Source organism: Cibotium barometz, chromosome 17, assembly GCF_041138505.1.
Source record: "Cibotium barometz isolate CiBa-2024 chromosome 17, ASM4113850v1, whole genome shotgun sequence".
Classification (NCBI taxonomy): Eukaryota; Viridiplantae; Streptophyta; class Polypodiopsida; order Cyatheales; family Cibotiaceae; genus Cibotium; species Cibotium barometz.
In genome coordinates this window covers 43,424,507-43,496,595 of record NC_141062.1, presented here as the reverse complement: position 1 = coordinate 43,496,595, position 72,089 = coordinate 43,424,507, and the positions used below count along the sequence as shown (strand labels likewise).

Here is a 72,089-nt window from a genome sequence, read left to right as displayed (position 1 = left end):
CTAGTTGCATCTACATGAGACGGCATGATCAAGATATTAGAATTATTACAATATCTAAGAATTAGCATACATTGCAATAAGAGTATTCCCCGTAAATGTGTCCCTGCAAAACTATGATCACAACATAAAAATAATGCAGAAAACACGACTTCTTACCCTTCAAAGACACCTTTCATCTAGTAACCCACAAATGCTTTTGAGTCGTTGACCTGTTGAGTGTGCCCAAAAACCTTTTTAGAACAAACCTAGGGGGAATTGAACCCCAAATCTTAGTTGTACTGGTTAGACCTCTAGGAGGCTCTCCACCTCCCCTCCCTAGTATAGGTTTAAGATATATCAAAATAAACAAAAATATTGACAAAAGATGCTTACCTATGCATATGCAACCAAGTTTCATGCTCATATTGAAATCTCAAAATAGACCTGCCTGTATTTTAACTACTCCACGCATCTGCACAAAACTATGCAATACACATAGACAAAGCTACTATTTTTGGGATGCAAGACAAAGGAGCATTCAACTCCCTAAGTATGCGACTTTAGATAGCCACAGTGAGTCATAAAAAACAACAATGAGTCATGATTTGTTGTTTGCAACAAGCTGTCTTGATTTTTCACTAGTCCTAAATATTGATCAATTTTACACTCTTTTAGAGACATTGAAGAGAAATGGTTTTAGAAATTTTGCAAAATAAGCATAGTTTTAAACTTCTTTTAAAAAATGTACATATTGCTAATTTAAAGGTGAAAAATTTTCCACTTTTCATCTCAAATAACAAAATGGAAAAAACAAGGTCAATACAAGATCTAATATTCTTTAAAACTACTAATAATTCACACGTCTATGTAATGTATAATACATTCTTTACTTAGAATTACAAAAATGTACTTTTTTTCTCCAAAAATTTAATTAACTTCATCCCAATCATTGCACCTCATCTAATCATTGAATTAGATTATATATTTGATGTTAAGATAAGTAGGTATATGGAATCCATGGCCATAGAAGAGGCTTATTTTGAAAGAAACGATTTCTCTAGTTTCAAATAGAAACCAACGATACAAATGCTTAAATTTGAGAGGCTAGTGAGTGCTACAATTTATCAGTTTACTTTATTTTGATCTAACAGTTCGATTTAGAGCTATCGTCTTTGCAAAAATATAATTTTTAGTTTATAAAAGTTAGATTTTGAGCCATAAAAATGACAACAACTGTCGTTTTGAAAAATTGATGAAAATTTGGATTCCATAATTCACTTTGTTGACAAAAAAATTTTACGGTAATTTTTTCTATCGACGCAATTTTTTGACGGACTAAATTTTTCATCTAATAAAAGTGAAATTTTTATTCATTATGGACCAAAATTTCTCTTTTTTTGGATGAAAATTTTGATGTCACGATAGAAATGTTAGTCTCAATGGAACTTTGGATTCCAAAATCCACTTTATCAACAAAGTGGATTCTAGTATCCAATTTCCATCAATTTTTCACCATCAATTTTTCAAAACAACAACTGTTATCATTTTCATGGCTCAAAATCTAACTGTTATAAACTGAAAACTGTGTTTTTACAAAGACGATAACTCTAAATAAAACTATTAGATCAAAATAAAGTAAACTGATAAATTATAATACTCACTACCATCTAAAATTCGACCGTTTGGATCGTTGGATTTCTATCTAAATCTAGAGACATCTTTGCTTTCAATAAACCTCTTCTATGGCCATGGACTCCATATACCTACCTTTCTTAATATCAAAATATGCTTAAATTCAACCATTGGAACAACTTTGTATACAAAGAAATTTTATTTTCTTAGACAATGCACTAACCCCATGTAAGAGTTTCATTAAATTATATTGGGTCTAAAAGTAACGTCAATTTTATCACCTATCAGTTTGTTGATAACACGCTATGTACAACATAGAATGTAGAAATGTGTATTGGTACAAAACTTATCCGTGCTCAAGGAAAAGTATGATCTAGAGATGCTTAAACAAAGCAAAAAAAGGAAAGAAATGTGAAATTTGTTGACATGTGGACATGCTTAATTTGCACGATATAGAAATTGTTGTGTATGGATTTGAGTTAAAAAACTTCTTGACACTTGTACCAGAAAATAATTGATATTTTAAGCAAAAGGTCCAATGACTCTTCTGGTTAATTGGAAGAGTTTCTTATCTTTTGTAATTCTTTTTTCAATTGGACATTTTTGGGTTTAGAGTAAAATGTAAGTAATGTTTCATGCATTCTTTTTTCACAAAAGTAGTGTTTGGCATGAAAGTGTGTCTTTTGTCTCCATAAATTTGAAAAAATATATATATTTTTGGGCTTTTTTCCCAAAAATGGAGTCGAGTTGTCGTTTGCATGATTTTGTTGTCGTTTTTCATGACTCGCTATTTAGGTTGTAATGAGCACAAAACATAATGTGATGTTAGATACATACAATGGTTAAACATAACCAAAGACAAAAGCCCTAGCTCTCTGGCTTCTTCTTGCCCCACCTTCATAAAAAACCTTGTTGCTCTTTTTCTCACATGTATCGGGGCTAGTGGTTGACCTCTGACGTGTGGCAGTTTTTGTGGCTCCTAGAACCGGTGTGATCGTGGTCACAAAGGTGGCTACCATGACTACGGCTACATCCATGGCTTCATCTCCTATGTCTACAATTGTGTCAGTTATGGCTATGGCTCCGTCTGCTATGGCTACCACTAAGAGCTTTGTTTGCTATGGCTATGGTTATGCCAATGGCTATCATTGCTAGTGCAACTAAAGGCTATGTCAATGTGACGGATCCGGTTATGTTGATGGATCATGATGCTATTGGTGGCTACAGGCAACTACGGCTGTGGCTATGGAAATGGCCATGTCTACGGGGGCTACGACTATGACTACGGCTCTGACTACACCTATAGCTATCTATGGTGATGTCTCCTTCTATAACAGCCCCCATGGCTGCCAATGTTATGTACCTAGCACTAACCCTTAGGGTTAGAATCTTGGGTTATTATTGATTCTTTGTGGTTTGGACCTAGACCAAGAGGCTTATTCCTACCATGGACGTGGTGGAACACAGGCGGTCTTGCCCCAAGGGTCCCTATCGAAGATGGCTAATGGTTGTGGGCTTGAGATTAACGAAGCATCAATTATTGCAAAGTAATTGCTTAAAAGAGAGTCTTGAAGTATATAGAACTCCTTCCCCTAAGGACTAGAGGTAGGCTCTAGTGGGACATGCAACTCTTGGGACTCAATATTTACTATTGCTTGCAATCCTGATGAGAATGACGTGGGGGCTACTTATTCTTGTAAGAACTTTGCACTTATGAGAACTCGACCATTGGTGAAACATAGATTCTTCTTAGAAGATGGGAAGGGGATTGTGCAGCTTATTGTAAAGAGGAGTAAAAACAAGTACACAACAATAAAAAAGAATGTCACAACATGTACAAAGTACACACCAAATGAATGGTGATTAACACCTTTGAATAATGTGGCCGTTTTTTAATTGCCCGTTTTAATATAATTATTTTTTTTCCAAAATATTAATTTTTAAAAATTTAACATTTATTGATATATATATATATATATATATATATATATATATATATATATATATATTATACACAAATATACATTAACACACATACACATATATTTACACACACACACACACATACATCCATATATATGTGCATTTAGACTATATATATAAACATGTTTGTGTGTGTGTATATATATATTAGTATGCACACACAAATACGGTCCAAATACATATATATATATATTAACATGCACACACGTACTTAATATATATGTGTGTATATCTATGTATATATACACACATACATTAATATATACGTATACATATATATGTGTGTGTATACACACACACACACACACACACATATATGTATACATATATATATATACATATGTATGTGTGTATACACACACACACACACACACACACACATACATAAACATGTGTGTGTGTGTGTGTGTGTGTGTGTGTGTATTAATATGCACATGCATACATGTTTTGGACCATATATAAAAACTTATATATATGTATTAATATATATTTGTGTATATATACTTTTTGAAGACTTTGTACAAGATTTAAGTCTATCCCGTGTTGTTATCCCTACTAGGAAGTTGCGATGTTAAAGTGTTGTGGTAATGGCCGAGTTGTTCATAGACTAGGTCATTCTATAAGTTTTGCACCTCACAAAGGGAGGCTAGAAACTAGATGTGATAACATGTTCTCTTTAGGTGGGGAAAGTTAGGATTAATTGAATGGTTTGTAAAGCTTCAAAGGTGTTCAAAGGCTTAATGTGCTAAGGTTGAAAAATAGAGTGGAATGGAGTAAGGTGAAGGGCTAGAAAAAAATAATAAAGCTTCTATTTTAGGAAAAATATGTGTCATACACTCTATGCTAAGAGAGAGATTTCTTAAATAATCCTCTATATAAATCTTAGCATAAATCAATATTTAAAAAAATATATTTATTTTCATTCAAAAAGTTAAAAACTTTGTGAGGATTTATGGGTAATATATTATATAAATTCATATATAATATAGTATATATATATACATGAATTTATATATTAATATATATATATATATATATATATAAATTTTACACATTGCATTTGCCATGTGTAATGCCCGAGCGCAGGCATTACACATGGTAAAAGCCACGTATAACGCCCGCGTGCCTGGGCATTGAATGTGGCGCCACTTAACGTGCACCACATGTAATGCCAACATTCATGCATTACACATGGCATACCATGTGTATTACACGAGTGCGGGCAATACACGTGATGCCTACGCATGTGGCAAGCGCCCATTAAATGATTCTCTCTCTCTCTCTCTCTCTCTCTCTCTCTCTCTCTCTCTCTCCCCCCCCATGCATAATCGCCTAGCCCCCCTCTAGAACCCTAATTGCCTAGCCCTCCTCTAGCGCCTAGCCCCCCTCAAGCACTTTCTCTCTTTGATCTCACCCTCTCAAACCCTCTCCTCTCCCTCAAACTCTTCCCACTCTCTTTGATCTCAAACCCTCTCCTCTCCCTCAAACTCTTCCCACTCTCTCTCTCTCTCTCTCTCTCGTCTATCTCACCCTCTCAAACCCTCTTCTCTCCCCTCTAGCGATCTCACCCTCTCAAACCCTTTCCTCTCCCCTCTAGTGCATACTCTACACACTCTCTATCTCTTTGATCTCACCCTCTCAAACCCTCTTCTCCCCCCTTCTAACACATACTCTCAAACCCTCTCTCATACACTCTCTCTTTCACTCACCACCTCTCTGACATAACAAGAAAGTAGCATAATGCCTCCTCGAACTCGTTTAAAATCTAAGTATTTCATCAAAAATCCAGACGAGATTGCACTATCTCAAGATGCGGGCATGACACAAGTTGCCACATCAAGTGACATGACCAATACATCTGGATTACAAGTTCCAGCAAGGCCTGCTCCTACAACGCCCATAGCAATAATTTTTTCACCAGCAATGCCACAATTTTCCAAGAAGAGGAGCCCATAAAGGAGAGTTTTGGCCAAGTGGTTGATCGACACATCTCCACTTTGGGTGTGGAGGATCACTTGGTCAATGAATCAACACCACCCTCCTAGAGTGTCTCTATGTCGCCTCCTCGTAAACCCTACAATCCGCATGAATGAGGATTGCATCGAAGGGTTGATTAAAAGCATGGAAGAGAGCACCTACCAGATAACAATGGCAGTGTTTATTGTCTTGAAGAGTTTCCTAGGCCAAGAGCCCATTCCGTTCGATCTCATCAAAGTGCAGTTGGCCCCAAACTATCATTATGCAAGGAGTTTGATATGGTACTAGAGCATACGGGGAAGGATGGCAACACATGGATGGGATGATGGTTATTGTATGGGATGGAAACTATTATCTCAAAGCTTGGTAAGAATGGGAAAGAACCACACGAGCTGATAGAGACAAGGTTCCAAAGGTGAATTGTAGGGTGACTCAATTCTTACAGGAGGAGGAGGCATAATTCTTAATGATTCTGTGCATGATAAACCAATAAGTGGACTTGTATCTTGTTATTCATGTGATTAAAATGAACAAACATCTTATATGTGATCATTCTACTAATTTTAACTTATTATAAATGCAAAATTGCTACGGTGACTAGCATTCATGTGCTAAACACAACAGCACATGACATATTCATGATGCATCGTGTAGGGCTAGAAGAACCACAATCATTGTTGAAGTTTAGCGATGAGGATTGTGCATTGGGCGGCAGAGAAAGCTCTTACGCATCAGGGGCCTAATAGATCTAAATGGTTGCTTCCCATGGCACTCCTCTCTCAATTGGTGTTTAACGTAGGTGCGCACCTCAAAAACACCCTACAATAACGTCATATTTTGATTTCCATAGATGTTGTTTCTAAAATAGAAATGTATTACAGTCTGAGTTTAATGCCACATACCAAAAGAAGGTCAGTGGCTTGCATGAGCAAGGGAGTAGAGAGTACAATCAGAATGCAAATATGTTCAATAAGAATGACAACGGTGCTATTTACAAAGAGAGGACATGAGCTAGCACAAATAGCCAACCTCGACTACAGTAAAGAATTCTTCAAGAAGGTGATCTCTTACTAGGGTTGGGGTGAAAAGGTGACTTGATTCACTACTCCCAAGCTAGCAGAGATCGCTTGTGCGCATATTCCAAATGTAGAGTAAGGTCACACATTTTCTCTCGATGCATTAACTTTTGTAATATGTAGCAAAACGTATAAAGTGGGTTCACAATGCAGGAAATGTAGGCTTGTGGACATATTGGTAGGTGGTGAGTTCCCAATAAGAGATGCCAAGATTCCTTTTTTGGATAGTGCAATCTTCACATGGATGCATAGCCATGTGTACTGGTTCTAATTGACGGAGTACACACTACAGCTCTATGAAAAGTTATAGGAGAACTCGCTTGCTATAGTAGGCATACATGAGAGAGAGTGACACAAGACTCCAGGGTGGGTATCATGGAAGCTTTTAGGAAGACACACTTTGAAAAGACATTCCTAAGGTGGAAAGGGCAAATGCGAGCCACCCTTGACTGTGACTAGCAACCACACTTGTCATGCCTAGTATGGCTCCTATTATATAGGTATGTAGTAGCACAATCAATACTATATGTCTCATTTTATTGTTAGTCTATCATATTGAGAGAGTATTCAAATGTTTTTGTATTAGGTGGTGGAGAAATTATGTGCCATCAGGTATGTATTCTCGAGCACCCGTCAGATGCATGGGTACAGTTTGAGAGAGAGGAGATGAGATTGTACCCTAAGGATTGGATTGATGAGTTACAAGGCAAGGAGACATGGACATCTTGCCCATGGTGGCTAGACTACCCCGAAGGAGAGTTTCCTCTTAGCAAAATTGAGGAGTTTCAGAGTAACATTGTGTATGGTAGTATTTATGTATGAACTTTAAAGTTTGTATTGGGAGTTTATAGTTGCGTAGAGGTGTCTCCATCATCCCGCAGCCATGATAGAAATGTCCAAAAGAGGACACGGATAGAGTGGGAAGGGGAAGACGATGATGAGGAGAGAGTCCTTGGTGATGCTGAGGATGATGAGAGCATTGATTGATGGGAGTCCCATGCAGCAGGAGGTGATGAAGAGATGATCCCAGGAGGTGAGAGTAAAGAGCAAGGGACAAAGAGTGCAAAGCAAGACGACATAGACCTTTTGGGATTCAGTAAGTGTACACAATATCTTTTTGTTTTAGCACAAGTTTATTATTTAAACATTGGGAATAACATTACTTCTTCTTGTCAAAATGTAGATTTTAATTTAGAAGTGGTGGACCCTCTCTAATTTCGCCATAACTCCAACATTAATCACCTTCATCTCGCGCTTTTGGGAAAGAGAAAACACATGTATGCTCTCTCCCACATGCCAATTACTCAACCCATTTGTCCTAGTTAAATGGTCTATAAAAAGCTTATATGTTGTGGTGTTCCAGGAATCTTGCACTATTGCAACGATTCATGGGATGGTTGACAAGGATGGAAGCCATGGACGCTTATGATAGCCTTGGAAGCCTACGCTTGGTATGGGCAGATTTTCCTACAAATCTTGCTCTCTCCAAGTTAGAGTATGTAGTTTCCCGATGGAATGTGTTTAGGTAGGTGCTTGTGGAGTTAGCTTTAGTACTTGTGTAGCAGAGTTTCTACATGTTGATGGCACTATGTGTGTACTCTATGTACATAGCACTTGGGGATTGCAGTGCGAGAGGTAGAAAGTTGCAACATTGCATAGGACTTTGTTTATGCGTCTCCCACAATACATGTATCTCATGTCAGAAGATGGACGATAAGAGGTTAGTGAAAGAGTGGATTATACTCATTTTATATTTTAAGTAGATTCCCTAGCGTAGTTACATGTGTGTGCACGTAGGTCTCTGTTTTGGTCATTGCCATCTTTATGCATCCCTATCACACTATGTCTAGTCGACCGAAGTATGATAGGCGAGGCGGTGAGGTAGCTGTCGATCACCCAGGTTTTGAGGTGGATGATGATGTCTTCATAGAACTGAAACCACAAGAGGGAACCCACCCATACATGTTAGATGCATCGTTTCAAGTAGTGTAATCGTTCTATATTCATTGTCTTTTATATTGTTGTTTGTTTGTATATATATGTAAATGAAAGAAGCATGTATGGCAGGTGGTTACTTGGGACGTTCACACTGATCAAGGGATCTAGTTCTAAATTAGTTTTTGTAAAAACTAGGACCCTTGCTAGAGCATTCAAGGGACTACATCGGCATTGCATCAGTGTGGAGTGGGACGAGGTGTGCTTTTATTCTTGTATACGACCTCTTTTGCACATTCATGTTGATTTAGAGCAACAGTATTTCAAGGGAGACATCAGTGATTATGATCGACACAAGCATTAGAGGGATGTGACATGATCACCACCACTTTCCTACACCCATCCCATTACCCATGAGCCCAACAAGTTGGAGTGCTTCGTCATGGCCACCCGCCGGTGTTCCATTGGAAGCCCCACTTTGACTTGTTAATGCCTCATATGTGCCCCATGGCTCCTCATATGATACCCTCATCATGGGCATGTCCCAAACTAGCGAGGTCTCTATTCCCACCTGCACCATTTGGTAGAGTTCCCCATAAGGAGCCACCTTACTTCCATCATCAGCTGTGGCACCCTCTTTGATGTAATCCATCTCTTGTAATGATAAAAAATTATTGATTTTCACATTATTCTGATGCAATTTTATAAACTTAACTTGGTGCTATGACATTTTAGTTAATTGAGTTAACAATATAGAGAGATGGAGCAAGATGGAGAGAGAGAGAGAGAGAGAGAGAGAGAGAGAGAGAGAGAGAGAGATTGAGTGAGAGAGAGAAAGTTTGAGTGAGAGGGACATTTTGTTGTTTTTGTATATCGTAAGTCATCTGCATAGACATTCAATATTTTTATATGCTTTCAAAAGTTATTTTTATATTATATTTCTGAAACCTAGAAATAGAATAGAGATTTTCATTAAGCACTACTCTTATTTGAGGGATGCATCCCACCCTTTATTTCTTTATATTGTCATAGGTTGAGCATACACTCTATTTTCATGGCTTCATCCACCAATCCCTCTAATAATACAACATTTTCAAGCATCTTAAGTTAACCTCTTGCATCTTTCATGCACAAAGAACCAAGATTGGATGCCCTTTTGGTGGCGGGAGCTCTACAAGAGGAGTCACAATAGGGAAGGTGGTAGGCTTTGCAGGCAAGAACATGCTAGGGGTGAAAGTGGCAAAACAACCATTAGGATGTGGAAATCCTTTAGCATCATTGAAGGGGGAAAATAGGTTCCTCTTCGAGGAGAAGTTGCCATCTTCATTGCAAATTTAAGGTAGTTGGAGTAGTCAAAGATAATAGTTGAGGCCCAATAGCATTAGAAAGGTCCCACATGCTTTCATGTGTTGTTGCTTGTGTTCAACATCTCATAGGTGTTTGTCATAATATGCTGGAGTCTTGTAATTTTTCTTTGGAATATAATGGAAGTTTCATCTTTTTATAGTGTCTTAATTAAAAAAAGTAGCAAGGAAACTGTAGTAAATTGAGAGAAGAGAGACAGAGAAAGATGATAGTAGCTGAGTCCCATAGTATTACAAGATCTCAAATACTTTCTTGTATTTTTGGTTGTGCTCAACATCTCGTAGGTGGTGGTCATAATATGCAAAAATGTTGTAATTTTCTTTGGAATATATTAGAAGTTTCATCTTTGTATGGTGTCTTTTTAAAAAAGCATGCTATATGAAATTGTAGTAAATTGAGAGAAGAGAGAAAGAGAGAGAAAAAGAGTAGAGAGAGAAACCGCTCGCCTTAAAACCAAAAAGCGCTCACTAAAAAATGTGCTTCAAAAATACACCCTGATAGAAGTTGGGCCAACAAGGACCACTAGGTCTTATGGTTTAGATACAATACCACTAGTTCTAGGTCAAGTAACCAGATAGACGGTTCAGGAGGGGCAGGTAGGGTGCACTGATGGCCAACATGTCATTTATATATATTGCATGGTCAACTAAGAAGTAGTTTTAGTATACTAAATTCATAGGGCCCAAGTATATATATATTGGGTAGCCCACATATCGAACCTTAGAACTAAGGTCTTTAGAACCTCCTTAGGTCCAAGTGGTAGTAGAGTGGAGTTTGCATGACCTAGACGCATCTCTATTTTTTATGTATATGATGCTTACGATAAATCAAACATGGAATTTGATGGTAGAATGAGTGGAGCATAGCCGGGCACACATGCGACAAGTTAAGGTGACATGCTAAGACCTTGTCCATGGTGGTGGGTTGTAAGATGCCTAGGCTTAGAGTAGTTAGGCGGATTCAAAACCGCTCGTCGAGGTCAGATTTGGCAAGCCCCTGAACTAAGGGACTTCGGCCACAATGGCAATCTACAGCTACTACCAACAGTGACAAGTAGCCATTTTTGACTTCTTAGAAACCTAGACCAAGAAGGTCACCTAGAGGTGAGACTTGGTCTAAGAGTAGTTTTTTAGGTCATCTTTGACCATATCTAGATGGATTCGAAACATCTCATGAGATCAGATTTGGTGAACCCCCGAACTACGGACCTTAGCCATGGTGGCAGTCAATGCCTTTGATAGTGACAAGTAGCCATTTGGGGCTTCTTTGAAACCTAGACCACCTAGGGACCTCGACCATGGTGGGTGGTCGACAAGGATTGCTCTTGCGCTGGTAGTGACAAGTAGCCATTTTGGGCTTCTCTAAAACCTAGGCCGAGAAGGTCACGTGGAGGTGAAACCTAGGTTGAGAGTAGTATTTTTGGGTAGTCTTTGACCTTATCAAGATGATGGATTCGAAACAACTTGTGGGGATCGGATTTGGCTAGCTTCCAAACTAGGGACCTTAGCCACAAAGGTGGCAGTCTCGCGAGACAGCTTGCCAACAAAGTGACAATTAGCTATTTTTGTCTTCTCTAAAACCTAGGCCAAGAAGGTCATGTGGAGGTGAGATGTCGGCTAAGATTAATCTTTTATGTGGTGTTTGACCCCATCCAAACGGATTGGAAACAACCTTTCGAGATCGAATTTGGCGAGCTTGAACTAGGGACCTCAGCTAAGGTTAGGCAATGGGCCAGCATGCCAAACATGAGACTACTACGTGTAGAAAAATGAAGCATTTGAGACCCAGGAGAAATGCGCCCCCCTCCAACCCTAATGCGAGGGTATCCGATAGGTTGTCAGAACATATCACTAAGTATAGACAGATTATGATCCAAATTGCAAACAAGTGTATCTTCATTGGATACTCAACTCAAAGCGCGAGGGCTACAAATCCTATAATCCACATGGTAGGGTGTTCCGGACGACCAGTAGGGATGTAGTGTTTGTTGATGAATTGAATATGTGGTGTCATCTAAAAATTTAGAAAACAAATCATCACCAGTAGGGATGTAGTGTTTGTTGATGAATTGAATATGTGGTGTCATCTAAAAATTTAGAAAACAAATCATCAGATAAGGATACTACCTAAGTACTATGATCTCAGGTGGTAAGCATCCTCACACTTTGGGCGATAAATCTTCACAGTGGTGGTGCAAGAAATATCACATTGACCCATAGGTAAGTAGGGCTGTAATATACTCTTAGATATCTACAAAAATCTATGTTTTTATATTTTTTTCACCTACAAGGCTCCCAAAAAGAACGGTTGAACATCTTCATTCAAAATGTGTACATAACAACACTTGCTAATTACATATATGTGGGCTTACCATTGCATTCAAGCCTTTGCTTGTAAGAATGTATCGGACATGAATCAGCCCTTTCCAGACCCTTTACTTGATAAATGGCCCTTTCCAGACCCTTTACTTGATAAATGGCCCTTTCTAGACCAACTTCACCAGCAGAGTCACTTCTTTTGTCATCGTAGGCACATTCACAACCTTTCATCATAGAGACGGGATTACCAACTGTCAGCAACAAAGACAATAGTATAGCATCGAGCATATGTATGTAAAGTGTACCAGTATGTAGTAGGTCTTTGGCTTAAAACTCCTTATAGAGTTGAACACTTTAATTTTTTTCCCTACTGGCAATGTGCATGTGAAGCAACTGCACTCAATTGATCAAACACAAACAAAAATTTTTCCCTACTACTGGCAATGTGCATGTGAAGCAACTGCACTCAACTGATCAAACACAAACACAATCATGATATTATGAGATTAAAGCATAGCCCATTAATATTAAACTTCTAAGCATTAAGCTCTCTTAGTTTGAGATATCTTTCTATGGCTAGCCATACAATTCTAACTAACATCTTTTCTAGCACAACTTTACATTTCATAAACTACTAATGCTTTCTTTGACTCTAAGCATTCAGATTCTAAGGTATAAGGCTTTGATGACTGTTCATTCTCTATGCTTTCATAGCTAACTCATGGTAGCCAAAACCTCCACATGTTTGAAGATTTTGTGTATTTTCAAAACCTCAATCCATCTCTTATAGTATATAAAGGGCTTAACTCCTCATAAAAACTTAAATTATTTTGGTGCTTCTAGCATACTTTCGTAGTCACACAAAAAAGGGTCGATAGATTTGATAGAAGAGAGAGGAGGAAGGAGGAGGGAGGGAGAGAGAGAGAGAGAGAGAGAGAGAGAGAGAGAGAGAGAGAGAGAGAGAGAGAGAGAGAGAGAGAGAGAGAGAGAAGAGACAGGAAGAGAGAGACAGTAAGGTTTTTTAGTAAAAAAGGGGGGAGGGATAGCAATAGCACCGGCACTATTGCCCTCCTCCACTTTTCTTTTCTTTTTTAAAACCTTACACACTCTCTCTCTTCCTTCCTTTTTGTTAAATAAGCAAAAAGCAACGCTCTAAAAAATCTCACTATTATATTGTTGCGTTAAGGATGCTGGTTGCTGAACCTACCAACTCCAACGAGACATATGCTCACTGGCGGTGTTGGTTACTGAACCTACCAACTCCAATGTTACATATGCATTGAGTGATGCTTCCACCAAAGTTGCTTGCAAGCTTAGTAGCCTCTAGTCCATCTAATGAGATGGCCAAAGTGTGAATAACTCTCTCTCTCTCTCTCTCTCTCTCTCTCTCTCTCTCTCTCTCTCTCTCTCTCTCTCTCTCTCTCTCTCTCTCTTTTTTCTTTCTCTCTTGGCTTGTCGTATGGACACACACACACACACTCTCTCTCTCTTTTCGCAATGGGCAGGCGCACAAGTGGCAGCAAGGGGCGCGCTCAGCGATGGACAACAAGTGCTAGGTGTTCGCCCTCTGCCTCGCTGCTGTTTCACCATATGTGCGGTCCAGGTTGGTGGATATTCTTGTAGACATGAGTGCACAGAAGCAAACACGGCGCTGCACAGTCAGCAGACAAGGTGATGCACAGTGGCGCGATAGCGCTCACTCAAACACTAACAACACAGACACACACACCTTCTGCGCAGGTGCTTACCAAGTTTGGGCTGCAGGCAAATAGAACTGCAGGAGGCGCCTAGGTTTGCAGGTAGTTGCAGAAAGCGCAGAAGGGATGGCTGGAGGCCTATTGGTAGGGTGCGCAAGTGCAAACAGTAAGGTGCAGGAGGTACAGTCGGGTAGAAGGTACAACATCTGCCTCCCTTTTCTCCCACCCACCCTTGCTCAGGCCCCCAAGGCAGCAACTAGTAGGGGAAAACATGTCTCAACCACTAGAGGGGGAACAAGATGGTGAGACAACCTCTCACACCCCCACGAAGGCACCAAATGCCTATCGCAGAAGACTGAGGGAAGGAATCGTGTCCCTTGGCTCACGAAGGTTTACGAAGATGGCCCGACGAGATGAGGCCCTTTATGAGGAGCTACAGCTTCACATAAGGACAGAGATGAACACCATGCGACAGGAGCTTGAAAAGGAATGGACCGAGCAAATGCATGCCCAAAGGAAAGTGATATACGAAACGCTGAAGGAAGAGATATATGTCCAATTGAAGGGAGAAATGCAAGCCCAAGTACGGGTTGAAATGGAATTAGCCCAAGCCTTGATGCACACGGAAATGAAAAAAGAGATGCAGAAATGGAAGGATGACATGCTCCGAGAGATTGGCACAACAGTTGCATCGTACGAAGGCACTTTGAAGACATGTATGGTTGACCGCGAAAAAGACATCACAGAAATGAAAAACACTTTGGAATCATGTAAGGCAAAAGTGGTTGCAGGTGAGAAGGAAATGCATTCATGGGCTGAAATTGCCACTGCCACAAAGAAACAAATTGAGGAAGTCAACCCATGGATTAAAGTAGTAAAAAAACAGAAGGATACACCAGTCAATAAAGTAGAGGTAATGAATGCTACATTGGAAGAGGAAGCCAAGAGACGGGCACGTGCCTTACATGTACGTGTAGTTGGGTGGGAAGATAAGGGAAATCCCCAAGAGGATGCAAAAGCTCTTGCAACAAAAATTGGAGCCACTGATGTACCCATTACCGGAGCTAGTAGCGAGTAGGCAGAGATGAAACCAGGGCGAAGATATTGATCATCAGGTTTGGTGACTTGGAGAAGAAGAAGGCCTTCCTCTCCAAAAGGATGGCCCTTAAGGGGGAAAAGATTTATTTGGATGAGGACCTTACACCGGCACAGATAGCACATCGGAATGAACACATGCCACGTGTGCTTGAGGTAAGGAAAGAGGGGAAATGGGCAGTATACAGAGATGGCCGAGTCATCATTACGGAGAGGAGGTCTGCTTGACAGTGCGCGGCCTATGAGACCTTGCGATTCACGGCGTGGAATTGCAATGGAGCCCTTAGAACAGATGCAGGATACTTTGAGGATACTTTCAGACACAATGATATTGCTATGTATACGGCGTGGAATTGCAATGGAGCCCTTAGAACAGATGCAAGATACTTTGAGGATACTTTCAGACACAGTGATATTGCTATGTATACGGAGACCCATCAGTGCACAAACAAGAGGCTTCCTGACATCCGGGGTTATAGATGGGAATCAGTTTTCCGCCCTCAGCCACGCACAGTGGGAGGTACCAGAGGATCGGGAGGAGTGGCAATACTTTACAGGGAGGAGCTTCGTGGTGGTGACAAAATACATGTGGTACATAGAGATGCAGATGCAAGGTACATGTGGGTCCGAATATGCAGAGGGGCTCCGCGAGCTATATGTGGCGGTATGCTACTTTCCCCCAGCCCACTCCAGGTTTGCACCATCAGGAGAGTCGCCCTATATACCACTATATGATGATATCATGAGGTTTGCCAGCATGGGAGACATATTACTATTGGGAGACTTTAATGCACATACAGGCACAGAGCAGATAGAGTTGTATGATACTCAAGAGGCTATGTTCTGGGAGATCAAGGCTGAGGATGTAGGGTTGCAGAGATCAGCACGGGATGAGGGGGAGATTACAGATTATGGCAAGCATTTTCTCACACTCGAGAGTGCACATGGGTTGGTCATATACAATGGGTTATTGAGATGGCAAGGATCAGATGCTCTCACACACACTGGAACTCTAAAGGGGGAGCGAGCACAATGGACTACTTGATGGGATCTCCTTCATTAATGTGCGGGGTTTCACGATTTCTAGTAGGCCCATTGGCATAGCAGCCGATCATGCATACCTGAGTTTCACACTAGTAGGTAGATCCTCGAGAGATGGGCCAGCCACTCATCTACCTAGGTACCCGAGATATCAGTGAGACAGCTGGGGTTTATCGAGATGATGCAGTATATCTGATGGCTTGTTCGCTTTAGACCCGCATAGCTCTCTGGACGAGATCACGAGAGGATTGGCAGGTGTTCTACATGCATCTGCCTCATATGCGTTTTATTGCACTATGATCCCTTCCACCCACCCCCGTAGCACTGCCCCACAGAACAGTTGGTATGATGATGAGTGTCGTGAGAGCAGCAGCTGGTGTGATGAGGTCCAGATCTGTCCAACGGCACAATGTATCCCATGTGATAGGTGTACATCCATGTACACCAGGCGGGTGATAAAATCATCCGGTGAGAGGTGTAGAAAATGGCTCTTGTAAAAATGAGTCATTTTCGTGCCCAAGGGCTCAAGGGGGCTAGTCCATGTCCTCTCTGTGTCCACTCTGATGATATCCAAAAATGGACAATCCAGACTGTACTAAAAGGGTGGTTGTCACGTAGGCTGTAATGCCTGTGAGACCGATGGCAGACCGGATGGCCATATCCGGGGTTCAGTGGGAGAGGACGCCCATGCGGAGTCATGGGCGGCCAGGCTAGTGTGGACGGCAGGCCACACACTATATAGCCTGGGGGATGAGGGGCAATCCTCATTCTTCCTCTATGGCTGGGTGGTGAGCCAGAGGCCGTCCCCTCTCGTGGTAACGCCCGTAGCGGCGTTACGGATATCTAACACTGGTATCAGAGCATGGTTCGAAGGGATCGTGAGAGTCTGCACGCGAACGGGGGACCGGAGCCCACTCGGTGGTTTTCATCCACAATCTCCTCACCCTTATCTACACAAGGGAATGTGTGGAGGAAGGAGGGCCAAGACTCTTGAAGGGAAGAACTCTTTCTCTCTCTCTCTCATTCTCTCTCCCCATCACACACAGCATCGAGGTAAGCAAAATGTGTTTGTTTTATTTTTTTTTCTGCGTTGAATCGCTTTGAAAGCTCTGCGTTGAAGGTTTTCAAAAAAAAATTGTCTGTGTAAAAGGGGGGGGGCGCAGACCACGCCCACGACAGCCCTGTGTGTGGGGGTTGGGCGGCGAAACCCATGCCCTGCTGAAATGCGTGGGGTGGGGGGGCGAAGAGCAGCCAGCCCCAGCAAGCCTTGGGGCGCAGAACAACCCCACAAAACAATGTGTGGGGGGTGGGGCGGCGAAACACAGCCAGCCCCAACAAACCTTGAAACAGAATTCAAACGCAATAAGGCATGGAAGTGTGGGCGCAAACAAAGGCAAATGGCGGGGTGGGGATAACACCCATCAGGTCGCCCAGCAGCCTTCACCACCGGCGGAATGAGCACGGCGGGACGGTCATCAAGACGCAGAGCGGAGGGCGAAGATCAGCCGTAGCAAAGCTGAGCTAGAGGCCAGCTATCATGCGTTGAAGCTCAAATCCCGTTATGTGTGGGTCGCGCGCTTCAGTAGCCTCCGAAAATGACTGGCAGCGCCGTAGAATGCGTCTAAGGTAAACGGCGCCTAGGCCAGCCAGGCCCAGGCGGCCAGCCATGGGCGGTGGCCAGCCATTGCGGCCACCCAGGCGGCGGCGCCGGCCAGCTAACGGCGCCAGCCAGCCAACGACGGCGGCTGGCCAGGAATGGCGCCAGCCAACCCACCAAGTAGCCGGCGACCAGCAACCAGCAGCCGGCCACCAACGGCCTGAAAAAAAAAAGGGGGAATTAAAAAAAACATTTATTTTTTTAAAAAAATAAAAATAATTTTCATTATTCATTTTTGTAAATTATATGAGAAAATTCAAGGAACCCTCGGCTGGGGAAGAAAATCATTCCCGCGAGAAATAATCCCGGCAAGGGATAAGTGTTTCCGGAGTTAATTTTTGTTATGAGTTGCAGGCATATTTTCTCGTGGATCGGAGCATCCCGGAAGTGTCCTTGTAGAGGCTCGCAACGCAACAAATCGACAGGCGACCGTAAAGGGGGGTGACTATTATTCTCTCTCCACCATTGCTCATTTTTATTAGCGTTTTTTTTAGTAATTTCCGAGTTCTCGCATTATTTTTTGCAAGAATTAAAATGTCTGCAAGGCATAGTGTGTCCCCACCGCCTTCTACTTCTCTAGGTTTTTCCAGTCTCTTGTCCTCGGTCGCGGGTTTGACCCCGACCGAATTGTCAGGCCGTACACGCCCGACCGTTGTTCGGTCCAGAGCGCGCTTATCGATCACTCGTGATCCGCCAGCGCCCTCCTCGTCTATTGACCCCGTCTTAGGACCCAGCGAGCCCGCAGCGGCCGCATTGGCTGATGACCCCTTTCTGGCCGATGAGCTAGAGGACATGAACACTGACGTCGCCGAGGGGACCGAGGAGGACCTCTTGGATTATGACGACGATGACTATGACCTACTGGACCCTGCTGATGTCCTGACAGAGACGGAGCTCTCTAGTGGACTGTTTAAATATCTTAATGCCAAATTGAATACTATGGGTAAAGTCCAGGCTGATTTAGTCACGATGCTACAGAGCATCTCCACACGGTTAGATGCACTGACAGCCGCCTCGGCTAATACTCCGACTCCTCGTGGTAGCCGAGCTCCTGCGGCAAGGGTGAGCGTAGCCTCGCCAGTGGTTGCAGGAGTACAGGCCGATGCGCCTGCGGGGCCGTCCGTAGCGACAGCTTCGTCGTTGTTAAAAGACTTAAAGCCGCCTAGTTTTGGTGGCGAGGAAAAGGAGAGAAACAAGGACTCAGTCAATATGTTTCTAGCGAAGTGGTCAGATTTGCACGCGCTGCGACAGCAGCCTAGCCGTATACAGCCCGTAGAGGCTAGCCTCTCTTTAACCGGCAAAGCGTACAAGTGGTGGATAAGTCTGACAACTCGCCCTGCCACTTGGATGGAATTTGAAACAATGTTTCAAAAAGAATTTTTGCCTGTTAATGAGGCAGAGAGAAGCTGGGAGTTATGGGACAAGTGCTCGATGGAGAACAAATCCCTAACTCAGTACATCTCAAACTACAGGGAGAGAGTACTCAAGTTAAAAGGAATCGATGCATTCCAAACATTGCGGGGCTTTAAGAGAGGCCTCAAAGATGATTACCTTGAGTACGTAGAACCCCTACAGCCTAAAGACTTAGCAGAGGCAATTCAATATGCACAGATATTCGATGACATCAAGCGCCGTAGTGCGCGTGGTGGTTCTAGCAGGGCCGAGGGTAGTGAAAAGAGGAGGTCAGGCCTCAAAAGAAAAGGGTTCCGCAGTGAGAAACAAGGAGATAGAACGGACTAGGAAGGACAGGGTGGTCATTGGTCTAAAAAACCGCGACCATCCAGAAAAAAAAGAGACACCGAAAACCAAAAGAAAGAGCAATATATTAAAGCGCGAAAGGAAAATCGCTGCTTTAATTGCAATGAAGTAGGACACACGAAGGCTGAGTGTCCAAAGCCTAAAGCCAGCACGAGTGGCAATGAGCCCAAAAAAGATGGTAAATCTTCTAGGCAGTTGCATACAGTGCAGAGACTCCCTCTCAGTTCCGCAGAGTTCAGAGAGGTGACAGTGTGTCATTGTGATGAGCATCACGCTTGTTCAGTGACACCAGCGATGTGGCAGCCTACTGTAGGTCCGCATGACATGGTGCACATGTATGGCACCATAGGTGGCCGTAGAGTCACAGTTTTTATTGATGATGGAGCTAGTCACAACTTCTTGAACTACTCGTTAGTCAAGAAATTGGGATTGACTGAGACCCGGAGTGATCATGAGTATACTGTTGGCCTAGCCAACGGATATGACAAAACGGTATGGAATACCGTAGTATTGGGGGTCCCATTATCTATGCAGGACTACAAGGCTCCGCTTGACTTTCAGGTCATGCACTTAGCCAGAGCAGACGTGTATCTAGGCAGGGAGTGGCTGTATGGCTTGGGCCCTAGTCTAGCTCGGAATTACTTACATAATACGCTATGTTTTGAGCATGGAGGTAGAGTCATCACCCTGCAGGGCGACCGTACTGTCCCTGCCACACCACTTATTTCCTCCATGGAGCTGTGTACAGCGGTCCGCAGAGACCAAATAGCAGAGGTATATGCTTGTTACCCTCTTTTGAATTCTGTTTCCGTAGATGAAACGATAAATGATGTTTGCGTAGACAAACAAGAAAAACAAAATAACCTTGGACGAGACCCACTGTTTGAAAACCCTGTTTGGCATGCATGTGATTCAAACAAGAAAAAATCCAAGGTGAATGAAACATTAAAGAAAAAGTACGTAGATACTTTAACGAATTTATTAGAGGAATTTCAGGATGTTTTTCCTGATGATTTACCAGATGGTTTACCACCATCTAGGGAAGTAGACCATGGCATCGACGTTATGCCAGGATCAAAACCTATAAGCAAACCTGCTTATAGATTAAGCCACTCCGAGGCACAGGAGGTGGAAAAACAATTAACGGAATATTTGAACAAAGGCTTTATTCGGCCTAGTTCAAGTCCGTGGGCATCGCCTATTCTTCTGGTAAAGAAGAAAGACGGATCTATGCGGATGTGCATAGACTACAGGGCTCTTAATCAGATAACGATTAAGAACAAGTATCCGATGCCACGCATGGATGAGTTGTTTGATCAACTCTATGGATCGAGATACTTCACAAAAATAGACCTGAGATCTGGGTATCATCAGGTTAGAATTAAACAAGAAGATGTTGCGAAGACAGCATTTAGGACCCGTTTCGGGCATTTTGAGTTTTTGGTTATGCCATTTGGGCTAACCAATGCTCCAGCGACGTTTATGACGCTGATGGATAGTATTTTACGTCCATATCTGGGAAAATTCATAGTAGTTTTCCTAGATGATATTCTTGTGTACAGTAAGACAGAAAGAACACATAGAGCATTTGCGTCTAGTGTTCAAGTTGTTGCGAGAGCACAAATTATTTGCAAAGAAAAGCAAATGTGAATTTTTTGAAACAGAAATTCACTACCTTGGCCATATTATATCCGCCGATGGTACGCGGATGGAGCCAGAAAAAGTAGAGGCTATTCTTAAATGGCCAGCGCCGAAGAATCTCGAGGAACTGCAGATTTTTCTTGGCATGTCGGGGTTCTACTGACAGTATGTGAAGGACTACGCGAAGATCGCAGTCCCGTTGACTGACCAATTACGGTCAAAAACAAAAAAACATTAGTTGGGGGGACGCCCAACAGAAAAGCTTTGATACGCTCAAGGTGACCGTAGCAGCTGCACCTGTTTTGACAAGTGTCGATCTAAATGAGCCGTTTGTTTTGGAAACAGACGCTAGTAATGAGGCCATTGGGGCCGTACTAATGCAAAGGGGACGCCCAATTGCATTTGAAAGTAAAAAGTTAGATCGTGCGCAGCGTAACTACTCGGCTTACGAGCGAGAGTTACTAGCGATAGTTCATGCACTGAAAAAGTGGAGACACTATTTATATGGTGCCACTTTTGAGGTCCGGACAGACCATGAAAGTCTGAAATGGCTGTCAAGTCAAAATGAACTGAAGGGTAGAAAAGCTCGGTGGGCGGAGATTCTACAGGAGTTTGACCTTCAGATACGTTACCAGAAAGGTAAGTATAACGTGGTGGCAGATGCACTTAGTCGCATGCCACAGATTAATGAACTTAGTTTCACAGTCTTCAAGAATGATTTCTTGAAGTCCCTACGTGGTTTATGTGAGCACGATCCATCTTTTACAGAGGTCTGGCGCGCTGTACGTGTACGCATTTCTTCACAGACGCGACCACCTCCCTCGTTGGCACGTATTGCTGGTCCGGAGAAACTGGCCGAAGGTGCAACGGGAAGGGAAGCGAGAGTTAGTCCGGAGAGACTAGCCGTGTCTTCTGGGTATAGTTTGGAACCGGAGAGTTCTGACGTAGGCCCTTCATCACCTTTGACTGCCACGGCTTCAAAGGGGAGTGATAAACTTCGTCGGGGGGAGAAATATGCTAATTACTCCATTGACGACGGGTACTTACTCTACAAGGGTAGAATATGTGTACCAACTATTGGTGACTTTCGGGCCCAAATTCTTAAAGAAAGTCATGATAGTCCAAGTGCGGGTCATCCCGGGATTCAGAAGACCTATGCACTAGTAAAAAGACAGTTTTATTGGCCTAGTTTGTTTAAGGACATCCAGACTTAAGTGCTGAAATGCAATAAGTGCCAGGTCAATAAACATGAACGTCTTAAGGTTGGAGGACTACTCCATCCGCTGGAGATTCCTCAAGGGAAATGGGAAAGCATTTCCATGGATTTCATTACCGGTTTACCCAAGACGAGTCGAGGGAATGACTCGGTGTGGGTGGTAGTGGACAGGTTAACTAAAATGGCAAAGTTTATTACCACGAAGAAAACTGTTAAAACGCCAGAGTTGGCAAAACTCTTTATTGAACATCTCTACAAGCTATATGGCCTGCCTGCAGATATAGTGTCGGATAGAGATAGAAAGTTCAACAGTCATTTTTGGAGGGAAGTCTTCAAAAAGCTGGATACTACTCTAAGTATGAGTACGGCAGATCATCCGGAGTCTGATGGTCAAACTGAAAGAGTTAACCAAATTCTAGAGGATATGTTGCGTTCTTATGTTAGTAAGAAGCAATCTAATTGGGAAGAGTACTTACCCTTACTGGAGTTTGCCTATAACAGCTCCAAACACTCAGCGACTGGATTTACACCATTCATGTTAATGTATGGATTCCAGCCGAGATCTCCAATGGCTGTAAGCCTAGAAAAGGAGAAGATTCAATCTGTCAAGGATTTCCTTGAAGATATGAATGATATGCTCAGAGCCGCACGTGAGAGCATTCGTAGCGCTCAGGATCGCGCTAAAACTTATGCGGATAAAGGACGAAGAAAGGTGACCTTTGCAGAAGGTGACTTTGTATTCCTCAAGGTTCCTGCGCAGTCACAAACCGTGAAAACGGGAAAGTGTGATAAACTTTCTCCGAAATATTGTGGTCCTTTTAAAATCCTTAAGAAGATTGGGGACGTAGCATATAAACTTGAGTTACCGGAGAGTTCTCAAGTCCATCCTGTCTTCCATGTCAGTAAACTGAAGAAATCCGTTCACGGGTTAGAGAACGCAGTTTCTCCAGAGATTTTGGTGGACTTGATAGAGCCACCAAAGATACCACATGAACCTGAAAAGATTCTACAGTATCGTGATAGACAGACCCGACATAAAGTGTACCAGGAGGTACTTGTTAAATGGACAGATAGGGATGAGGAGGTAGCTACCTGGGAACGCCGTAGTGCAATTTCCAAAAGGTTTCCCCAGTTTGTTTTCGAGGACGAAAACTCTTCTTAAGGGGGGGGGTAATGTCACGTAGGCTGTAATGCCTGTATGACCGACGGCAGACCGGATGGCCATATCCGGGGTTCAGTGGGAGAGGACGCCCATGCGGAGTCATGGGCGGCCAGGCTAGTGTGGACGGCAGGCCACACACTATATAGCCTGGGGGATGAGGGGCAATCCTCATTCTTCCTCTATGGCTGGGTGGTGAGCCAGAGGCCGTCCCCTCTCGTGGTAACGCCCGTAGCGGCGTTACGGATATCTAACAATGGTAGTGCCTCTATCCGCAAACCATGTAGGTCAAACCATGATCTCATCTGAGCGTACCAACAATGAGTATCTCCATCCTCTGCCAATTGTATGGATGAGGTCAATGCCAAACGGGAGTACCTCTGCTGAGAGGGAGCTCCCATAGCCGCTGTTAAAAGGTAACTGCCTAGAATAGGGCCTCGGTTACTACTGGTGGGGCACCCAACTCAGCCCGAACAATCTCATGTGATACTGATGATTTGCTCCGAATCATGCGGGCAATCATCATAATCAGTGGTCTCTCCATTTGCCTCCATCCCTCATCTGTCCCTCTCTGAGATTTGTGATGTGGGCCCCCAAATTGGAGCTCCGTACAGGAGGGTCGGTGTGACAAGTGTATCAAATAGCCATAATTTGGTGCGTGGCTCCTGAAACTGTATGTGTGCACACTGCCTCTCAAGTCCCCAAGGCTGCATGCCCTCGAGCTAATCTAGCTGCTGCTGCTACCTCCTTCAGGGAGAAACGCGGTCCTGTGAAAGTAACTCCCAAGCAGACATATGACGTGACGTACTCTATCGGCTCCCCTCGCAAAGTGAACTGAGGCTCTGATCTCGTCACCCATGCCTGTGTGGTGTTAAACACCATAACCTTGGTTTTCCCAAGGTTCACTGTCAGATCTCTATCCGCACAGAAAGCCAGTATATGCATCCAGCTGTCTCTGTAGTCCTCCTCGAGATTCTGAGATTAGAACAATATCATCAACATATAACAAGATGGGTATCAACACCCCTGCCAGGCATGCCCCTGGGCCTCCCAATCTGTCTACATAATCAGAGACCACATCAATGTACAGTCCAAAGAGGGTAGTCCAAAGAGGGTGGGCGATAGAGCGGGCATCCCTGCTTCACCCCTATCGTGCTAGTCACCCTATCAGGTAGTCTGCCTGGAGCTCGGACTCGGCCTGTCACACAGACTCATACAAAGCATATATCCCCCACTGCATATCCTCGGGTACCTCAATGTCATGCAATTTGTGCATAAGCCTGGCACGTGGTACGGTATCGAAGGCTTTGCGGAAGTCCACAAAGCAACAGTATATCCTTCTCTTCTGTGCCCTGCCCTCTTTAATAAGTGCCCGAAGTGTCAGTATGCGATCCAAGGTAGTAAATCCTCTCCTGAAGCCAGCCTGTCCATGTGCTCGATGACCATGCCTCTCTGCCCATCGGCTCAGCTCCGACTCCAATATAGAGCCATATAATTTGGCCAAGTAATGACCAATCATGATCGTCCTGTAGTTGCCTGGTACCATGGGGTCCCCACTCTTAAAGAGTGGTACAATGATATGCTCTGTCCAGCTTGTCGCACGAAACCCTCACAAATGGCACAATTAAACACATGTACGATGAGCGGAGCCAAAGTGTCTCGTGCATATGAGAAGTGCTCTCCAACTAGCCCATCATGATCCTATGCCTTTCTATTCTGTGACCTGTATATCGCATCTAGCACCATCCGCATAGTAAAAAAGGCTAGCTCCCAATGGAGGGGGGGTGGGGGGCTGTCCTGGTGCATCATATAGCACTCTAGCATAAGTATGCCATGCCTCAGGTGCAGTAATCGGAGTACCAGGCTGTCTCTCCTGAAACATCTTCCATGCCCTCTTGTTGTCCTTCCCTAGGAAGAGTTGGTAGATCTCCTCCTCTAGCTTAGCCAGATAGGCTCGTTTCTTCCTCCGCACAAGGCACCGAAAGATCATCCTGGCCTGTCTATGTGTGTGAGACCCAATGGCAATCTCACAATGTAGCTGTGCTCGGGGCGATATGTGCATCAGATCGTGGATGACCACATTTGTCAGCTATGCTACCAGGAGGTAGAGAGACAGAGGAACACTACATTTGCCGATGTACAGTCTATTATGAGATCCGAGGGAGATATCACTGCCTCTTCCGAGAGGGTTTTGGGTCGTTACGCAGGGTCATGGAGTTTGAGGATCAGAGATACCTCGGATTGTTTCTACTTGAGCTCAGGAGACATAGAGAGACGCTCTTGGCAGACACGAGGCCGAGCCATGATGTACCTAGACAGAGGACCCTGACAGATTTCTTCGGCACCAGCATCAGCAGCCCAGCCCACACACCTCCTGATACCTCCTCCATTGGGCCAACAGAGCACCAACATGCTCCCAGGGAGTCACCATCACTGATAGAGCAGTTATCTTATGTTGTGCTCGTCGGCCACGCCCACCAGGATCCCGACCACGGCATCCTCACCATCACCAGATCAGAGCCATTATTGCTCGGCATCGGCGGAGGTGCCTACCTCGCTTCTACGACCTCTCCATTCTAGACAGCCCCATGGCAGAGATACTTGATCTAAGGAGAGGGAAACACTTCAACTGATCAGCATACATGGATCTACTTGATATACATTTTCCAGTATTTTCTACTCAGTATCATCTTGGAGTCTTGCAATTCTGTTCTTATAAAACTGTAGGACAATCAGTTTATTGTACTTTTTCATCTTCTGACTTTCTTTGGATCGTCAAGTTTTCATTATGTTTACCCATGCGACAAGAAGAGGATTTTGATGATTCATCTGAGGAAATCCTTCCAAATCTGCCCTAGTAGTACATTGGAAATAACTTTGGAATTCCTATTAGATTTCTTACATAGATATGAAGCATATGCCATTCTTGAATGATGCTAACTATTGTTCACATGACATCGTTGGGCTTATAGCTTTCTTACCTACCAAATTTAATGTTTCGATGGAAACCCTATTATAAGGAAATGTGAGCTTGTGGAGGAACATAACAATTGGATGAACAAAACGTTACAAGGAGCAATTGTGGAGGAGAAAGCTAAATCCAAATCTAGGTTTGCGATTATGATAAACAATGTATTATGCCAAAAGATAATGATACCAAAATCTAATAATAGTGTTTATACATTACTAAAAATAATTATTTATAAGAGCAACATATTACCAATACTTAAATTTTTAACATATAAACTACTAGCCTACCATTAATAGTTACCTAATAATTTTTACTAATGTTTACTTGACATTAATAATATATACACTAATATGTGCCTGCAATACGTATAATACTAACATTAAAATATTACCTCTATCACTATATTAGCACTACTATTGTGAATGGCTAATGAGGGCAGTTTTATAGTATAGATATTTATGTAATCTAGTAAAGAATCTAGCCAAGAAGTATCATCACACACAATAATGTTCCAGTAGGTAACCTTACTATAATGAACACACACACACACATGGATAGGCACACTTACATGCACATGCATATTCACACACATGTGCACATGTGTACATGCACACACATGTATACATACATGAACTCACATGCACATGCACATAATTTAGATATACATCATTAGATTAACTATAATCTTATAGATTAGTATAATATTATATTTAAAACTTCAATAGTCTACATTTTTCAAGCCCAACTCCCAAACTATAATATTTATATTATCTAATTATATTTTGTTAAAAAGATATTTATAACTAAGTATAATCTAACTACATGCATTTATATCTAGCTATATAGTATAATATATTAGATATTACATGTGTGTGTGTGTGTGTGTGTGTGTGTGTGTGTGTGTGTGTGTGTGTGTGTGTGTTTGAATTTTACAAATAACATATCTACATGCAAACCCAAAGTTTTTGGGAACCCAAACAGTCTTGATAAATGAAATGTTTAACATGATTATGAAACAAAAGTATTGCTACAATAATCATGTTATCAATATTATGAGATTCATATCTCAGGTCATACACCATGAGTCCAAAAGCTTAAACTGGAGAAAGGCAAAAACACTAGCAGAAGTAGGCGACGAGCCTCTGCGCAACTTCTCTCTTGCACCTTTCTGTCTCTTTAAGACACACACACACACAGTTATGGTCTCTCTCTCTCTCTCTCTCTCTCTCTCTCTCTCTCTCTCTCTCTCTCTCTCTCACGCACACTGACACACACACACAATGTTATGGTCACTCTCTTTCTCTATCTCACACACACACACACACACATGCAATATCTAATATATTATACTATATAGCTAGATATAAATGCATGTAGGTAGGTTATACTTAGCTATAAATACTATAGTTGGGGAGTTGGGCTTGAAAAATGTAGACTATTGAAGTTTTAAATATAATATTATACTAATCTATAAGATTATAGTTACTCTAATGATGAATAGCTAAATTATGTGCATGTGCATGTGAGTCCATGTATGTATACATGTGTGTGCATGAACACATGTTCGTGCATGTGCACATGTGTGTGTATATGCATGTGCATGTAAGTGTGCCTATCCATGTGTGTGTGTGTGTGTGTGTGTGTGTGTGTGTGTGTGTGTGTGTGTGTGTGTGTGTGTTTTTATTATAGTTAGGCTACCTAACTGGAACATTATTATGTGTGATGATACTTCTTGGCTAGATTCTTTACTAGATTACATAAATATCTCTACTATAAAACTGCCCTCATTAGCCATTTGCAATAGTAGTACCAATATAGTGATAGAGGTAATATTTTAATGTTAGTATTATATGTATTGCATGCACATATTAGTGTATTTAATATTAATGTCAAGTAAACGTTAGTAAAAATTATTAGGTAACTATTAATGGTAGGCTAGTAGTTTATATGTTGAAAAATTAAGTATTAGTAATATGTTGCTTTTATAAATAATTATTTTTAGTAATATATAAATAGTATTATTAGATTCTGGTAGCATTATCTTTTGGCATAATACATTTCTTATCATAATCACAAACCTAGATTTGGGTATAGCTTTCTCCTCCACAATTTCTCCTTGTAACTTCTTGTTCATCCAATCCTTATGTTCCTCCACAAGCTCACATTTCCTTGTAATAGGGTTTCCATCAAAATGTTAAATTTGGTAGATAAGAAAGCTATAAGCCCAACGATGTCATGTGGGCAATAGTTAGCATCATTCAAGAATTGCATATGCTTCATATCTATGTAAGAAATCTGATAGGAATTCCAAAGTTATTTCCAATTTCCTATCCTCCCACTACCGCCTCCGACCACCGTCACCTCCGCCGGTGCCCTCCGACATCTCCAACCCTCCTGCCACCATCACCGCCGATGCCCTCCGACCAACTATTGTCACTCCTGGTGCCTCTGACATCTCAGCCATCACTGCCGATGCCCTCCGATATCTCCGACCCTCCGACCTTCATCACCGACGGTGCCCTTTGACATCTCCGACCCTCCAACCGCCGTCACTACTGGTGCCCTCCGACATCTCCAACTACCAGTGGCACTTACGACGTGCACGACCAACTCCGAGGGTACTCATGGATGCAACACCCATCTCCCTTTTCCAAGACAGGGCGAGATCCTCTTTGAGCACCATCTCCCTTTTCCCGACAGAAGATCTTCCCTCTACACAACATGATGAGGGGTTGGGACTTCGAGGATGAGGATACCCAAGGAGGAGTTAAGGGGAGCACTCTCTCTATAGTGAAGCATACTCTCTCTTGTAGCACATTCTCTCTTGGATCAGAGTCTCTCTTGTATCATTCTTTTCGGCATTTTGGTATACAATGTTACACTCTTGTGGTGTTTCGTCTATCTCTGTATGTGTGTGAGGTGAGGGAGTGGTTAGTGGTGGGTGTGGTATTAGTTAGTAGCCTATCGGGATACCACCATGCTAGGAGGTGGTTAGAGAGCATGGTAGATGGTGTAGAGCATAGGTCTTGCATGTCTAGCCAGTGAGGTCCACCCATCATTGGCGAATATACTTCCCTGAGAGGATCCACGCTCCCTTTCCCGCAAGCATAGTGTTTGTGTAGGTAGTCCGCCCGTGAGTTCCCTAATGATCATCATTGGCAGATATACTTCCCTGATAGGATCCACGCTCCCTTTCCCCCAAGCATAGTGTTTGTGTAGGTAGTCCATGAGTTCCCTCTAGAGCGAGGACTGGCGGAGCCATCCACAACTAGGATAAAATTTGGCGATCACAGTAGAACTCTTCTAGAGGTCAATGATAGTCTCAAAAAATTTTGTATTTCTTTTTTTGGTGATTTGTGATCATGATGAGAGGAGTGTTGTGTATGCCCCCGAAAATTAGAGCTTCTAGAGGTAATTTTCCCCTTCATTCTCCTCTTCAAACTAGTCGTCCCTCACATAGGGTTCTTCCTTGTTCCCTTACTCTTCCCTCAGCATCTTCCTCTTCTAACCCTATGCCAGCCCGGAGCCATTGGCTGCTGTCCTTAACCGCATGCAAGTTAAACTACGAGCCTTCAAAGGTACCATCATCACTGAAGATGTGGAAGTCTATGTGCGGAGGTTCCTCACTATGTGTGACTTAAGAGGGCTTATTAACCAAGGCCATGTGCGGCGGTTTCGGACAACGCTGGAAGAAAGTACAGACCGGTGTAGAGTCAATTCCTCCTCGCCAACCACTTCCCAAATTGGGCCACCCTCAGGCTACAGTTCTTGGCTACCTATCGGCCTGGGAACTACTTTGACCTCATTATTCAAGAGTTCAATCAACTCTCCATGAAGGCAGGGGAGTCAGTGGCCCAACTTGTCACAAGAGCTAAAGTTTTGGTCGCTCGGCTACCCCAAGATCTTGAAAACTACATCCTACAACAGTGAGTGCTTCACTCCCTATAACACATTCTTTTTAATACTGCTTGGATGTCTATCTCAATATTTGTAATTACATGGTGCCTTAGTTTTAAAAAGTTGTCTTGTGACATTGATGATAAATGGGGGTAGGTAATGACACCTACCATCCCAAATATGTAAAATGAGGGACTAAAACTCATTTTTTCTCTTTTGGATGGTGGCAGGTAACAATCTAGGATTGCATCTTTCTAAAGCCAACTAGTACCTTCGCTTCATATATACTATGGCATCACACATGTATAATCTCCTACAAATAGTTACAAACATATCATTCCTCATAATGTAAGATTATAAATTTGTCAAATGTTTATGTTTTTGTACTTATAAACTAGTGTTAGTTTCATTTAATAATACTACTGTATTTCATTATCTTGTGAAGGGGTCGTAAATGTAAAAAACACACACACACACTATTAGTTTCATTTGATAATACTATTGTATTGTATTTCGTTGTCTTCTAAAGGTGTTGTAAATGTAAAGCCACACACACAAATTGTCTTGTGAAGGTGTTGTAAATGTTTTTTTTTTCACACACACACACACACACGTTCACTCTTTGAGTGGGTATTTTTGAAATAATCTCCTATGGCTTATGCCACCTTTTTTCATTAATTTTGAAATCTATTGATATCGACCTTGTCTTATGTGATGGAGCCCTCCACTTTCCCATATGAAAATTTCTACGGCACCTTGTTCCCTTACTTTATTCATTAAAATTGATACTCTCCGGTATAACAATCTTACCTTATGTGAAGGAGCCCTTTGGTTTCTCATAAGAAAAATGTTTGTCATTTAAGACACCTATTTTTAAAAGGATGGATTTCATGGCTAAAAATAGGGATGGGTTTTTTTTTTCTCTCCACTATCTTGGCATTTGACGGTGGGACATTTATTAACCTACACATCACCAAGAGTGTATAGGTTTGCATGGCATGAGTCTAAACTGCAACCCTAAACCATACATCATAAGACCCTAAATGTATTCACAATGTGAGTCACCCTAGCCCTTGTTTTTTCCCATCTTACAACAAACCCATTGTCTTTTTTGTTTTGTAGCTGGAGCCGTCCCTGGACTCGAACAGAGAAACGCTTTTGTCATTAACTTCGTTGAAAGCCATTGTCCTATCCAATCAACTATCACCTACATACAAGGTAGATGCAAGCACCATGGCCTCTAATTTAGAGGAGTCTCTTATAGCAAAAAGAGGTAGGAAGAGGACAATCAAACCTCCTTGATCCTTACGAGGAAAACTATGTCCAATTGCTCTCAAGATCCCTCCTCGATGATGACCCGATTAAAGAGCTTCAAGGTGGTGTCATTGAATCTACTGCAGGAGGGAAAGATCGAGAACATGGCTAGCCTCCTTACAGAGATGAGCTTTAGATAGAACTATCAAAAGAAGATCCAATTGTAGCCACATTCTCATAAAGGTGATACACCATACATCAGGTACAGTACATGTGAGTTCCTTTCAGAATTTGATGATCCCAATCGCTCGTCTTCTGTCACTCCAAGAGGTCCACCATAGCCTCCTAGCCCGAGGCAACAAGGTCCACAGCAACTAGGTACACTTTTGGAAGTGGCCAGTAGGTTGCCTCCTAGCAATGATACTTTTGACCGACACATCCACTGGCAAAGTCTTCCCTCCACAAAAGCTCCCAAATTTCTAAGAAACTCTAGATTTTATGTCTCAAGGAGGTCAATTTGATAACTAGGGAACGTTTGAGAGTAAAGCCAAGCAAAATAGCCAAAAAGCTATGACATGGGCACTAGGCCATTGGCTAGACCTCATGACACACGTCCCCACCACCTCATCATATCCACCACCAACTATTGCACAAAATGGGCAAAAGCTAGGCAACACACAAAGCTAATGCCATGTCTACATTTAAATTTCTTTATGAAAAATGTGACCAAAGATCAAGCCAGGGAAACAAGACCACAGTTGCACCTGGTCAAAGAAGAGGTCAACAAGCTCAATGCACACATCCACAACCAAGACAAAGGAGCTAAGCATGCACTTGCTGAGAAATATATAAAAATCATACAACAAAAGAAAGGAGGAAACCTACATGTATATTGAAAGCAATTACACTCTAATGAGAAGCATAACATGAAGATACAACATAAACAACAAATCAAAGACGACCATAGAATATTGGCTGAAGTAAAGGCATTAAGAGTAGCATCCTTTCAGCCTCCACCTCCAGTGGTAACCAAAGAAAGATCGATTCTCAGCATATCGATATGTATTTACTGCAAGTGACCAACTCACTCCTGGGTAAACACTAACACTCGAATGTAAGTCACTAACTCTTTAATGCTTACAATCTTTACCTTGCTGGCTCTGGACTTTGAACAACTCCTCGCAAATATTGGCATCTCCCACTCCACTTTCACTCATTTCACTTCATAGTGCAAGTTATTGTGCAACTCGAGTCTTTCTCAAGCTGGAAATGTGAGAATGAATATGAATATGGCACTTTAGATTGTGCAATCTATCATTTTCAAAGTATGATTCATTTTGGGTGTTTGAAAAATCATGGAGAAATTTTGGCGGTGTTCAATGTCATGCTGAAATTTTGTTGTCATGTGTCCCAACTGGTTGTGCATTGACAAGCTCACGTTGTAATAGAGTGAAAATGAAATGATATTCAATTAATTAAGATTTGGTAATCATGTAATCCATCAATTTTAAAAGGTAAATATCATGGATTGCTTAAGAGGCATGATGACTAAACATGATAGCATGTGGCAGCATGTGGTATGTCGGCTGCCCCTTTTTGCCTTGCCTTCAATCTATATTACTTATCTAGAGAACAACCCTAAAGAGATAAGAATACAGGTGATGATCTTTCAACATTTCACACCGAGTACAGCCCGACAGCCTTCCACATACACAGGTGAGTTGACTGATATCATCACTCAATGAACTTAGGTGTCACCAACATCATGCAACCAACAACTCACGTAAAGGAGTACACCACTCTTGCATGCCTCCAGAGTGTTTTCAGGCACATTTCCAAGAACCAGGAACCAAGTCACCTTTTTGACACATCAGCAAGGCCCGCAACCATGTATGGAGCTTCATTATGGGGACTTGACTTGGGTGAGGAGCGATTGCAGGTGGTGGTGTTCTCGTGTATGATCCAGAGTAAGATGGCAATGCCTCAAGATATTGTCCTTCCAGAATAGTTGGTGCAACCCCCTTAATGCTAGAGTCTCTCTTCCGAATGGTTGCATGCATACATCATCTATACACGTTAGAAACCACCTTCCACAAGAGGCATTGGAGTCACTACTGGCACAACAAGGGCAGAGTCGAGCTTGGTACTCCCATGTTTTCCATTGGTTCTCATTGCAAGGCCTCTAGATAGATCATCCCCGACCCTTGGATGCTCCCCTTTTAGACTTCACCAAGCACGAGATTAACCACATCATTTGCACAAATCTCATTAAGGTACACACTAGTAGGTCCTGGCTACTCCTTTTGAAGCTTTTCCCACAATGCTTCACTTCTCCCAATCGACCAGTTGAGAGTGACTTTACATCATGTCCACACAGATAAGAAGGGCAGCGGACAACCCTAGGGAAGAACAAATATGTACCAGCCAGTAGTGACAGAGACACAAGAGGACTATCTGTTCAAATGTCCAGTGTGTCAGAGAGGGTTTCGCTTCAGCCGTGTATTATTTAGACCAGAGATGTTTAAGCCTCTATCTCCTAGAGCTACATCGCCATAGGGACACTCTCCACAAGGACATTCAGATTCACTCAGAAAAAAAAAAAAAACTTCTTGTTAGAATTGATTCTAACTTAAACAGATAATGGATGCATGTTGTCCTTGTAAAAGGCTCTCTCTAAAACTCTACATAGAAAATGAACACCCATACTAAGCTTCAAAATGAAAGCCCATTGTAAGAAGTAGTAGAAGTAAAAGGAAAAATATAAATGAAAGCCCGTTGTTGGAAGTAGTAGAAGTAATAGGAAAAATATAGTTTATTGAGCTTCACTACAAGGCATGTTTGTAAGCATAAAAAATATAAATGAAAGCCCGTTGTAGGAAGTAGTAGAAGTAATAGGAAAAATATAGTTTATTGAGCTTCACTACAAGGCATGTTTGTAAGCATAAAAAATGTTACATGAGTTACAATTCAACCAGTGAGTGACGGGTGAACTGCCTTTGCTTAGAAAGCCTTTCAAGTAACTCTCAATTACAAGCTAAAGCCTGGACCTCTGATCTTTGACCAGTAAAAGTTTATCTTGTACACTGTTGTGAGAACCAAGTAAAGCCAAACGAAATTAAGAAAACTTTTTTGGGCCTCTAGCTGCAGACACGTGATCCTGAAAAAAAAAACAGTTGTTACGCGAAACAAGAATAATCTATGTTGCAACACACGGTAAGCTCAGATCATGACAGCATGGAAGTGAACAGCAGTATGAATCTTGTTTTGTGTGCAAACAGTGAATACCCTTATCCCAGAAAGGTGCAAATAAAACACACAAAAGTGATGTTGCATGCATGCTAGTCTGTAGCTCAGTGGTGAAGCCATGGAAAAGCTGCATGAAAATATCCCTTGGAAGTTGGCATTGTATGTGCATGTGCTTGGCTCCTCCGGTCCCCTCCAACAAGCTCTACTTGCCACATCTTTGGAATTACACGACTCTTAAGTCAAAAGACTCTGTTCTCCTCTCATTGCGTCACCCGCGCGGGACACCAAGAGCTTATGGATTGTGTTCCATACGCATGGCTATGATTACTCATACAGATTTACATGAGAACCATGGGCATGAATGAACCGGTCATACAAATTCCATGGTGTGAACATTTTGAGAACTTGGTTGAGTTCTTATGAGATGGTTGGGACTTGCACCCATGTCTGAACTTATCATATGGACTTGGTATGGTTTTGGAGAGAGACCATTGAGACTTGTGCCCATGTCCAACCCAGCATTGTGTAGTACAGCTTGGAAGATGGATGTTCGCATAGGGCATGCAGACGTAAACTTGTTCTCCAGTGTGGGCATTGCCTGGATCATAGTCACAAGAAATGCTTCCAGATTTTTTACATTTCAAGGTTTTTGAAATTTTGTTTCGAATTATTTAGTCCCTCGGTTAAAAAAAACCCGTATGTGTGTGTGTGTGCATATATATATAACATCAAACGCATGGAATAAAACTATTAAAGATCGAGCCTAAGAAGAAAACGCTTGAGCAGCAAGGTCAAGCCAAAACAAAAGAACCCAAAAATTGGGCTGAGTCACCATTGGCTTGAAAGAGCCTAGAAAGAGATACTCGTGTAAACTTTTCAGAAGTGCATGCATATGCCAATGGATAGCAAATTGAACATTCATAGAATGCTTGGATATATTGAATGTGTTCTTTGAATCAGAACCAAAATGCGGAAGCGTTGACACGAATAGGGTGCAAGGATTAAACTTTATGCAATGGCAAGACAGTACAAGTGTCAGGCTTGCCAAATTCTGTGGACATCTCTTGATAGCATCTTTGCTTAGATGTGATCTCCCAAATGTAATTAGATGTATTCAAATATGGTTGGCAACAAAAGAAGTATTATGTGGGAGCATTTAAAGATGATGACGGGTTGTCTGGACATCCTATTAAATACCTGTTTTGTGTACAAGATAGGCTACAAAGTTGCATGGGTAGCATTTGTTTGCTTGAAACGATGGAATATGCCATAGATGCTCAACTCCCGAGAATTCAAGTCAATGCATAAAGTTGCATACTCGTGTGTTGGCAATACAATGATGCTTCTGTGGCATCTATGCCATATGATGCTCAAACAAGTATGGGAAATGTTGAAATGTCCTATGTATGTACATGCGAAATGTGTTTATTTGGCCCAATTGTGGGATTATATTTTTAGATGCATAGGACTGTGTTGGAAAAGCATTTGCTCAATGCTCCACCCTCGTGTTGTCACTGCGGGTGACGTATGTGCTCTATTTTGTAAGGCCCCCTATTTGAGGGTTAACCATTGTGGTGAGCACCCGGGCACCCAACAGTTCCCAGTTTAGACACTGGATGGTGGCCAAATGTGGTTAGATGGTTAGGAGACGGCTGATGTAGGCACTCTACCAGGTAGGATGCATGCTTGTGTGGGCGATGTGATAGCATTTGTGAATGAAAGACAACAAACCAAGGATACATTGTTCTCATGTTGTGGGGCCCATTTGAGAGTCCATAAGGTCTCAAATGGCAGTGGGAATTGCGCAAAGTCCCTACAAGATATTGTCGAACCCTAATATGGTCCCAATCGGATGATATGGTTGGTCGGTCATTTCGGGCCAAGTCATGGGTTGGCCGGACAAGTGATCTACGTCCATCGAGTTCATTGTGTTGGCACTCTTGTAAGAGAGACCTCCTCCGTCCTCCGTCCAGAGTCTGTCTCGATCACCATCAAAGCTCCTTACATAGAGCACATGGGTGGGTGGACAGCCAACAATTTGTAATCAAAGTTTGGAAGCAATCATATTGTTTACTCTCTACTTCTTTCTACAATTAAGTGTTTTTCGTAGAGAAGGTTCTGCTTCCACTATTGTGTTTTCTTAAAGCTTTGCAGATGTCTCACGCTTTACTTATTGGCAGCAAAAGTATGTTGTGATCTTATGAAGAATGGAAGCCATAAAATAATCTCAAGATGAGTAAGTTATGAAGTGCATCTCCAATAGAAGATTGGAACAATTAGAGTTGGATAACTTGGTTCCCACTATGACAAGTCGACCATGGAGGAGATGGATTTCCCTAATTAGAAGCCGAGAGCATGCCACCAATTGACAGTGCTACCAATTGCCAGTGATTCATCCACCAAGAGCTCATGGATTGTGTTCTAGATTCATGGCTATGATTATTCGTAGATATTTAAGCTCGTGGATTGTGCTCCATACTCGGCTATGATTAATGATATATATCCATGGGTATGTACTATAAATATTCATACAAATTTCAAGTTGTGAACACTTTGAGGACTTGGTTGAGTTTCAATGAGACACATTTCGGTGGATATACTAGAATGAAGTGATAAGATGTGTACAACCACAAGTACAAACCCGAAATAAAAGAGTATAGGTGTCCGAACACACCAAATGTCCAAGGTAAGCCCCTGTTCACACGGTCACTACCACATATGTATAATCCTACAAATCCCCCCTATAATCCTACCACACTAAATGTCCAAGGGAGACAAACCTCTATAATGTGTAGAGGAAAAAAGTGCCCCTAGTAAGCCCCCTGTTCTTCACACGGTCACTACCACGTATGTATAATCCTACAAATCTACCTTGTGGTGATAGTGTGAACATGTACAGGGTAGCAAATCACTCTCCAAATGGGAGTAAGCCTAAAGCTTTGCAGAAAGCTTCAAACTCCAGGCAACGCCTTTGTAAAAATGAATCTCTATATGCTTGGTGGGAGCATGGAAAATTGGATTCCTTACCCACAGCCATAGCACTTTGACTGTCAATGAGAATGGGAGTGGGAGTCTACTTACACCCACGAAGATTTGTCATCAATCTCCTCAACCATACACACTCAACTGTAGTAGTGAAAGCTGCCATGTACTCAGCTTCACAAGATGATGTGGCCACAGTTGGTTTCTTTTCGCTCAACTAGGATATACATGAGCTGCCAAGAAAAAAGCAATTCCCACTTGTGGACACTCTGGTGTCATAATCACCAACCCAATTTGAATCACTGTAAGCAAGTAAATGACAATCATTCTCCCAAGATAAAACAATCCAAGATCCTGGGTGCCTTGTAAGTACCGAAACACTCACTTCACAACTGGCCAATGCTTTGACCCTAGCTTGTGCATAAATTTACTCAACCAAACACCCCATACTATATGTTTGACCTTGTATCAAACAAATACATGGGGCAGCCCACAGCTTGGTTGTAATATGTGCAATAAAAGGCTCTCCTGCATCGTACATACTCAACCTAAGTCCAGGGTCTACCGGAATAGAAATAGGCTTGCAATCCTGAAATTTAAACCTTTCCAACAACCCCTTGGACTGAAGTAGCACAATGCCCTCATTTTTCTGCATAGACTGTATGCCCAAATAAAAGTGCAGCAAGCCGAGATTTGACATCTCAAATGCGGCCTCCAAATCAACATTGAATGCTACCTTTTTATCCTCCTTTGTCCCAATGAGTATCATGTCATCCACATAGAGGATGACCACAATCAAATCCTCTTCGTCCACCTTGACATAGAGGGTACTTTCAATCGGATTGTTTTGATAGCCTTGACTGGTCAATAAGCATATATCTTCTCATACCAAGCTTTGGGAGCTTGTTTAAGGCCATACAATGCCTTTTTCAATCTACACACTTTTCTTTCCTGAACTTTTGCCTCAAATCCAATGGGCTAAGATACATACACCTCTTTTTGCAAATCCCCATTAAGGAAGGCCGTCTTAATATCCAACTCTTACTTTCCAACCATGATGGGCAGCCAATGCAACCACGCATCTAATGGTGGTTATTATAGAAGTAGGTTTGGTTAATATAGACTTAGTTTGGTTCTTTCCTATGTTTTCTGATTCTTTGTTGTTATACCTTAGAGCAGACTTTGAGTGCTAGTCTCTATCATGGCTGAGTATGCCCATCACCTCCGGAGAGTGATAGAAACTCAGTTCGTTGGTTTTATAAAGCATGTTCTTTTGGACTAACCTTATACAAACCTGCACCTACTCTTGGGCACTGATGACGTGAGTAGGGATGTCATAGCTTATTGTCCACGCCATGCATGATAGAGTTGATGACCCTACACTTCATGTTCGGACAGACATTGGAGTTAATGGTTGCACTTTTGAGTCTAAGTCTTTTTTAAAGTTAAGCTTAATGTTTGGTTCTGGCTCTTAAGTGCTTTAGGTCTAGAGTTTACACTTCTCTGTTTTGCTATTTTAAGTTGTTTAGTATCTCAGCTCAAAAGGTGTAAGTTATTATTAAGAAGAAGTGTGAGTATACTTTTGTGTGTGTGTGTGTTGGTGTGTGTGTGTGCGTGTGTGTGTGTTTTTAATAAAGTTTCTTTCATTCATGTAATTGTTTTGTTTTGTTTTCTTGTTTCTTGTTTCTTGTTTTTTTTTGTTTTTTGTTTTTTGTTTTTTTGTTAATGTCTTAATTAAAAGTCTTCATTTGATATTATCTTTTGATTTCCTCTCCTTAGTAGCTAGGTTTGTTAGTTTATTTATTTTTTATCTTTCAAATGCTTTGTTTTTGTCGCTGTCCTTCTTCACTATTATTTCTTTCTCAAATCTCTCAATTCGTAAGTTCAGATTTTTCTAACCTTATGAAGGTATATTATAGAAGTAGGTGCAAAAGTTTCATCATAGTCTATGCTCTTTTGCTATGCATATCCTTTGGCCACAAGCCTTGCCTTGCACCTATCAACAACAATACCATTAGTTTCCCTCTTCACTTTGTACACCCACTTAGTGCCAATTGCCTTCTGGCCAAAAGGCAAATCCACTAAATCCCAAGTGCCATTTTTATGTATGGCATTCATATCATCTTGCATAGCTTATCCCAAGTGCCATTTTTATGTATGGCATTCATCTCATCTTGCATAGCTTCAATCCAATGCTCATGTTCTTGAGCTTCTTCAAACGAGCCTCGCTCATCAACATCACACAAGCTACTCATCCAAGCAATGTATGATGTGGTTCATTCCTAGAACCAACCCGTGTCCTGCTACTAAGAGGAGATGAGAGTTTGCTCTCTTGCAAAGTTCGGACCAGCCATCTACGGACTGATCTGACCTCTTGGCACTTGCATAGTTGCATTCCGTACTCGTACTTATATGTTCGGTACTTTCAATACGTACCGTACCGGTACCATGCTTTCCATACCCGTAGTTAAAAAAAGATTTAAAGTGACTAGTCACTAATGGTATGTAGGTTGATGTTGAGGAGCTCAAGCGTCACCAACAACAGCATGGCAAGGAGAGCGACATAGTACGTGATGAGCAGAGGAAAATTTACAGACAGCTTCCCGGAGAGCTTGAGAGCATTGATAGACGAGTCACTCGAGCTCTCACAACCACTTCCCTCACTTCTTCAGTTCAGCAAAGTCGTCCTTTCATCTCTAAAGGCACCAAGGTGTATACTCATGGTGGCATTCGAGAGGGAGAGTAATCAATAGAGGCGATCCAAAGCACCAGATGCAAACTCCTCTAGGGGAGAGACCTGGACCCTCTACCATTGTTGAGGAGATACCAGGTACTGATGTACCAAGTGATGTGGTGGAACGGGAGCCGCTATCTGATTTTGATGGGAATCTCCTCACAAATGGAGACTACTCATCATTCTCATCTTCAAGCTTGGATGGTGATAAGCGAGTGGTGACTCATGAGACTTGATTTATTCGCCAATGGTCTTGTGGTAACTGGTCACTCTTACTAGTTAGTGGTTAGCATACCAATATTTACTTTAATCGTGACCACTGACTAATCACATATTCAACTTGTAGCTATTAGCTGCCAACGGCTAGCCTTGTACTTTTATGATTTATGATCGAACATGTATGATGTCATATTATTTTGTGACAGCCATATGGCTATTGGCATTTGTACTAGGATTTCGGATTTGGCAGGACTTCATGTTGTATGCTCGCAGCTCATTTGGCATTTATAGAGCATAGATGTTTGAATTTCAATTGTTTTTTGTGTACCGGTGTTGCTAAATTATGAATGGTTTATAATACATATTCTTTATTATAATACTTTTTTTTTAAAGTGAACGTACTTAAAGTACTTATCCCGATGCGTACTTTACGTACTCGTACGCACACCCTACCATACCACACCATACCTAAAGTACACAACCACTATGGCCTCTTGTAGAGCTGTCTGCTCTTCTCTCACAACCTCTTCTACAATCATGCATAACAAGCTGTTCATTTTGCTAGACTTCAGCATCCACATGATGTCTATTTGGCTGCAACACATGTTCCTCTACTGGTTGTACCATCAATTGCTCTTCAAACATGTCTAGTTGACTCTCGTATTGTCTACCAAATTCAGTCGTAGGCTGATTTACATTTTCAGCAAACACCACATCTCTCCTCTCAAAAATCCTCTGGCTGAGTATATGCTTCTCAACTATCTCAAGTAAATCTGCCATTGCGGGGGCTCGCAGAGGCAATCGGCCGATAAAAAGTGAAGTTTAAATGACTAAATAGCCCTTTTTGGGCCGGGTAAAATACCCTTTTGGGTATATTTTCACACACGAAGCTCTTCAAGCTCATTCATCAAAGCATCAATATCCTCTTGATCCTCAGCCCTAGCAGGCAACGGTGGATCGTTTATCTGCCATGGTCCCTATCTCTATCCTCTTCTCGTATAGGACGAATACGGGTGATAGAGTCCTCCACAGAATGATCTGACTAGCTGGCCATAATGAATCTACCTGATTTTCAAAAAGAAAAGAATTTCCGTGCCCCAAAATCGCTCTCTACCAGCTCTCCAAGTATGATACTGAATAGACTGCAAGGGTGCAACAGTGCCCCTACACAGACAGGAGGGCCATGAAGTCTTTCCACATGCTCACTGCCGCTTAAACCAAAAGTAACCTCTTTCGAGGCGTGACAGTAAGACGAGGGCTACCTCAAAATCCCAACCTTCTCTCACGGATAATGACTCCTTACAGCCATATCCAGCATCATATAAGGCACAAGCTTTGCAGAAAGCCAAGCTCTGATACCAATGTAACAGAAAGGCAACTGTAACACGGAAATCTTATCAATCATGAAAATTGAATAAACACATAAGCATGCCAGATAAAAGAAAGATGACAACTCTGCACAGTAAACCACACTAGGGGCCAGAAGATGGGCTAACACCCCCCCCCCTTTATGATTAGATTACCAAAAAAGAGTCTGCTTCCAAATACAACTTCACCGGTGACCAGGGATTCTCCACTGGCTAGGACCTATCTCTTCCATACAGTATGAAAGCAAAACAAAAACATATACTGAATTTGATGACGATTCTCAGCAGCACAAGAGAGCATTCCCGGCGTAAAGCACATGTAGGACAACCATAGACAGCCCATAGCACTCCCACATCAGCCGGAGACAGCCCTGCATCTTCATCTTCCTCCTGTCTGGCTCACAGAACAAGTCGACCAGCCTTGAAGGGTTGTTTGCAGTAGTCAACCAGCTCTCAATAGGCATAGAAGAGATCGACCAACAGCAATACACAAGCCTGAAGGTCTCTGATCAATAGGGAATCCCTTCTCCACAAATCGGCCAGCTTTTCTGCCCTTTCTAGTGCCCTGACCAGCAGCTTTTTAGAGCTGTAAACAGCCGGCCAGCAGTACGAAAAGCTCCCAGAAGTAGTCGACCAGCTTCCCCCATACACCTGGATGGTTTCCGTCACGATAGAAGGTAGTAGAGGCCTGCCAAAAGCTGGCAAACTGGTCAACTAGCTCCCATGCACACAGAAAAGCATGCGCATGAGCAAATTTGGAGTTTCCCTTCACAAATAGAGCTCCTCTGCCAATACTAGTTGAAACGTGTGCTTTTTAGGTCCAGAATGGGACGCGTACATGCAGATGGCCCAAATCTTGTCTAGAGCCCGTCTTTATGCCGCCACATGTATTAAATAAGTCCTGTCTACTAGTGTGTACAACTTATGAGTTGTCCGGTCACTTATAAGTGTGTGAGAACCTGCACCCATAATTATTAGTATGTGAAATCATAAAGCTATAAATTGGGTTTTTAGGGACACTTACCACCTACAAAACACATGTAGACCACCTGTCAATCCCAAACAGGTTTGCACATACATGTCCACAGGGTGCCCAAGCGTCCCCGGCCCATGGACAACACAGGCAGTAATCTCAAGCATTGTCCAGGCAAACAAAACAAGTCATCTAAATATAAAATCAAAGTCATGCACACACATGAGTGCAGCTAGACTAGAAGAAACAACCATCTGCTCAGTTGTATCAGCTAAAATGTCCAAGGCTTATGATCCTTCTGGAACCTTCAGTACAAAAGATCTCCAGGATAGCTAGTCCCAAAGAATCACATAATGTCACACTCCATGAGCCATACATATACACCATGTCAAGCCCACATGCCACACATGTACTTGTCAAAATACGCAGCGGAGATGATAACCAAATCTGAGACCACAAGAGCAAGTAGAGTGCAAAAAATAGACAGCACAAGAGGAGAGAGAGAGAGGCGTGTAACTCTTGTCTATACACAAGATCCCGAATCTGAAAACTGGATACAATGATGTGGGGGCCATGGGGCCATTTTATATGGCCCCATACATGGGGTCGGCCTGTGCAAAAACAACCGACTTGGCCTACATGTCCACGACCAACCCATACATGCAGTCGGCCAGCTGCACATAGTCAGCCAGTATGCAAGAGAGGTCAGGGACCACACAGGGAAGTCAGCCAGCAACCAGATCATCTGACCAGCAATCGGCCACCATCTGGATCAGCCGGGGTGCAGAAAACTGCCTCCCACACCATGGGAAAAACAGGGAAAAAATACGGGGAGTGAGAAAAAATGAGACCACCTATACAGGGCAGGCACACCCACAACACAGGCCCTGGTGTTTGATAAAGACAGGAGATGACTTCTAACACCCCCTCTCAGCTCCTGGCTGTGAAATCAACCCTAGGGAGCTGGAGTGCCGCCTGAGCGTAGCCTGAGGTAGAGACTTCGTGAAGAGGTCCGCCGCATTGTCCTCCGTCGAACAATAAAGTAGCAAGATATCACCAACCAAGATCTTCTCAAGTACAAAGTGATACTGTATCTCTATGTGCTTGGTCCGGGCATGGAAGACCGGGTTCTGAGCAATAGCTATACAACTCTGGTTATCACACTGGATGACTGTGGGCTCCTTCTATGGAAACCCAATCTCGCCTAGCAGCCTCCGCAGCCACACAACCTCGCAAGCAGCACCACAAGTAGCCCGGTACTTTGCCTCTGTCAAAGATAGGGCAATAGTTGGCTGCCTCTTACTGCTCCAAGAAACTGCTCCTGAGCCGAGGGTAAAACTGTAACCTGAAGTAGATCTCCTCGTGTCTGGATCTCCTCCCCAATCTGAGAAACTCCAACCTTGGAGTCTAACGCCATCCCCTCTTGTGTAAAAGAGTCCTAGATCCTTCGTACTCTGCAGATACTGCAAGATCCGCAATCCTGCGTCCCAATGAGACTTCAATGGCGTCTGCATAAAAGAGCTCAACAGCCCCACGGAGAAGCTCAAGTCCAATATGGTGTTCAGCAACCAGATCATAGAACCAACCAACTTCCGATACTGCGAGGCATCAACTGGCTCACAAGGATCATTAACAGTTAACTTTGTGTTTGGCTCCATCGGCGAAGTAATAGGCTTGCAGTTCTCCATCCCAAAGGCCTCAAGCAACTCATGAACATACTGCTGCTGAGAGACAAAAAAAACCCTCTGGGTCTGCCAGATCTCCAATCCCAAAAAGAAGTGGAGTAAGCCTAGGTCGGTCATCTCAAACTCCTTTGACAAGGCAACCTTTGTCACCATTTGGCCACCCGAATGGTTCACTCTTGCTTTCACACTATGTACATATTGGATTGGTGTCAACACTTCACATGATAACAAAGATAGGGTTGTATGTAAAGCTTGGGGACAGCTCAAAGATCAACCCGCTTTGTTCATGTTTGATGATTGTGCATCTGAAAATTTCATATCCACTCAAATGGCAGCTGCTTTGGATATTGAAGTGGAGGACATGGGTCCTCAAATTGAAGCAGGGACTGCCTTTGTTGGTAGAGAAGTGCAGGTCATGCCTATTTTTGGCAAGTTGCGCATACACATTCAAGGCTATGTGGATCATGAGGATTTTCTTGTGGCGGCTTTGAATGGCTGTGGTGTATTGCTTGGAAAGCCTTGGCATACACGTATTGATCCATGCAAGGCTTACAAGACTAACAGGATCACCTTCATGCATAAAGGCCGAGAACATGTAATTGGTGAAGAGGGTGATACCATTCCCCTTGTATCTCATACACAAATTAAGAAAGTAATGAAAAAGAGTATTTTTGCGTACTTGATTTTTGTAAGAGATCCTGTTGAGGAAAATGATGTACATGTAGACACTCTTTGTAATGATAGGCTGAAATTTTTGCAAGAGCACAATGATTGTTTTGCTGATGAGTTACCAAATGAGTTACCACCTGTACGACCGGAAGATCATCGCATTGATCTTGTGCCGGGTAGCTCACCACCTAATAGGCCAGCCTATCGTGTAAGTGCATCCCAAAAAGAGGAGATCATGAAGTAAGTAAATGAGCTTCTTGAGAAGGGTTTGGTTCAGCCAAGCTCTTCCCCATATTGTTCACCCGTCCTCTTAGTTCAAAAGAAGGATGGATCCTTTCGTATGTGTGTGGATTATAGAGCTTTGAATAAGCTTACCATCAAGAATCGGTTTCCGATTCCACGCATAGATGACATCCTTGACAAGTTGGATGGATCGGCATGCTTTAGCCGAATTGATCTCAAGAGTGGATATCATCAAGTGCGTGTAGTGCCTGAGGATGTACACAAAACTGCTTTCAGGACAGCATTTGGGCTTTATGAGTATCTTGTTATGTCTTTTGGTCTTACAAATGCCCCCACTACATTCAATAGAATGATGGATCACATATTCCGTGGGTTGAGGAAATTTACAGGTGTCTTCTTTGATGACATCCTAGTCTTCTCGAAGACCGAAGAAGAGCACAAAGCTCATTTGGCTATTGTTTTTGAAGAGCTCCATAAGCATAAACTCTTCATAAATGCAAAGAAGAGTGAGTTCTTCTTGTCAGAGATACATTATCTTGGGTATATTGTGTCCAAAGATGGAGTGCGGATGGATCCTGCAAAGACTGATGCAATTCGGACTTGGCCCGAATTGAGTTCGGTGCATGAGATCCGTAGTTTTCTTGGATTATGCTCTTATTACCGCAGGTTCATTCGGCACTTTGCATGGATTACTTCTCCTTTACATGATTTGACAAAGAAGAAGGCCGTGTTCAAATGGACTAATGTAGAGAGAGATGCATTCCTCAAATTGAAAGATGCAACTACTCATGGTCCAGTGTTGATCGTTCCGGATTTGCAAAAGCCTTTTTGTGTGGAATGTGATGCATCTGGAAATTGCATAGGGACTGTCCTTAATCAAGAGGGACATGCCGTGGCTTATGAGAGTCGTAGATTGCATGATGCAGAGCTATCTCTTGGCATTTATGAGAAAGAGCTCTTGGCAGTAATTCATGCACTTACTATACCTTCTTGGGGCTGATTTCACTGTGAAGACAGATCACCAGAGTTTGAGGTATTTTCTTACTCAAACTAAGTTATCAGAGAAGCATATTAGGATGGCCAATTTCCTCTCTATGTTTCATTTTCAGATCTTGCACACACCGGGAAAGAAGAATGTAGTGGCCGATGCATTGTCACGAAAGCCGTATGTAGCAGCTATCTCGGTTGCCTCTCATGGGGACTTGTCTACCATGCGTGATTTGTATCATACACATGCTGATTTTGCCACTATTTGGGCTGATTTGATGGCTGGTCATGCACATGCCTCATATGTGATCAAAGAGGGTTATCTCATGAAAGATAATTGCCTATGTGTGGTGTCTAACATGAGGCAAAAGGTTTTGGATGAGTGCCATGCTCCTCCATATGCTGGTCATAGAGGCATAATGCCTACTACGCACATGATTGAGCGGTATTTCTTTTGGCCAGGTATGCGGAAGGACATAGAGGCACATGTACGTGCATGTATCACCTGTCAAAAGGTCAAATTTGATAGGCAAAAGGCACCAAGTTTGCTTCAGCCATTGCCTATTCCCACGCAGCCATGGGAAAGTATTACAATGGATTTCATTATGGACTTGCCACGTACCCAACAAGGTAATGATGCAATTTGGACAATTGTGGACAGGTTTAGTAAGCAAGCTCATTTCTTGCCGGTCAAAAAGACCATCAAAGCTGAGCATATGGTTAAAATATATCTTGCACAAGTGTTCAAACATCACGGAATGCCGAAGTCCATTGTGGGGGATAGACATCCCAGGACTACAAGTCTCTTTTGGCGGGCCTTATTTGATAATATGGGCACCAAATTGGACTTCTCATCAGTTTATCACCCTCAAACGGATGGGCAAAGTGAGGCTGCAAATTCAGCCGTGTTGGATCTCTTGAAATGTTATGTGGCGAATCAGAAGTCTTCTTGGGAGAAGTACTTACCACTTGTGGAATTTGCATACAACAACACGGAGCATGCATCTACGGAAAAGGCCCCGTTTGAGATTGTTTATGGTAAGGTGGTTTTGCCACCCATCCTTCGCACAAAGGATGAGATATTTGCAAAGCTGATGAGTATGTAAGAGACTTGGATATTGCTTTTGCTCAGGTGCGGACAGCCATTGCAAGGTCACAAGACAAGCATAAAAAGGCTGCCGACAAGCATAGAAGGCAATTGGATGTTAAAGAGAATGATTGGGTATTGCTGAAATTTGAGAAAGCAAGACTTGCAAAGAGGCCTGGCAAAGAGGGTGCATATCCTAAGCTTGCAACCAGGTCTATGGGCCACCATTTGGCCACCCAAATGATTCACTCTTGCTTTCACACTATGTACATATTGGATTGGTGTCCATGGCTTTTGGAATGTGCCTATGCATGTGATTGACACGTGTCATGCTGTATAGTTGGATATGATATTCCGCTGGGACTTGATGTTATCATGCCCGGAATATCTGGAGAACTTGGCTTTCCGCTGGGACTTGTGCCTTTGTGTACATGCCCGGAAACGTCTGGAGAACTTGGTTTTCCGCTGGGACTTGTGCCTTTGTGTACATGCCCGGAAACGCCTGGAGGACTTGGCTTTCCGCTGGGACTTGTGCCTTTGTGTACATGCCCAAAAACGCCTGGAGGATTGGCTTTCCACTGGGTCTGGTATCACATATACTTGCTTGGAAACACTTGGTCTTATATGGTTTCATGAACGGAAATTGCTCATGCCAATGCTGCATTGCATAGCATCTTTATGTGCTTGCCTGCATAGCATCTTTATGTGCTTGCCTGCAAATGAAATTGCATACTGTTTTCATGCGTGCATGACCTATGTGTAGTTCCGGGTAAGGGGACGCCCGTCCGTGAACCGTGCGTGTGAAACTGTCTGCTGACATGGTTGTGTGACATGTGAACAGGTGGTAAGTATTTCCCAATCTAGGCTCAAATAGCCCTTAGGACTTAGCCAATATTTATAAGTGAGTGCGTTCCCATTTCATTAAAGTTTGGGCGCCCAAAAGTCACTTATAAATTATGACCGCTTCCAAGTTCACACTCACTGAAGTCCCGAGGCGAACAAGACTCAATGTCCAGGACCTGATCCTCCCCTTTTACTCATAAATGGGCATCTCCCCATGTCCCTTCACCTGATTGGACCCCAATTCACTTACTTATTAAGAGAAATTCGTGTTTTCTCTTCATGAGGATTTTTGGAGGCTGAAAACTCTGTTTTTCCACCATTTCTCTCCATTTCCAAGCTCTCCATAGCCATACCCAACTTGCTAGGGTGTTTTCCAAGCTTCCAAGAGTGTTTCCAAGTGCTAATCACTCTCCTACTCACTCCCAATGACTGAAATTCAGCAAAACAGCTCTCATTTTTGCTGTAATTTCTGGTCTTTTTGCTGAAAACTCTAATTTCAGCCTTCCTTTCTCAAGTTGAACCATAGGGGAAGCTTTCCCAGGGTTGCCTTCATCCTCTTGAAGACTTTTGTCGCGAAGGATTGCAGCAAATCGAAGATATCAACACTTCTAAAGCTTCCAATGCGAAGGCTTCCGCTTGCAACAACTTCTATGAAGACTGGTAAGCTAATTGGACAATGTATTGTCATTACTTACTCAGTAGAAGGGCAGGACTCCTTGTTTAGCCGCCCTGTGTAGTATCTCTCTTGTCCTATGTGCTCTTGAAGATGTTGCTACCTTGCTTGGTAGAACATAGAGCCAATGGTAGAGAATATGGGCACTGAAGTCGGGCCAGGCATCAAGGCAGCTCCTTGGTGATCTACATCGACATACCATTGTTTTCTAATTGCTGAATTTCATATGCATTGGCATGGAGGATTTGGCAATGGATGCCCGTAAAGCTATGTATTGAATTTCTCCAATAGTAATACAATTTACTCAAGGGAGGGGTCGGCCGTTCCGGCTCATTGTATGTCTCTTGTCAATTCAGCAATTTACTTCTTGTATATGAGCAAGTGTCCTTCAAATCTTAGTGTATTTAAGTGTATTGATTAGCATTGTGTTCAACCAAGTCACAACCTTCGTCATGTCAATGTGCTCCACATGACCGCCGGTGAGAATGAGATCATCCACATAAAGGATGATAATCGTAACCATGCCGCGTTCCCGAAAGAGATACAAGTTGGGATCTGCAACCGATCTCTGAAAACCAGTCCGAACAAAGAAGGAATCAATCTTTTGATTCCAAGCCCTGGGAGCCTGCTTAAGACCATACAAGGCCTTACGTAACCTGTAAACCATCCCTTCTGATCCTGGAACAACAAAGCCTCGAGGCTGCTCAACATGCACCTCCTCCTGCAGGTCACCATTAAGGAATGCAGATTTTACATCCATTTGACACACTGGCCACCTCTGAGAAGAAGCAAGGGCAAGAATGGTCCGAATCGTGGTCATCCGTGCTGTCGGTGCAAAGGTATCCTCGTAGTCGATGCCTGGCCGCTGAGCATAACCTTTAGCCACAAGTTTGGCTTTGTGTTTGTCCACCGATCCATCTGACACATATTTGGTCTTAAAGATCCATTTGACACCAAGGACTGACCGTTTCGACGGCCTCGGTACCAACTCCCATGTTTTGTTCTTCTCGATGGCATCAAGTTCCACCTGCATGGCTTTCCTCCAAGTATCCTGTGAAAGGGCTTCCTTAACGGAAGTGGGCTCCTTGTCCCGCATAATACGAGACATCAAAGCATAGTTTACTTGAAGAAGCTCCGCTGTATTGCTTTTGTCGCGCACTCTGTGCGATCTTCGAGGGCCGTCCTCTGTGGTCCACTCGGAGGGTAGCTCTGTGACACCTAACTCCCGAAGGGTGTCCAACAACCACCTGGGTACTCGAACAGATCGTGGAGCCTCCTGCCGTTGTGGAGGCTCTACTTCAGTTGCGGGCTCAACCTCTTGTACTGACTGAGATTGATCAACTGGAACAATGGTCTGGGAATCATCATCAGACTCTTCTGGATCTCCAAGAAGTGGCGGCTCCTCGACAGTGGATACTGGAGCATGCTCATCAAAGACCACATCCCGGCTGACAACAATCTCATTCCTCTCTGGATCATACAACCTGTATCCCTTGGAAAGAGAATTATACCCCACAAATATAAGCTTGCAGGATTTGGAGTCAAGCTTCCCCCTCTGCTTCTTCGAAATATGTACATACGCATCACTCCCAAAAACACAGAAGTGCGAGACATCAGGTTTCCTGCCAAACTATGCCTCAAACGGAGTCATATTAAGTACTGAAGTCGTTGGAGACCGGTTGAGGGTATGGACAGCCGTTGCCACAGCCTCTCCCCATAATGGACGAGGAAGATCACGATGCTCCAGCATGGTCCTCGCCATCTCCACCACAGTCCTGTTTTTGCGTTCTACAACTCCATTCTCTAAAGGCAATCCTGTATTGGCCAGTTCCCTCTTGATGCCATGATCTGCACAAAATCTGAGAAATACATTTGAGAAGAATTCACCCCTTTGTCAGCCCTGAGAGTCTTTACCTGCAATCCAGACTCTTTTTCCACCATCACGTGCCAATCCTTGAACCATGCAAAAGCTTGGTCCTTCTGTGAAAGAAAGTAGACCCACGTGAATCTGGTACAGTCATCAACAAGTAGCATGAAATAGAGAGATCCTCCCAATGATGGTGTCTGCTGAGGTCCACACAAGTCAGTGTGAATCAACTCCAATGATTTTGAAGCCCGCCTGGAAGCTTGCTTCGGAAAGGATTCCCTATGCTGCTTACCACGTATGCAAGAACTGCAACGTCCTTGCTTGCTGCCAACATCTCACAAGCCAACCACCATCTGGTCCCAGAAAGCTTGCCGCAGTGCACCACATTTAAGTGGCCAAAACGAAAGTGCCACATATCTCCGACCTGAGAACCTGTTAATGAGGAGAGTGCAGAGAGCTTGTAGATACCATTCTCCACACCGCCTTCCCAAACAACCTGGCCAGTCTCACGGTCCCGTAGAGCAACAGAATGCTTCTCAAATTCCACCCGAAAGCCAGTCTTGCATACTTCATGCACTGACAGAAGATGAAAACCAAGAGCAGGGACGTAAAGAACACAGGAGGCATGCTTGCCCCCCTTGCCGTCAGGAATAATCTCCATCCGGCCCTCACTGTGTATCGGAATGGTGGAGTTGTCACCAATGAAAATGCGACCTGACTGCCGTTTCGAATCCAAAAAGAAGTCACGAGACGGAGTCATGTGCCTGGAAGCACCACTGTCCATTCCTGCGTATCCTTCGCGGTGAAGCCAACTGCCTCCTTGCTCGAAGGGGATGAAGCATTGGAGTCCATCATCTCTAAGTGCACAAATGCAAGAGTCTTTGCAACTGAGGCTGAAGAATCAGCACTCTTCCCAGTCCGCTCTGAGGACACTTCCCCCAATAGTGGCCTTTCTCGCCACAATCATTGCACGACCGCTCGGCATTCAGTTTCTCTCGTTCTGTGTCAGGCTTCTTCTCAGAAGACTTCTCCGGTGAAGCCTTCCCTTTGCCCTTGTTGTTATTCCGGCCTTTCGGCCGTTGGCCAATTAAGGCCTCCAAACCTCCGCTGTGAGGAGGGTTTGTGAAACGTTCCTCCTGGTCCAAGACCATGGGCACAAGCTCCTCCCAGGTAATGGTGCTGAGCCTGCCACTAGTAATCAAAGAGGAGTAGAAAGCGGAATACTAAGCAGGCAAGTGGGACAGCAAAGTAATGGCCATATCTTCTGATGATATCTCCTTCCCAGCCTGGAGGACTTCTTGCTGAAGGGCCTGCAGCTTGTTAATGTGCTCCCGCATCGTCGACAACTTTGCAGGGTTCATAACCCGCATCTGCACTTCCAAGGAAATCCTCTTCATGGGCGATACCCTGTTATAAAGAGAAGCCAAGTGCTGCCATATGCCTCTGGCCAGCGTCATATGCTTAACGTGATTGATTACTTGTGGTGTGCAGTTGAGAAAGATAAATGACCGGACCCTGGCGTTGACACGATCCCACATCTGTGTCTGTGGCTCACGGTCCTTCGTTGATGTGATATGCAGCGGAAGTCTTTGTATTGGAAGATCCTGTCACACAAATGCTCACACCGTCTTCTGTATCCTGAGTTTCGTGAGTTTAGCAATCCACTTTAATACTTCAAACTTTAAAGAGATGAGAGAGAGAGAGATGAGAACTGTACACCAGATTGGGTCCTGAATTACCCACTGAAGGGCCCCCTATCCCGATAACGAGATAGTATTTGCTTTATTTCTTTAGAGAGAATGACTGTGGACTGTAGATAAGCCAAACGCAAGATCTCGGAGGATCGGAGAGTGGCTGATCTGTACACTGCTGTAGAAACACCTCGATGACCTGATCTCGAGCCTATGCTCGAGCCTATGCACTCTTCCCAAGGGCATGAGGAAGGGCTGCACACCTGAGGCTGAGAGAAGAAGAAGGTGGACTGTTCTACACTATGTTAGAATGCTGAAAACACTTATGAATGCTGTGTTACCTTCACCAAATGACTGCTGCATGTATGGATGATGCATAGAAGGCTGGACACTGATGCAAACAACAGATTCAGGGCTGGAAACTGCTGTAGACTGAATCTTCAGGGCTGGAAACTGCTGTGGACAGAAACGCTGAAGTGTAGAGGTGCTGTGGACTGAAACGCATGAGAAACAGGGCTGGAAACTGCTGTTGTACAGCTGGAACAGAAACGCAGGACTGCTGCTGTACGGCTGGGCAAAAACGCAGAGAAGATGCACTGTTTGCTGGCATTGAACTATGCTGAACTGTGGGCTGAATCTGGGCCTGAACTGATGCTGAATTCAGGGCTGAATGATGCTGAAGGCAGGCGCCTAGGGCTGACTGAAGCTATGGTTCTCAAGGGGCTGGAGAAGCAAGCTTATGGGCTGGATTAGTCTTGGGCTGAAAGCAAGGAGGAGGAGAGCTCTTAGCACAATGAAGACTGAATGAGAAAATAGGCTCTAGGCAAGCCTATTTATACTAACTGGAGGTTGGTCATTTAATAAAGTTTATATTTATAAATGCCCAATAATGCAAATAATGCTAAATAAATACTAATAAACATGGAAAAAATACCAGATAAATCCCAGTAAATTCCCTAAGGCTTTGGGGATGTTCTAAATGATGCACAAGCATATGAATGCATATTATGCAGGATGCAGAGTGCTTTCTGATGCAAACCCTAAGGCTTCTACTGACTCTACATGTATGAATGATTCTCTCCAAGTGGGTTAAGGGACTTAACTGACTGACTGACCCACTAAGGCTGAGGAATGACCTACGTAGCTCGTGCCTGACTTATCCTGGACTGAGGATGTACAATGGGGCCACGGCGTACGACAATTATCATCCTATTGGGTTCTAAAACTGTACAGCTGTTGCACTTCTGATGATGAGCCATCTTGTCACCATGCACTGAGTGCAGAGTGCATGTGACAGTTGACAATAACTCCCCTTCCTCTGCTTCCGGCCGTGAAACCCTGATAGCGATGAAATTAGCAAGGTCATATGACTCCAGCACAGACTCCATCATAACCTTCCAGATGCCGTAATTGTTCCCATCTAACTGACGGTCCACTGGGAACGTGGGGAGAGTTGGGATCTTCACATGCTTCTCAGCCAGCTCTAACAAATCTACCATCATGGGGATGTAACTGAAAAGGGTGGGTGGGTGGGAAAAAAAAAACTTTAACCTGCAAGTGGCTGTCCAGCAACTTAGCCCGCCTTCCTCTTGCTACTTCTCTTCCCGAACAGTCCCTAACAGTCCACCGATCAGCAACGCAACAATCCCCCTCTTGCTCAGAAAACTCCCAAGATCTTTCAAGAGCCTAGGGCTCTGATACCGTGTCAAAATACGCAGCGGAGATGATAACCAAATATGAGACCACAAGAGCAAGTAGAGTGCAGAAAATAGACAGCACAAGAGAAGGAGAGAGATAGGCGTGTAACTCTTCTCTATACACAAGATCCCGAATCTGAAAACTAGATACAATGATGTGGGGGCCATGGGGCCATTTTATATGGCCCCATACATGGGGTTGGCCTATGCAAAAACAGCCGACTTGGCCTACATTTCCAAGACCAGCCCATACATGCAATCGGCCAGCTGCACATAGTTGGCCAGTATGCAGGAGAGGTCAGGGACCACACAGGGAAGTCGGCCAGCAACCAAATCATCCGACCAGCACTCAGCCACCATCTGGATCAGCCGGGGTGCAGAAAACTGCCTCCCACACCATGGGAAAAATGGGAAAAAAATACGAGGAGTGAGGAAAAATGAGAAAACACCTATACAAGGCGGGCACACCCACAACAGAGGCCCTAGTGTCTGATAAAGACAGGAGATGACTTCTAACAGTACTATCATGTCAGGCTCCATGAGCCATACATGTACTATCATGTCGCGCTCCATATACCATTCAAGCACACCATGTCAGGCTCCACCAGCCATACATGTATTTCATGTCAGGCTCCATATGCCACACATGAACAGTAGAAAACAGAAGCTGTGAGGAATTTTGTGATAGCTTTTGGAAGCACGAGGTTGCAAGGTGCTAAGAAACACATGGGTGTTTATGAGCAAGAGCTCATGGTTGTAATTCATGCCTTACAAGTATGGAAGAATTATCTTTTGGGAGCTGATTTACTATCAAGACGGATCATCAAAGTTTGAAATATTTTCTAACTCAAACTAAGCTTTCAAAAAAGCACATTAGGATGGCCAACTGTAATGTGCACAGTGTGTATCTACCGTATGCTACACGCACACAAGACTAGCTTCGAGGTTTGGGGAAGCTTGGAGCTAGGCGAGCTGAGTTAGGGATAGACTAACGGGTAGGCACCCAAGTATGGACGGGCAGGCGCCCAAGTGTGGATGCCCGATGACCGGCCAAGAGCCTATAAAAGGGTGGCCAAGGTTAGTCATTAGTTCATAGAGTCTCGCGTGTCTTTGTGAGAGCCCTATGGTCAGAAGCCTGGATCTAGTGCAGACGTGCACCTGCTTTATGCAGCCGAGGTCGGCAGCAGTCTCGAGGCCCGCGAGGGTAGCTTCGTGGCAGTATGGGACGTCACGAGGTAGAGATTGGTTGGTACGTCCATCTAGTTAGCTCAGCTCGTGGCTCGGTGGGGACAGCCAAGACTAGTGGGCTTGCCCACGGCTGTCAAGGTTGGGAGGTGAGTCAGGCCTGCACCCCCTTCACGTTTCTTTGGTTTGTTTGCAGGTTTCGAGTCTTGTACCAGGAGCGTTCTACGAGGAGATCCTATGGGGATTTGACACCAACTTCCTTTCCATTTTCATTTTCAGATTATACATACCCTGGGAAAGACGAATGTAGTGGCCACATATGAGCACTTGTCACCGGGATGCATGATATGTATGCCATGGACGAGGATTTTGCAGCCATATGGACTGATTTGCATGCCAAGACAGCACACATGCCTTATGTATGCAAGGATGGATATCTCATGTATGCTAACAGGTTATGTGTGGCAAAGAACTTCATGCTCAAGGTGATGGAAGAGTTCACCTGCTCCACCCTATGCTGGTCATAAGATTCAAGAGTAGCTATTGTTGGCCAGGCTCAAAGAAAACTAGTTCCATTATTTGGGCACAAAGGTACTTGTAGAACACTTGTGCATATGTCCTAGGCTTTTTTAAAGATAGAAAAGAGTACGACGGAATCACACATTCGGCACACACAAGTCCTAAACTATTGTCTGTATATGTACAAGAAATAAGTAGTACAACTGAAATTCAGGTACAAAGGATATGGCTGAGTGAAAACATTAACTCCAACCTTGTGACCTACTAGTAGTACACTCGTTGCTAGCACTTCACCTATAGAGAAAAGCTCTGTAAAGTCTCAACACAAAGACAAGAACATGATTATGATGATTTTCCAATATACATATATATATGCATCGATAATGCCAATCGGCCAGCAAATATGCTATTGGTCTACTGTCGTGGCCTCCTGCGCAACTTGCCATGTCATCACTGCCACACGGCACCTACGCTACCCAACCACTCCTACATCTCTATTCACGTGCTCCCACACCTGCTACCCGCCGACTATATGTAGCATGCGCCGAGCTAGGACCATGTGAAACAACGAAGCCTTTCTTTAAACCTAAGTTTAGTGAGTCTTTAGCAATCCTTTAACACAGCATACATGAATCTGAAAGAGATGTCGTAGAGACAACACCAAATGGGGTCCCAAATTACCCACTACCCCCCCCCCCTCTCAAGCAGGAGTATTTGCTTTATTTCTTCTGTTGGAGAACTGTATACAAGTTGAACTGTGTCCACAAGACTGCGCAGACAATCTGACTAACTGACCGCCAAACGCAAGGACAAAAGCAACCAAACGCTGGGCAAAACTGTGCATAAGTTGTAGGCAACTGTGAAGCTATCTTCGAGAGAATACACCGGCCTGAGACTGAGGGTAGGTGTGTTGAATACTCCTGAAGAGACTAAGCTGCTTTGCCTTGGGCTAAAAGCACGAGAGTGGCTGTAGGTATGCACAAGCAGGAGCCTAGGCATACATGCTTGACTTAGCTTGATGATCTCTGAATTTTACCTGCTGAATTATGGGACTGAACATGGCATGCCTTTTTATATTGCTACTGGATGTTGGTCGGCTGCTTGAGGCGGCTGTCAGCTTGTAGAAAATCCCACGACTGGGTAAAGAATGGCATTTAATGCCTGGTCGGCTGATTGGGCTGGTCGGCCTGCTGCATTTGTTGGCCGACTAGCATATCAACTGGCCGACAGCAGTCTGGCCCTGACCGAATGCTTGTACAGGCCATATGGCCTGTCACCTAGTCTTACTGGGTGGCTAGGGGTACTAAGTAACCCTTGCAAGGCTTGCCCAGGGTAGGGCCTGGCCCCTTCTACATGGAATGCAACTGAATGCTTAACATGCATCCTACCGCTATGGCTGACATCTACATGCACCTATATGATGAACACTTGTTGAATTCTCCACAGTAGGTTAAGAGGACTGACCTGACACTTACCTCTATGGCTGGGAAACTGACCTACGTAGCTTGTGCCTGACGTGTCCCAGACTGGGGCTCACAAAGGGGTCACGGCATACGACAAAATATCCTAAAGGTTATTAGTTCTGTACATGATTCTTGCCCTGTTGATGAGCCAGTTTGACATCGTGTACCACAATGCATGGGTGTATGTGACACTATAGGCCAGCCACACATACCTAGGGTGAGGTGTGTCACATTCTCCCCCACTTGCATTGCAACTACTTGCGGCTATACGGTATCCATATAAAGTGCCCTCTATATAGAAAGAAAATGTCCCACGAGACCACTTTACATCCAGTGCAAAGGCTCACGTTCCATTCTCGCCGCATCAGCACAAAGCATAGTTGCATGAAACAGAAACGGCAACGACAACGGCCAGATTCTGGGAAACGACAACGGCTCAAAACTAGGAAACGGAAACAGCTAGAAAACAGTTGATGTATGATACATAATATAAAAATAATGAGAAAATTAATAACTAGGGAAAAGTTTGAGGAGTACACCATCATAATTTAAAATAAATAGTGAGCAAAATTTGTAAAAAATCACTAAGGAAGCACTAGATGAGACAAATCAATGGGTGGTTTTTTATTGGAGATTAGAAAACGGAGAAACAGAAACGACTCTCAGGAAATGGCATTTCCGCGTTTCCGGGCTAGGAAACGGCCGTTTCCTGTTACTATGGCACAAAGACTTGCAAAGAAACCTACGGATGACCAACTGCTGCCCGATCCAACACTTCCCATTTGTCCAACCGTTCCTGAAGAAACACTGCAAGGTGCTGACCCCTAAGTATCCTTCGGTAGCTCACGAAGAACACGCTAGCAAAACTCTACTATCCACACTCCAACCACGAATGCTTCGACTCAAATGGATCACAATACTTGCCTACAACCACTCTACTGCACCCTGAAGGAAGAAAGCAAAGACAAGAACCAAACTTCCTAGAGGACTTGCACCAAATCTGTATCCAGTAGTATTGCTTGGCACCTGTATGTCTAGACCACCATTTGTTGTGAAACATACTCCAAGAGTCCAAGTAATACATCCGCTGATACACCAAAGCAAAAACTCTGGACTATCGGTATAGTCTCCAAGAAATCTGTGCACTAAGAATACACACCCATTGGTATAACTTCCCAAGGTTAAGATAAATTTGGTCATATGTTCTCCTGTGGTGCCTCCTAATGCCAGACAATGCAGAAACTCCATCCAAAGCAATCGACAGGAAAAAAGAGTCCTCTTGTACTATCCCCAAAACTAAAACAACCACCACTAAGGCCAAAGATTCTCCACTTAGCGCAAACGACAACCATGAGGACTCTCCCTCAAAGACCTAACCGAAAGCTTTTCGAGTTTTGAAGAAGCCTCTTCCTCTGACTGCTCCTCCAAGGTCCTCAGTCAATAATTCGCGATGTGCTCAGTGGAGTCACTCTTGAAACATTGACCGGACATTCGCTTGGCTTGAAGCTTCTCTTGAGAGAGTTGTGTCTGTGACACTCCCCCACTAGAAATTAGAACCGTTGTTATTCTTCATGGCCTTAACAGCTCCTTCTTTAGGAATCTCCTTGGCCTTCACGAGTCCCAGGCTTGGGACCCTCCCACGTCTTGAGGGTAGACGAATCACATCCGAGAGATCATGGGGCCGATGTTCACAAACATCGACGTGCAAGGACGGTTTCAAACCATCCACAAAACACTCAACTTACTTCGATGGTCGGACGGTCCTCGGAAGCATGAGCCAAAGCTTCCAGAAACGTGCTAGATAGTCAATTATCGCCTGCTCACCCTGCTTCTGGACAAAGCACTCCCATTGCCACTCTAGCTCACGATAGTAGTCCACAAGAACAAACCGATTCAAGAGCGCCTTGTGAGAAGCATCCCAACAAGTGAAAGTGGTGCCTAAGGTGGTCTTCCCACCACAAGAGGGTTGCACCTATCAAAGCTGCATGTTCCAAATGGAGCTTAAAAACGTCAGAACCACTTGTTACTAGAACCACTTGTTACTGCCAATGTGACAGCCATCTCGCTGGTCCATCTAGTGGCGACTTCTTTGTCCATCTCGTCGTTGAACTTGGAAGGCTTCAAAAGCTTCAATAAATGAGTTCTTTCCTCACAAGGAATGGAGGAAGAACTCAGCAAACCAGTAGTCCCCCCATGAAGGCAAGCGAGAACTATCCGAAGAATCCCCCGATGGTGAGGGACTCCACGAAGGAGACTGCCAGTGACGCAAACAGCCTCTGACATGCCAACTACGCGTAGGTGTATAATGATGACTATCGGACCTGTTGTGCACCCCGTTTTTGCCCCTACCGATTGATTTATTGATTTTACAAGCTAATTTGCACCGATTCAACTATGCCATATAGGCTGTTTTTGGAAGAGTTTCTGGATGTTTACATATACATATTGATTAGGGTGCATATTGTATTTATTGATTCACCTCTACTTTATGCTATATATGAAGGTTTGTGATTATTGGGAAGATCAGTACCCGCAACGGTATTGGTAATTCTACATTTGTGTTTGATGTTTTTGGGGCAAGCGACAAAAGCACAGATGAAGGCCTATGAATATGGGGAAGATCAGTACATTCACGAGTATTGGAATATCTACATCAAGATATGGTGTTTTGGACATATGTTAGAGACCTAGATGTTTTTGTAACATTGGTTATTGTATTTTGGATAATCTTGCCTTTCTCCAATGAGGGAGAAGAAGCACCCCCCACACTTGTACATATGAAATACTCCTTGGCAATAAAATACTCTTTTGTTTGTGGGGGTAGGGGGGGGGCGCTCATTCCAGCCCAATGTGGTGTCGCTTCCACAAATCTCTTTCTTTTACAATCTGTGGTTCAAGTTTTTATTGAATGTGGTTGTGGCCATCCATAAGTGTTTGATTTGCATTAACAGTAAGTGTGTAAAGCCCCTGCTTCAGTTACATTCATTAAGCTAATCAATATAGCCAAGCTTTCATAGAAAACATTTGAAGACATATGCAAGGTGCAAATATGTGAGACTATCAAGGGACTAAGACACACACGTCAGAATATATTTGTTAACTGGCATACCGAGATGAAGTCAAAAGCTTTCGTATCTTCTTTCTTTGCAAAAGCTGCTGCTGCTGTAAATTTTGAAGTTGCATCTCCCGAAAAATCAAAGCCATCCCCAAGAACTATTCCAGATCCGGTTGTTCCTTGAAGATGCCCTCCATTCATCACACTCATACCCATACTAAGCCTCTGTGATCCAGCCATTCCACTTAAAAGCTGTTGCTGAAAAAATGCATTACCAGGTACTGCCATCCCAAAGTTTTGTGGCATCATTATGGGTGCTTGATAACCTCCAGACATTCCCATTGGAAGCATGACCGAGGAATTCAGATGGGTCATTTGAGGATTTAACAAACCTCCAAACATGTGAGATGAGATAGCATTGCTGTGATGAGGACCCTTTACAGATGAAGACTTCAAAGAGGCATCACCATTTTCAACAAGTCCATTCAACTGACCACCATTACCAGAATCTTTCAAAGAGCCACTCCCCATCAGGTCGGCCAAGCTGTCAGAAGATGCAGGTTGGTTGACAATGCTGGGCTCATCTTTTTCATCATGCAAACCATTAAGTAAGAGGTCAACCCCTCCTCCTGCTGATGACCTGTTATCTAAAGACAGACCTGAAAATAAGTCCCCATTCAACTCATCTGCTGTACTGTCTGAGGTGTGGAAAGATAGTCCAGCAAACACATCATCAGAAGCAGTTCCAGCACTCGCTTCTGCCTCCCCGCCCCACAAACCTTCTCCTAAAAGATCACCTGTTGTGACAGATAAATTCGAAATAATATCCCCCGCTGTTGAAGTTGAGACATGTGGCACACTCTTTTCATCAGCCAACAAGTCTGACTCTCCAGTGTCAATTAGATCGGGCATGTCATATACCACACCAGGCTGTGGTACACCCTTAGGATCTGCTAGCCCTTCTGACGACTCCTCATGAGAATCCTTTTGAGAACCTCCAAGATGATCGAGGATCTGTTCTTTGACAGAAAAAAACCTTCAACTTCCATGAAAAGCTAGCTTTACAAAGAAAGCTCGAATACTCACATTGGTAATAGCAAGCCACCATGCCAAAGACTTCCCTTGAGAATTAGTGTATTATAATTTATAGAACATGAGCTACCAACTGAGACCTGGTTGCATACCTTGAGAGCTTTATCCCTTATGGACGTCTGAGGCGACTGAAGACAATCGTGGATAGCACCTGCATCTTCTTCAAAAAAATCTACCACTGTTCCAAAGAAATCATGGTCATGATGGCGCACTATTGCCTCAAGAACACATAAAGCCTTAAATCGAACCTGTAATTGAAATTCAACCCATTAGTCCTTGAATGAGGACAGAGCAAGAATTGGAACTATCCTTGACCATGGCACTGAAAGTGCTGGGAGTGTCATTATGGTTTTTGAAAAAAACCTGCCAAGCATGTGAATGTAGCTTTGATTCCAATGCGCAACAAAGGTTCTTTGGATCCAGTTTCACAACATTTACTAAGAATTTTTGCACACTTTCTCGCGTAGGTTGTAACCGCATCCCTCCCGGAGCTGTGATAGTGTCTAGAAGTCTTTCTTCCTGTGATGCCCCCCCTCGGCCGTTGTCTACTTCTGCCCTCGTAATATTGGATTCAAGATGAGAAGCCCGAGAATTGTATGTAGAAGACCCCGCGATTGCACCCGAAACCTCTGAAGCAGCTCTTGAATCTGGTCTCTCGTCTCGTTCAAATCTGTCAAATGTCTCTCTTTCTGATGTGAGAGACTTCCTCAGGCTGGGACCCCTGTAGCTTCCAACATCATTTCTCATATTTCCAATGTTGCCCCCTGAATAGCCACTGATCATCGTCAATCCCTGCTTGATGGAGGCATTCCCAAATTCTATTACATCACTCACAACATTTGTTATTGAGGGTTTCTTTCCATTTGTAGCTACAGGCATCTCATAATTGGTGCTTCCAAATCCCATAATGCGCTTGTTAACCTCTTCTGTTTGTGGAAGTTTATCCTCAGAGGCAAAAATGGCAGCTATTGCTTCATGCGCAATACCTCGCACTGCCTTGTTAAGAGCATCACCCCTCAAAGCATCAGGCTGACCCTTGTATTCAAAAAGCTGGCGAACCACTGCTGATTGGCGCTGCATCTGGCGTTTGAACTCCGGCCCACCTTTCACCACAACATATTTGATCATTCTGAGAGTCTGCAAAGTCCAAACATTTCCTTTGCTTAAAGATGGATGGGATGCACCGATGGAAAGCAAACTACAAACTACAAATATCACAAAGAGGCAATCACATATAGCAGACTCCATACTTAAATATAAACAGAGAGATGATAATGCAAAGCAGGATGACGTATGTGAGCAAAGGCCTTTTTTTCGACCAAAAAAAAACACTTACCTTCTGTTTAACCCGAGGACTCCTGCTATCTAAGCGCTTCATAGTATAGTCCACCATCTCACGGACCATGTCACTTGAGGAAGTCCGGAGCATATCACAAATCTCATCCAAGCGATAGACAGGAGCCACTCTGTCATCATCTGTCACAACCTGATCAATGAGGCGAGTCCTCCTATAAGCCTCCACAGCTCGCTTGCTGGACTCCATCTCTCTTCTGCTTTAGAAGATGGAGAGGATAGCACAGCTTAACCGGATCAATGATATTTCTGCAGAAGCCAACGGATCACTGCCGTGTCTTCTACTGTTGAACAGAAAACATGATACAGTCTCTGCTACTGTTGGTTGATCAGAAACCCAGGTACTGTTATTTGAAAGCCTTACCTGGAACTCTTGATCGGAATTCATAAAAATGTTGGTAGAAAGCCTTGATACTGTTGATCGGAAACCCTGCTACTGTCGGTTCAAAACCCTAACACTACTGATCCGAAATCCTAATACGGATTGAAAGCCCCGCTACTGCTCTTCGCAGATCTGCAAACGCCAAATGATCCACGGCAAGAGTGAAATAATCCACCCACAGTGATCAGGCCCTAATATTCTGACCAGAAATCCTCTTCTCGCTAACCAAAAACCCCCTAACACTGCTGATGAACGGAAACCATAAATCTTCCCTCTGTTCTAAACAAGGGAAGAAGATCATACCCGCTCAAATTTGGAAGTCCTAAGCCAATACAGAAGCTTGAGCTCCGCCATAGCCAAAAGCTTCGTCTCCAGTAATCCGAAGAGAACGTGGTAGAATTCAATCGTCCAACTTGTTTGCCGACGATGGGCCAATAACTTCGAGGTTATTTATGTCATCTCCTCTGTACATTTTTTATCTATCAGCACATGTTCTTTTCCCACTGTCTTCTACCAATATGGCAATATGTTAGGAGATTAAGAGCAGCGTCCCACGCTTTCTTGCTTAGTTTCTCATTCATTAGTCATTCTTATACTTCAGAAGTTCGGCGATTTTGCATTATACTTGTGAAGTCTCAGCGAATAGGAGTTCCTAAGAACACTTTGTCACAAACCATCCCCTCCTAACATGATTTCGTCCTCGAAATCGAAGGATGTTCGTGCCCAAAGAAAAGACATATACAAGTGACTATGTACAAAGGCCAAAAGTCACATCTATGACTAAATGTCAATGTAGCAGAAGACCCATACATGAATCATATACCCCTAGGGTCAAATGGAAAGGATAAAGGGCTCCCGTCGATGATGAGGGTACCACCTGGATCGAAAGGAAATCCGAGGTATGCAAAATCCAAGGCAGTGGTCCCATGATAATCTGGTGCAAGTGGAGACGATAAGAAACCACTGTCGATGACGAAGCTAGTCGAGTATCCTCCAAGATCAAAGGAATATGTATGGTATACATCCCGAACCATCAAACCTGAAATGGAAGTAGCTCTTGGGTCAAAAGAAAAGCTCAACTCCGAAGCCGAAGTAATGGTAGCTCCTGGATCAAAAAGAAAGCTACACTCCAAAGAGATAATAGCTCTAGGGTCGTAAGGGAAACTCATAAGCCCATCCTCACGACCATAGTGGAAATCTGGCACAAAGGTGTCCACCAAAGAAGCTCGAAACTCCTGGCTAGAATGTCAAATGGTCTTGGCACAAAAGAATCATCGTGCAGGCCAAGACTGAAATATGTCATAGATGTATCTGAATGTCGAGTCACATATCCAAAAACTATGCTCATTAAATGGCAAAGAATGCATCCAAAGGAAAATGTCCTGGCTCCAAAGAACATAGACTCATGTCGACATCCGTAGGAGCCAAAAGAACATATCTCAATGTCGATCTCATGTAAATTCAAGTGTGAACTCATGCCACCGTTCCATGTAGCACCACTCAAAAAGTTGAAGGCATGATCCACCATATCAATGTATGTAGTATGAGTATGATCCGACCCATGCACAATATCTTCATGTGCAAGACACTCTATATGTGTGTGTCCCTCTAAGATAAAAACTGGATCATCATAAAGATCACCATCACTAAGCACTGACAAAGTGTCTACACAAGAGAAATAAGTGGTATCAACCAACTCGCTATCAATGGAATCTCCAAGGCCACTAAAGTCATCCCCAAAGGTACAGACAAACTCTATCAATGGTGTCCCTATATAACCTAAATCCCATAATAAATCAATCTCCAATAACAGTGGATTTACGAAAATACCTAGATCAAATATAAAGCTCTTGAGGTCAATGTCATAGGATATGCTAAAAATATGATCGATATTGTGAGACCCCTCTGCCCCCTCCGCGCACCGGCAGATTCCCGGTTGCTAGCAGCGGAAGTAGCTTCCTCTTGCGCGGGGCAGGGTTTCCCACTCGGGTGTTACCATATTATAGTAGTGATGTGTGTGAACACACTTAGGACCGCCGGGGCACTTTTTCCCTCACTAGGAGGTTTTTTCCCCCGTGCATTGTATATACGCCCATTATCTTCTAGGGCTTGTAATCTTTCTTTTTGGCACTCATAATACACTACTGTGTTGTGCTCAAGCTTCCTCATCTTCTTGAAGTTGTGTGTGCATTCCTGCAACCCTAATTCCAACAATTGGTATCAGAGCAGGCTTCCTCCTCCCGGGCAGCATCACCGGCACCTGCCGCTTCATCTCCTCCGATTGCGACGAGGTTTCACGAGCGTCTGCAGATTTCAGAATTTTGATCTGAAGTCATTTCGCCCTCCGTTTTTGCATTCCAAGTACTGCGCAGGCAAAATCGTCCTACTGTGCAGATTTTCTGTCAAGATTGAAATCTGCAGGACAGGTGCCCATTCGTCTGTTTTGGGCTGTGCTGCATAGCACAGGTCGATTTTATACAGGTTTACCTCTTACAGACAGCATTTACATCTAGTAGTACAGTCATTGGCCATGGCTGACAACAATGATGTGTTCCGCATGTTGGCTGCTGAGGATAAGTTGGATGGCACCAACTATCCATTGTGGGCATATATGATGCGACATGTATTGGTAGCAAAGGGGTTATGGAACATTGTGCAGGGTATTGATGCACGTCCTATTGTGGCTGGGAATGCTGCAAACACATCAGAAACAGGTACTGTTGATGATGGTGCAGGCACAAGTGCTGTAGCAGCTGTTCGAGAACCACCACTTTCAGCAGAGCAGATTCGTTGGGATGGTAGAGATGCGCAGGCTCATGCCTTGATTGCGCTGTCTGTCAAACGTACCATTATCCCACATATTCGCTCTTGCAGGACTTCTAAGGATGCTTGGGATGTACTTGCCACATTGTATCAGGCAAGAAATGAGGCTCGTGTTGCTTATCTCCGAAAACAGTTGGAGAGTGAGCATATGAACGAAGGTGATTCTATGGATAGCTTTTTGACAAAGATCAAGGATTTCAAAGAGCAGCTCATTTCTGCAGATGAAATCCTGTCTGACAGTTCACTTGTGCAGACTGTTTTGAATGGTCTACCAGATTCTTATCAGGGTTTTGCTTCCACTCTTCGCTTGATGATGAAAGGCAATCCCAATGCCTTATCATTTGAGGAGTTAGTTTCTGTTTTGCTGCAAGAAGACCAGTCAAGGCAAAACAGGAATATTATGCGTGTCGCAGATCAAGCTTTCGTTGCTAGTCAGAGAAGCGGGAAAGGTAAAGCTGGCTTTTCTTCTAGTAAGCAGAAATCTGCAAATGCTGCGCAACCAAAGAAGGAAGACAAAGATGAGAAGAAGGGTGACAAACAGAAGACATTTTGCAAGCACTGTAAGGGAAATGATCATGTCATCAAAGCGTGTCCTAAGCTGGCTGCGAAAGAGGCTAAGAAGAAAGAGGCTGGTATGGCTGTTGCAGATGCCTCTCCTTCTAACAATGAATCTGCTAATGTTGTGCTAGATACAGAATGGGCATTCAATGCGCAGTGCAGTTATGACCCATCTTTGCATGACACATGTATGTCTGCAGTAGATTCAGATGTATGGTACTTTGACAGTGGTGCCACTAAGCATATCACCTCGCAGCGCAGTTTATTCACTTTCCTTGAGTCTGCTCCCACAAGGAATACTGTCACTTGTGCCAATAACTCCTCTTATCCCGTTGAAGGAGTTGGACAGATTGTGCTGAATGTTGCAAATGGCAACACCTTTACACTTTTTGATGCATTGTATGTGCCAGGGATCAAAAAGAATCTGCTGTCAGTCTCCGCATTTGCCAAAACAGGTTTGGTTGTAAAATTTGTGGATGACAGATGTACTGTTCATGATCTCTCTTGTGGTGACATCATTGTAGCATCTGGTTCACTATGTCGAGGGCTGTATAAGCTCAATATGGATGGCAAATGTGTAGAGGATTCAGCATGTGCTATTATGGATACGCAGGCTATTTCAAATGCAAAACTGTGGCATGCACGTTTTGGTCATCTGAATTTTGCAAGTTTGCTGCGCCTGCAGAAATCTGAAATGGTGTCTTCTTTGCCTAAGCTTGAGGCACCTGTCAAGCATGTTTGTGAGGGCTGCATATTGGGTAAAATGCAGCGTGCTTCCTTTCCCAAAGATGGATCAGTGAGAGCTGAACGCAGATTGCAGCTTGTTCACAGTGATGTTTGTGGTCCCATGCAAACTCCATCATTTGGAAACTACCTTTACTTCGTGACTTTCATTGATGATTTTACCAGGCATGCATGGGTATATCCTTTGAAGGCAAAGTCCGAAGTGTTTTTGTGCTTCAAACAGTTTTTGGTTATGGCTGAAAATGTGTCAGAAAGTAAGATGGGCACCCTCCGTTCAGATCGAGGGGGGGAGTATATGTCTTCAGAATTTAATGCATTTCTGGCTGAGCGTGGGATAAAACACCAATGTACAGTGCCGTATACACCACAGCAAAATGGTGTGGCTGAGAGAAAAAACAGGTCTCTCATGGAAATGGCAAGATGTATGGTTAAGAGTCAAAGTCTACCACATGGTTTTTGGCTTGAGGCTGTCATGTGTGCCACTTATGTACTAAACAGGTGTCCCACCAAAGCATTACAGGTTGTCACTCCATATGAGGCTTGGCATAGCCGCAAGCCATCTGTTGGCCATTTACGTGTTTTTGGTTGCCTGGCATATGCATTAGTGCCTGTGCAACATCGCAGAAAATTGGATGACAAAGCTGTCAAATGTATTTTTGTTGGATATAGTGCTGAGAGCAAAGGCTATCGTTTGTATCATCCACAGACAAAGCGCATTTTGGTTAGCCGTGATGTTGTATTTGTGGAAGATGTAGTTCAGCCCTTGGTTTCATGTACTAAAGAGACAGATATCAGCTCACGTGATGTCTATGATACATTGTTGCCTCTTTTCAGTGGTGCACAGTCAAGTGCAATACCTCATGAGGCAGTTTTTCAGCCTATGCAGGTTTTAAATGATGGCACAGATCAGCCTATATCTAATGCAGATGTGCATAATGCACTTGAGGATGAGAGACAAGAGATTGAGGGCTCTAGGAATATGCCTAGATGGCTGGTGCAGACTTTGCGTGACAGCAAGTTGGATGCCCCCTTGTCTAGTCGCACTCGTTCTGGCTCTCATGGTGCCTCTTATGCGTCAGATTGTTATGCATTGGCTGTTTCTAGTATGTGCGATGAAAGTGAGCCTGTTTCATTTGATGAGGCACAAAGTTCAGAAAATTGGATGGCTGCTATGCAAGCAGAATACGATGCTATTATGAAGAATGGTACATGGTCTTTATGTGACTTGCCCCCTGGCAAGAAGGCCATTGGCACTAAGTGGGTATACAAATTGAAGCGTAAGCCTGATGGCACAGTGGATCGCCATAAGGCTAGGCTTGTTGCAAAAGGTTATGCTCAAGAGAAGGGCATTGATTTTGATGAGACTTTTGCTCCCACATGTCGTATGACCACTGTTCGTAGCATCTGTGCATTAGCAGCTCATAATGGTTGGAATGTACATCAGCTGGACATAAAGACTGCGTTCTTAAATGGAGATTTGCATGAGGAGGTGTATGTATCGCAGCCTCGTGGTTTTGTTCAAAGAGGGCAGGAAAACAAAGTGTGCAGGTTAAAAAAGGCTTTATATGGTTTAAAGCAAGCTCCACGAGCTTGGTATGAAAAAATACATGCATATTTGACTGCACATGGGTTTCAGAATAGTCCAACAGAAAGCACTTTGTATGCTAAACGTGTGGATGGTGTACATCTAATCATTGCTCTCTATGTCGATGACATGCTGCTCACAGGACCAAATGAGAGTCATATTGCTGATTTTAAGGCTGATTTGAATGCCTCTTTTGAGATGTCAGATTTGGGGCATTTGCATCATTATTTGGGGATACAATTTAAGCAGTGTGATGGAGGTATTGCTTTGTGTCAGACAAAGTATATTGAAACATTGTTGCGGAGATTTGGCCTTGAAGACTGCAAGCCTATTGCTACTCCAATGGAGACAGGTTTGAAGTTGAGTCTTCATGATGCTGGAGATCACTTTGATGTCACACTCTATCAGACAGCTGTTGGTTGCCTCATTTATGTATGCATTACGAGGCCAGACATTCAGTTTGCAGTCTCACAGGTGAGCAGATTTATGCATAGCCCAGGCATTAAGCATTGGCAGGCAGTGAAGCGTATCTTTCGCTATTTGAGTGGTACTCGGCATCTTGGGTTGTTTTATCCCAAGGGGGGATCATTGCCGCCAGATTTACATGCTTTTTCAGATTCTGACTGGGCTGGTTGTTATGACACACGCGTGTCCACGAGTGGTTTTTGCTTCATGCTTGGAAGCTCATGCATATCATGGTTGAGCAAGAAGCAGCCTACTGTGGCCACTTCTAGTTGTGAAGCTGAGTACAGGGCAGCTTTCACAGCTACGGTTGAGTGTGTGTGGCTCAGAGGCCTTATGGCTGATTTGGGTGTTGGGCAGCCATCTGCCACCACCATCTTCACTGACAGTCAGAGCGCATTGGCAGTTGCGCGGAACCCAGTGTTCCATGCTCGTACGAAGCACATTGAGGTGCACTACCATTATGTCAGGGAGAGACTCTCTGCAGGAGAGATCAGTTTGGCTTATGTGCCAACACAGGATAACCTTGCAGACCTTTTCACAAAGGCTCTGCCTCGTGAGAAATTCGAAGCTTTTCGCAAAGCTTTGGGCTTACTCCCTTTTGTGGATTCGTCCACATAGCTAGACACTTCCCTATACATGAGTGCTAGCTCTTGTTCACCGCATCACTCCAGGGGGGATTTGTTACCATATTATAGTAGTGATGTGTGTGAACACACTTAGGACCGCCGGGGCACTTTTTCCCTCACTAGGAGGTTTTTTCCCCCGTGCATTGTATATACGCCCATTATCTTCTAGGGCTTGTAATCTTTCTTTTTGGCACTCATAATACACTACTGTGTTGTGCTCAAGCTTCCTCATCTTCTTGAAGTTGTGTGTGCATTCCTGCAACCCTAATTCCAACATCGGGGCCTTGCTCTCGAATGTCCGAACACGAGACTAATCTGATGGTCATTCCGAAACCGAAATCGGAAAAATTTTCCTTGCCCGAAAAACGGGGACGATTCCACATTTTTTATTTTCTTAACGAATTTTCTAACGAGTTCAAGAGATTAAACTATCCTTCACCTGATTAACCAGATTAAACGAATTTTCTAACGGGTTCAAGAGATTAAACTATCCTTCACCTGATTAACCAGATAGAAGGAAAACTATCACTGACTTAATTTGAAGAAATCAACGCTTTTTCCTAACCGAAATCAGGCACAGTGGTTGATCTAATCATCCGAGGAAATCAACGCTTATTTCCTAACCGAAATCAGCCAACAGCCGTTGATCTACTCATTTGAGAAATTCTTCAGGGTTTTATTTAACTACTAGAATTCTAAGCGTATTCCTATTATTTTAATTTAATACTTCACTGATTCCAGCCTAACTCCATCCGGCCCATGGATTAGCCACCACCCAACCACTAGAATCGGTAGAACCAGACAATTACTCACCCACCCATAATTGAATGCCTTTCTTAACTTCTGCTTTCGAATATAAATATGCACACACTCCTCTTTAAAACTTTAACATATAAAATAATCCATTAACATGGTTACAGATATCATAACTCAAAATTTCCATCCAGTCCCTTGTTTCAGATTACAATAATCATTTCGTCCATCATACATATCTTCCACGACATACGCATGGGTATCCTAGGCACCGCGAGCCCGTGCATCGCCTGGTCAGAACCCTCCAGGATCCTTAGGTGTCCTGGCACTTCACTTAGAAACCGCTTCGTCGACCCTCGCGCATCGTACCGGAAGCACACCATTTTTCAATCATATCGAGATTGGTCAAGACCTGGGCAGGCTTTGCCGCGTGGGCCATCCTTTAAACACTCCCCGCTAGCTATTGCAACCGAACTTCCCTTAGAAAAACATACACCAAATGCTCCCTCCAGCATTCTGGTGTAAGACAGTCCTTTAAGAAAACTAGGTTTCTATGCAAGTTTTCAGTTTGATTTTCTTTTGAATACAAGGAGTATTTCTTGAATCAGTATCCCCAAAACTTCTTGATCGAAATTCTGAATTTCATATCAGAATTTCTCAAATTCTATAACCTTAATCCACAGATCAATTTGAAGGGTCTCAAACTTAGTTTCAGATTTGGCGAGAGTTTTGAGAGTATTTTTCTAAACTGGTCACACCTTCTTTCCTCGAAACTGACAAAAGAGTGTGGTCTTGGTCATAGTCTGATTCAAGGTTCAAGTCGGATAAGATTTTTCGTGAACTATCTTTCTCGAAAAGGATTGATAATTCAG

At 43.4% G+C, this 72,089-nt stretch overlaps 1 protein-coding gene across 4 annotated transcripts; it reads right to left on the bottom strand.

Annotated features, from left to right (window-relative positions):
• Positions 1-34,540: 34,540 nt before the first annotated feature.
• LOC147630033 (protein MODIFIED TRANSPORT TO THE VACUOLE 1-like) lies at positions 34,541-64,179 on the bottom strand. 4 transcript variants are annotated; one of them, XM_086811644.1, is made up of 7 exons: positions 63,967-64,179; positions 63,646-63,795; positions 63,265-63,530; positions 62,292-63,065; positions 62,021-62,176; positions 60,891-61,850; positions 34,541-34,808 (listed from the first exon to the last, which is right to left on the bottom strand). In XM_086811644.1, exons 3-7 carry the CDS (start codon positions 63,469-63,471, stop codon positions 34,767-34,769), a joined length of 2,139 nt encoding a protein of 712 aa, XP_086667770.1. In that variant the 5' UTR covers positions 63,472-63,530; positions 63,646-63,795; positions 63,967-64,179; the 3' UTR covers positions 34,541-34,766. The 4 variants fall into 4 exon arrangements, with proteins under 4 accessions (XP_086667770.1, XP_086667771.1, XP_086667768.1 ...); XM_086811645.1 differs by having other exon boundaries at positions 63,265-63,565; positions 63,967-64,167; XM_086811642.1 differs by lacking the exon at positions 34,541-34,808 and adding an exon at positions 35,134-35,495 and having other exon boundaries at positions 63,967-64,178.
• Between the last annotated feature and the right edge of the window lie 7,910 nt (positions 64,180-72,089).

Bases quoted from the DNA above. Each gene is read 5' to 3' on its own strand.
- LOC147630033 (XM_086811642.1), bottom strand. From the start codon at position 63,471: ATGGAGTCCAGCAAGCGAGCTGTGGAGGCTTATAGGAGGACTCGCCTC. The intron at 62,177-62,291 runs GTTTTTTTCAAA...TTTCAATTACAG, and splicing joins TACATTCACATGCTTGGCAG to GTTCGATTTAAGGCTTTATG. The intron at 35,496-60,890 runs GTATGCCAGTTA...ACTATGATCCAG, and splicing joins AAGCTTTTGACTTCATCTCG to GCAATGCCCACACTGGAGAA.